Source organism: Pinus tabuliformis, chromosome 3_1 (genome assembly GCF_031772625.1).
Source record: "Pinus tabuliformis cultivar Carrire ecotype Pingquan chromosome 3_1, CPIR1, whole genome shotgun sequence".
NCBI lineage: Eukaryota > Viridiplantae > Streptophyta > Pinopsida > Pinales > Pinaceae > Pinus > Pinus tabuliformis.
Window position 1 is genome coordinate 909,356,082 of NC_142301.1, and position 72,089 is coordinate 909,428,170.

A 72,089-nucleotide genomic window follows, 5' to 3' on the forward strand; every position below is an offset into this window, starting at 1 on the left:
CACAATCTTTGCAACCAAACTGCTTCCTTGCTTGCATGATTGGCTGCCATGTATTATGCCTCTGTAGTTGATAGTGCCACTATAGATTGTTTCTTACTCATCCAACTGACTGCACCTCCGAATAGTTTAAACACATACCCACTTGTATATCTTCTTTGATCCAAATCTCTAGCCTAGTCTGCATCAACAAAGTCATGAATATCCAACACTCTATCCAATCCTGGTCTTCCTTGGTAGCACAAACCATAATCACTAGTGCCACCCAAATACCTAAAAACCCGCTTCACTACTGTCCAGTGCTCCTTCCTTGGTTTTGACATAAACCTACTCAATACTCCCACTGCATGTGCAAGTTTGGTCTAGTATAGAGCATCGCATACATCAAGCTATAGACTGCACTTGCATATGGAACACGAGACATGTCCTCTTCCTCTTCTTGTGTCTTGGGACACTGTTCAACAGATAACTTTACACCTACAGGAATAGGAACCTTCAGCGGTTTACTATCCTGCATATTAAACCTCTACAATATTGTCTCGAGATACTTCCTCTGGTTTAACCAGAGCTTCCTCTTTGTCCTATCTCTTCTAATTTCCATTCCCAAAATATAGTTTGCATCACCAAGATCTTCCATGTTGAACTTGGAGGACAAATGGGTCTTCAAATCCTGGATAATTACTTTGTCATTTCCAACCAGCAACATATCATCCACATATAAGACCAGATAAATAACAGGGTCACCAATTAATTTAAAATACATGGTGATATGCTTTTCTTCTGGTGAAGCCAACTCCCCGTATAAATGTATCAAATTTTTGATACCACATCCTTGGTGACTGTTTTAACCCATACAAAGACTTCTTTAACTTCCATACCAATTCTTTCTTACCCTTCACTGCAAAGCCTTCAGGTTGCTTCATGTAGATCTCCTCTTACAGATCCCCGTGAAGAAATGATGTCTTCACATCCGTCTGTTCTACCTCAAAATCAAAAGCAACAGCAACAGATAAAAGTAATCTAATAGAAGTTACCTTAACAACAGGAGAAAAAATACCACCAAAATCAATTCCCGTCACTTAGGAATAACCTTTTGCTACCAATTGAGCTTTGTATTTCTCCACCTTTCCTTCTGCATTTGTCTTCTTCTTGAACACCCATTTGTTGCCAATGGTTTTCCTTCTAGCCAACAACTACACCAGATCCCAAGACTCATTTTTGTGCAAAGATGCCATTTCATCAACCATGGCCTCTTTCCAAAGTTTTCCATCCTCTGAATCTACTGCTTCCTTCAAAGTTTTGGGATCATCATCAGTAATAGATAAAGAAAAATTTGAATAGAAAGCAGATGGACTATACCTTTTTCACTGCCTTCTTTCTCGAATTGATCTTCTCACACCTGGAGTTTGTGGTTCTTCATCTTTTGATTCCTCCTCTACTATAGAGTTTGATTCTTCCTCCTTTAGCTCAAACTCTATCTTCTCAAGTTCCTTTAGTTGGACTTCATGTTTAATAACATCTTTCTCCTCTCTGAACACCACATCTCGGCTGTACACAACCTTCCTTGTTACTGAGTTCCAAAGATTATAACCCTTTAAACCATCCTTATACCCAATAAAGATGCACTTTTCAGATTTACTATCCAACTTGGTTCATTTCTCCGTTGGAACATATACATATGCATCACATCCAAATACCCTCAGATGTGAAAGAGAGGGTTTCTTACCAGTCCATACCTCTTGTGGAGTCTTATCTTCCAACGCTGATGAAGGTGATCTATTGACCAAGTAACATGTTGTCTCCACCGTCTCTGCCCAGAATTCTTGTCCTAACCCGACACCACTGAGCATGATTCTTTCCATTTCCATCAACATCTTATTCATTATTTATGCAACTCCATTTTGCTCAGGTGTGTATGAAGTAGTCTTTTGCTATGCTATACCACACTTCTTACAAAATTCTTCAAATTCATTACTGTAAAACTCTCCACCATTATCTATCCTCAACACCTTTACGTTATTCTCTGTCCGGCTTTCCACCAGAGCCTTAAATTCTTTAAACTTGTCAAAGACTTCTGATTTCTTCTTAAGGAAATATATCCATGTATTCCTTGAGAAGTCATCTATATTTGATACATACTACACAAACTCACCTAGTGATGGAACCTTCATAGGTGCAAACACATCACTGTGCACAAGTTCTAATATCTGTTTCGCTCTCTTATCACTAGAAGGGAAACTCATGCAATTTTGCTTCCCATATACACAATTTTCATAGAAATCAAAATCCAGAGAGCTATTACTCATACCTTTACCATGAACTATTCGAAGGCCCTTCTCTCCAATATGTCCAAGCCTTTGATGCCACAACATGGTCATCTCTCCAAAGACCACTATATTTTCTCCTCCACGTTCAGTAACCACAGAAGTATTGCACCCATCAACAACAGTGCTACCTTGTAGCTTGTATAGAGTTCCAATTCAAACTCCTCGCATCAATACTAGTGCCCCCCGAACCATCTTGCAGGTATCCTTATCGAGCACTATTCTTACACCTGCATCATCTAGCTTGCTTATAGAAATCAGATTTCTGGCTAATGCAGGAATATGCAAAACACCCAGAAGTGTTCTAACCCTTCCACCTTGCAACTTCAACTTTACTTTTCCACGCCCAACGATTCTAGCCTTCCTGTCATCCCCCAAGAAGACATCACCACCATCATATTTTTCATACTTGCAGAATCACTCTCTATGGGTAGTGAAGTGAAAGGATGCACTTGAGTCAATCAACCATGCCTCATGATCTACATGTGTACTTGAAGAAGCTAATACACATCCCCACCTTCATCTGAGGTGGTTTTCGCCTTTGCAGAAGGAGCATCCTCAAATCCATTTCCTTTATTATGAGCTTTAGATTTATAGTCCCTTTTGTATTGCCATTCCTTTCCGCATTTCCAGCGCACCACCTTTATAGGTTTTCCTGGAGATTTAGATCTCCCTCTAGATTTAGACTTCCCATTCCATGACTTATTTTTGTTTCTGTTCTAGGACCGTCCTCGTACGAACAAGGCATCACCATTTTGGCTCTCCATATTTTTTCGTCTTATCTCCTCCATCAGCAAGGATGAGACTATCTTATCAAATTGAAAGGCAGTTAAATTGCTACCTATTGCAATAACCAGACTATCCCATGAATCTGGTAGAGAACACAACAAACTGATGCACTTATCTTCATCTAAAATTTTAATATCAACAAATGATAACTAACTTACCACAGTATTAAATGCGTTCATATGCTCTGTCACCGAGTCTCCATCTTTGATCATTAGGTTATACATCTTTTTCCGTAGGAACAGTTTATTCACTAGAGACTTAGATTGGTATAAAGTCCCTAACTTGTCCCACAAAGCCTTCACCGTAGCTTCCCCTGATACATTCAACAATACTGAATCTGAGACACACAATCTTATTGTGCTCTTTGCCTTCCGATCCAACTTCTTCCATTCTTCATCGAGCACTCCTTTGGTTTAGTACTTGGATCTACCATGATCCATTGATCTTTATCCACTAACAGATCCTCCATCTTGAATTTCCATAACTCAAAACTCTGACTATTAAATTTCTTGATCTGTATCTTTCCACTGCTCGCCATCTTCTTTCACCACCAGAATCAATCCCACAGATCTCCCACTGAACAGGGTCTACCACAGGCCCGAGCGAAACCCCTCAGTAGCAAAGGCGTCCCCTTGAAGCCAAAACAGATTTGATACCAATTATAGGTTTTAACCCCGTACATAAATTACCTACATACGAATTCTAAAACATAGAAAATAAACAATGCAAGAGCATAACACATAAAACACATATACATAGAGATTTTCCCCTGGATCCCAGAACCAGGACTACCATTTTAATTTTTCATTATGTTCCTTTCAATGTTACAATACATATTTATACATGTTGAAGCATCCAATAGCATGGACTGAAAACCATCGCGTCCAAAACCATGTGCGAAAAATCATGCACAAAACCATAGGTAGGTTTGCCCAACCTAATATATGGTCCAAATTCGTTTTTTTTCTCGGGGCAACAAGTGGGGTTACCTGCACCCCTCAAACCCCCTGTGACTCCCCTTGCTATGCAATCGGCACAACGAAGGGGGGGCTCTGCCCCCCTTCTAACCTCCCAGTTAAATACGTGAGCTAGTCGTGGAAAGAATATAACACAACCCAACACAATCCTTCAAGAGCTTCGTGCCTAGGGGGAATCGGTCCCCCTCTTGTAATATAATTTGCAAAGACAGGGCAGTGGTATTTATCATTCCCCTGCCTCTTACACTTAAGGCACCAAACTTAGTCGCACACTTATGGCCTAGCATCCTCTTTTTTCAACCTCTACAATTCCAACAGAGGTTCTGTAACTATGAGTGAATCTTCTAGACTCCCAAATTTGTGTCCTGAATAGGCGTCTCGTGCAATCTCATTGCGATTTCCAAGGCTTCCACCTGAGTTCCTATCTTCTATTGTGACAAAGCAATCCTCAGGTGGGGTAGGAGCGAGGCTATAAACCACTCGCGGTTTTGACCATCTGTGAGCTCCATATTAGCTTTGTGGAGCACACATTTCAACCTTTGATCTAACTCCCAAGGCATCTCACCAACCCTCATCATGATTGTTGGGATGGGATCCCCTGGGTCATTGATGGGTTAAAAAACCAAGTTTTGATGTGAAATTTGATAAAAAGATGTAAAGTATTTGTGAATTGTGGATGTAGAGCATGTAGTTAGTTAGGAGTCAAAAAGGGTTTTTACCCTCATTTATGTAAAGTTGAGTTGATTTTTTAGACCTACGCATGGTGCGCAGACCATGGGATTGTATAAATAGGTGTGTCTTAGAGAGTCTAAGGAAGATCTATGTCTATATCTATGGGTACGATGAATGGAGTCTTAGAGAGTCTAAGGCAGATCTATGTCTATATCTATGGGTACGATGAATGGAGTCTTAGAGAGTTAGCATAGGAAAGTAAGTCTTAGAGGGGGGAAAGGCTCTGTAGCTGAGTGCGCAGAGGCCTAGAATAGTGCCTGCAGTTGAGTGCATGGACCCCTGCAGCTAAGTGCGCAAGGAAGTTTTGAGTCTGTAACCTTATATTGAAGATCAATAAAGAAGACTGTTGGAGAAATTCATATGTTTTATCTGTTTCCTTCTGTTGTTTATGTTTGCGATATATGTTGTGATGAGATAATGTATTTATGAAACAATGTTATATTGATGCACGAAACTACTGGATAAGTCTTATTAACTGAACGCAATTCATGTTAAGTATTTACACGAATATCATAATACATTCTGTTACGTTTTTCAAGAACTTAAGTAGATCTGAGTAGATTTTTATATAAGGATAATTTATGGTGCACGTAAGTAGGTAATTCATCTATTCAGGGTTTGCAAAAACTGATCATTGATCCTCACGGAGGTCTAGGGGCCATCAGAAGAGAGTTACAATACTAATCCCTAAGGGATTATAGATTTGTGTGGAGGTAGAACTAGGGAATAAAAAGACATCACACTGATCTTTGGATGCAGAAACTTGGTTCTAACATCCCCCCATATTGCTTTGAGTGAGACTTCAGTTTGTGCTAAGCGAGTTGATGCCAAAAGGGCTAATAATGTAGGGTTTTTTTTGGTGCAACTAACTCTGAACCTGGGTTAGGACCCCCTAAGCCAACAAATGGTTCTATTGCTAGGACCGAGATCTGCTTAAGGAGATGTGTGATGTCCCATCACAGGAATCCGACCAAAAAGGAAATTGAGAAGTGGTTGGATAAAAAGATCCACGAATTCATGATGCAGGAAAACAAGAATCTGCTCCTGTCAAAAGAACAGTGGCTGGACAGATATTTGTACACATAAATACATAAAATTTTCTTCCTCACCTTCCTGGTCAAGCTATGTGAGTGGATAGCTAAATTGGCAAACGACCAAGGAAGGTGGAGACTTGACGGTCCAATAGTGTGGACTCTAGAACTAGTGTGGATGATGGAAGCTTATGAAGATAAGATCATGTGTGTTGTTGATCACTGGCTTGATCAAGTCAAAGAAGTATTTGTGATAGAGTTCGCGGTTGATGCCTAAGTCGGCTACAACAAAGTAGAGCGATGATTCTTCAAAGGGTCGTGAGGTAAGTATCTAACATATTTGAATACCCGAATTAAGATGTTGTTGTGTGAGAAAAGGTTCATGCCATTACGTTGATGTTCGGAGCTACACAAAGTGGAAAAATATTGAGGGATCGAGGGAAAATAGGTCCTGAATATAACTCGATGATTGGACCTCCTTCGAGAAACGATGAAGGAGCTGTATAGGCCTCACTGTGGAGTGCAATCTAGTTGATAAGACAAGGTTTTCCATAGATACATCACCCATCCACTTGTTGTGGTCACCAACAACCCCCCCTCTTTGTTTGATATTAGCCATAAACATCAAGCAAAGGGGGGACCCTGAACAAAAAATCCAAAAAAATATTTTGTTAAAATTTTTGTATTTTTCTCCCTAAGGCTTAAATCGCATCGCAAGGAAAGACTGAAGCATCCCCCAAGCGCGAAAAGCAAAACTGCGAAAGAGCGACGCGAAGTTCATCGCGTCGCATGCATTCCAAGCGCTCTTAAAAAGAAGATCTTCAAGAAACGCCGATCGCCGATATGCGACATCGCACATCGCAAACGTCGCACTAAGAAGCATAAACCATTGAATGAAATCAGCGATCTGCGATCTGCGATGTCAGCGATCTGCGATATCAGTGAACCGCGACCAGCGATCAGCGATCTGCGATCTGCGATATGAAAAGACTCATCGCAAGAATTCTCCGACATACACGATAGACCCAAGATTAAGCGCGCGCCTTAAAGGAAATTAATCACCGCATGCTTGAGTATCCAGAAATGATTGCATCGCATTTTCCGAAGAGTCAAGTCATGATGAATGTCAGGATTATGCATTCATTAGAATTTAATGCTTTCATGTCAATCTTTTCATTTCCCTTCTTCTTTGCGTAGACTGCAAGACACGCAACTGATATAAATCTATATGCAGGAAACATCTAAGGAAAAGGGGAAAGCGCCAATCAGATAACAGAGAAAAGATGCCTCCGCAAATGGATGCCGCATGCAGTAGGACCGCGGATTCCAGACTATCAGCCAACCGGCACTGATGAAATTAGACTATCCAAGACGAAGAGTCAAAGGCGCACAAAAGCAGCATGTTTGCAAAAGATCCTGAAGCTCAGACTTGGTAAAGCAGAGAAAGAAGCGCAAGAGAAGGAGGATGCTCCAGAAAAGCCTGGAACAAAGAACGGAAGAAATTCTCGACACAGGGAATTGTCCATACAGCATGACTCCTAAATCACTCAGTCATTCGCACGACCAGAAACCAAAATAGCAACAGCAAAATCAGTTCGAGAAGAACTTGGGTTGTGCTAAGTATATACGCAGCGAATACACCCAGCTAGAGAAAGATTTTCGAAAATATCTTCTGGTCTGTCAGAAGGAGGTGCCAGCTCTTGTTATTTCCACTTTTATCTCCCGAGCGAAAGAAGAAGGCAGCCAGCCGACTCTTCCCAGGCAAACGTTGCACTGTTTACAGCACTAAGGAGAATATACAGAAACGGTCAGAAATTAGATTTAGGTTTTAGAAATAAATTTGCTTTTAGTAAAGGGCGGTGATTTGAAGCCGTTTACCTAAATTCGTGTAATTAAGATTAATTAGTTAGTAGTATTTAACCCTTCTCATGGCATTTGGAGAAGGGTCCGGAAATCTGTCAAAAAACTTGTCCTCAGAACATGCACTTCTGCACCCTCGGAGGGGGTTTTTGATGAATGGATGGATCGAGATTTATTTATGTTTGCATTTTAATGTCTGTTGCTGATGTTGCACTTCTGTACTCTTAGCAGATATTAGAACAAGTAGAAATAAATCATTATTGCTTGAAGTTTATTAGTGAAGTCAGTCATAAATGGTACTTTTATCTCTTGACTAAATTCTGCTAGTATTCCTAAAGTGATATGCAGCCGAGTTCTTTATATGTTACTGTATGAATGTGTGTATTACCATTTGACACTTCTGTACGGTGGAGTCATTTATTTATGCTTGACATATGAATAACTAATTATGCGATATGTTGTTCACAACTGTTCTGCCTAACTTCTTATGCAGAGTGGTTTATCTTTATTGATTTATATTCTGATAATAGCTGAATGATCTTTATTACCAGCTGTTGTTTGAAATCTTTCTAGATCGCATAACAAAAGAAAACACCCCGGGTTAGCGTAGATTAGATGTATTGTTTTTCTTCATTAGATTATATTAGTATAGAGTTAGTTTAGCAGTTAGAATTAAGACTAGCTTAGAAAAACCTTTAAATCAATACCATCAAACTCTACACACACACGCACACCCTTCACATTGGGAAACTGGTCCCATTACCCCCAGTCGGACCCGCTACTCCAAACGGGCAAGGAGCTGCCAACTAGGTTCTGGACCGGGTGGGTATCCCCCTTGTTGTCGACCCGATTTCGGGGCCCTCAACATTTCTGGCGCTAGAAGGAGGGCCTGAGCTATGAATGGCGCATAATTCAAAATCCAAATACCATTCTGAGAGCAAATCACCCTCACCAACTTCCCCGACTTCTCCGGTACGATTAAACTCGGAACTAGAGGTCGCTCGGGCATCCACCGCTGCTACACGCCCTAATACATCAGACCAACTTATCATTGATCCCCCTGAAATTCAAACTTTGATCCATAAACTCCATGGATTCTCTATTTTTACTCAGAGGTCTGATAAATCTAAAGGCAGCGTGACTTCGCAGTACAATCCTGCTCATCCCCTGACCAGATTGAAGAGTGAAAGGTTTGGCATCCAGCCAACTGAAATTCCTCTCCCCACTAGGAAAAGAGCAAGGAAAGCACTTCCAGAGTCTGACAGAGAGACTCTTTCGTCCACTTCGTCCATTTCAACTCCCTCTCCGCGAAGTCAACCACCCACATCTTCACCTCAAATCACCCATCCATCTTCCACAACCCTTCCTCCGCAATCATCGAAGATCATAATATCCCCATCTTCTCAACATCAGAGATCACCTTCTGCACTTTTGTTAACTAGCAACTCAGCGATGGCCCAGTCTCCATGGAACAATCCTGGGGCAGTTTTAATGCCTCCACCCCTAAGTCCAATACCCGCCCATCCTGAGAAATGGCTACCGAAGTTCAATCCAGAAATAGGAATGCTAGCTGAAGAGCATATCAATAATTTCATGCTTTCTGTTAATCTCAACGGAGTTACCAACGAAGATGCCGTGGTCCGACTTTTTCCATATACAATGCAAGGGATAACCGGGTCATGATATTTTTCGCTGCCCTCCGGATCTATCACGAGCTGAGACATTTTTCAAAATCAATTTCTTACCAAATTCGGTGATGATAGATCAACAGCGACACTGATCAACGATTTATCCAATCTTAAAGCTGAGGCTAGGGAACCCATTAAAGATTTTAACTTACGGTTCAACAAGATCCTCAACAAAATCCCCGCTGCTTCCCAACCCAGCGAGGAAGTGAGATGTGAATGGTACATCACGGCCTTACCTTCAAACTTGGCCATCTTCGTAGATAGGGCAAGCAAGACAACCTTAGTTGAAAATTTGACTGAGGCGCTAGTAGTTGAAAAACGCGTAGTAGCCCTAGAAAAGAGATCTGCAATCGAAGAATGTAAATCTAAGAAAATCTCTTTCAAAGAAGACACCAAGAAGAAGCAAACGAAAGATCCTTTCGATATGGAAGGATTACAAAAGGTGTTAAAGGCCATGTCTAATGAGATGATTGACATAAGAAAACAAGTAGCAGAATCATCCCCAAGAAAGCCTTTTAGGAATTTTAAAAGAAATCCTCCCATGGAGACGAAGCCACCCAATGTGGTCTCAAACGTTGAATCTGAAGAAGAAGAAGAAGAGAGCACCATCGAAACACAGACCGACGATGAAGAAGTGGTGGAACTGCAAGGAATGTGGGATTTCATGCTCCCACAAGAAGAAGATCAAGAAGCATTTCCGGTTAGCACACGAAGCAAAAATCAACTTGATCCTCCCCAAACTACCCCCAAACAGAAGGGCACAAGCCCTGCAGCAAAAGAAAAGGTCGCAACAAAGAAGACAACTGCTAAAGCGACCCAATTTAGCCCAGTCCAATCAGATCAAACGCCTCCATCAAGAACATTGATAGTGTCGGATGAAATGGAGTATAACATCATCGATGACATGAAAAAGACTAGGGCTAATATCACTCTGTACGAGTTGAGCAAATTGAAACACCAACATAAAATCATGATGAAAGAGTTACATGCCGTACCTACTACACCTTTACCTACAGTTGTAGCTTCCCACCATATAGGAAGACCTCCGGTCAACACGATCAATAAAATCGATCCGAATGACATCGCTTTGATTGGAGGAAGATCTAGATCTCATACTCCTCCTTTCCTCCTCACTTATGAAATCGTTAATAGAAACGTGCACAACTACTTGGTTGATTCTGGTGCCTCAACCAATATTTTACCCAGGTCAATATGTGCCAAACTGAATGTTCAACCGCAAAAATCCGCAGTGCCATAGTTCAACTTGATCGATCGCAAGTCGAAGTGATAGGTGAACTTAACCAAGTGACCATAAGACTGTCGTCTAACCCCAAGGTATGCCAGGTTATCGACATTCTAGTGGTTGATATCCCTGAATTTTATGGTTTGATTCTTAGCAGGGACTGGTCTGAGAAACTCCACGGATACTTTTCAACCGACTGGTCGCACATGTGGTTACCCTCCAACGGGAAACCAAATCAAATAAAGGTTGAACGAGAGTTGCACCAAAAATACATAGTGACGGATTTGGAAGGAGAGAATGAAGCCATAGCATACAACAACAGCGTCATAGGCAACTACTCGGTAGATTCTTTCCTTGGAAATTTCAATGCTCACATATCACCTTATTTGGAAAATTCAGTCTTGTCCCAAGTAGAAAACTTTTCCCAGACTGATGATTCAAAATGTGTTAGTTTTTTAGATAACCCTGTAAATACATCTTTATTTTGGAAATTATATTTTGATGGCTCTAAGTCCAACGAGGGAGCAGGAGCAGGATGCGTTCTAATTAGCCCAGACGGAAATAAGACTATGCTTACATGCAGACTTGAGTTCGATTGCACGAACAACACAACGGAATACGAGGCCTTGGTGCAAGGCCTATACAAAGCAATCAGATTGAACGTCAAGTATCTTCAAGTCTTTGGAGATTCCGAGATCGTCGTCAAACAGGTACGTAACACCATACACTGCCTGTCAAGTCATTTGAAGCACTATCAATCTTTAGTACAAGATCTCACTGCACATTGCATAGCATTCAATATTTCGTCAGTCCCGAGACTCCAAAATGCAAGCGCAGACCTGTTAGCTAACGTAGCCTCCAGACTCATTCCCTCCAAAGACTTTAGTCCAGATAGATTCTCGATAGAGTTAATTTTTAAACCGTCCATCCCTGACAACATCACCAACTGGAGGGTATTCAACGACGACCCAGACATCGTAAGTTTCCTCACCTCTGAAGGATCCTACTCAAACCAGATAATTGACGAAGACTGTCATGATCACCAAATACAACAAAATAGCACTGATAATGCTATACCCAAATCGGTGGTCAAACTAGAAGACTTATATGACTTAAAAAGTCGGTTCAAAAGGTCAGCTAATGCCAAGCTCTACAGTTCAACTCTGAACTACGAATCAGTGAACCTAGGAACCGATGAGAAGCCGCAAAACGTTAATCTAGGCCAAGGCCTAGCCCCCGAAGAAAAATCAGCATATATCCGTCTTCTACGACAGTACAAAAACGTTTTTGCCTGGAATTACGACGAGTTGAAAAATTACAACAATTCTATCATTCAACACACTATCCCTATGATTGACAACGAGAAACCTGTCCAACAGAAGCTCAGAAAAATCCACCCCAACTTGGAAAATCAGATAAAAACTGAGCTGAATAAGTTGTTGAGAGCCAGAATAATCTTCCCGGTCAGACATTCCAAATGGGTATCCAATATGGTACATGTTAGGAAGAAAAACGGAGATATTAGAATCTGCATCGACTTCCGGAATCTCAACAAAGCCTGTCAGAAAGACAATTTTCCCCTCCCACCGATGGAGCAAATATTACAGGCAGTAGCAGGCTCAGAGTTGATGTCTTTCCTGGACGGATTTTCAGGATATAATCAAGTGCTAGTACACCCGGATGATCAGTTAAAAACCACCTTCCGAACCAAATGGGGTACCTACGCGTATCGGAAGATGCCATTCGGTCTGATCAACGCCGGCGCTACTTTTCAGAGAGCCATGGACATTGCATTTAAAGGTTTAGTCAATAAATCGGTAGTGATTTACTTGGATGATATAACTGTGTACTCCAAGAACCGAAGCGACCATCTCAAAGATTTGAAGCAAATCTTTCAAAGATGTTTAAGGTATGGGATCTCGCTTAACCCGAAGAAATCTTTTTTCGCGTTGAGTGAAGGGAAATTGCTAGGATTCATAGTGTCCAAAACTGGCATTCACATTGAACCTGACAGAATCAAAGAAATTTCCGAAATACCCATGCCCCATAACAAAAAGACCATGCAATCTTTCCTAGGACAGATCAATTTTGTGAAAAGGTTTGTCCCAGATTTTTCACGTATTATTTCTCCTTTACAAAAAATGATAAAAAAGAATTCAAACTTTAAATGGGGTCTAGACGAGCACGAAGCGTTTAACTTGATCAAACAAGCCATCATCAACGCTCCATCTTTAGCAACCCCAAATTTTTCAGAACCTTTTGTCTTATACACGTTTGCCTCAGAGAATTCTTATGCTGCAATTTTGACTCAAGCGAACCAAGAAAAGGTAAAAGCTCCAATCGCATTTTTTAGATCAAACTTACAAGGTGCTGAACTCAATTATTCGGACGTAGAGAAACAGGCATACGCCATTTTCAAAGCGATCAAATATTTCAGACCTTTCTTGCTAAAGGCCCATACCAAGGTCATAGTGCCGTTTCCAACGGTAAGAAACCTCCTGATACAGAAGGATGTGGGCGAAAAGAGAGCGAATTGGATCACCGCCTTACAAGAATACGACCTGGAGATCAAGCCGGCACACATCGTAAGAGGTCAAGGCTTCTGTAAGATGTTAGCTGGAGCATCGCAAATCCCTGAAAACTCGTCTGAAGAGGTACACGCGTATGAGGTAAGCCTAAACGACGCAGAATCATTATATGCTGACACCATTTATTTCCTTAAGAACGGGTATGCTCCATTTCACCTGGATCACACCAAGAAGAGAGCCCTGAGATTGAAAGCTAAACAATACCAGCTCGTAAATGATGTCCTGTTTAAAAGAAATTATGATTCTGTGCTTCTTAGATGTCTTGAGAAAACTGAAGCCGAAAAGGTTTTGCAGGAACTCCACGATGGACCAGCAGGTGGACACTATGCTGGAGAAGCCACCGCACATAAAATCTTACGTGCAGGATATTACTGGCCCACGCTGTTCAAAGACTCGTACAATCACGTAAGGAAATGCCAGGTCTGCCAGACTGCTGCAGGAAAACAAAAGAAGTCATCCATGCCACTGCAGCCAGTTAACATCGAACAGTCGTTCAGTCAATGGGGCCTGGACATAATAGGTGAGATCGTTCCTCACTCCTCTAAACAACATAGGTATATCCTCACGGCAACTGACTATTTCACTAAATGGGTAGAGGCGGTTCCTCTCAAGACAGCTAATTCTGAAAACATTATTGAATTCATAGATCAGTTTATCATCACTAGGTTTGGATTGCCAACGGCCTTGATATTTGATAATGCTTCATATTTTTCTGGAAATACCATGACTGAGTTCGCGCTCAAAAGAGGGTTCAAACTGAAGTATTTTGCCAACTACTATCCGCAAGGTAATGGGTTGGCTGAATCGACAAACAAGAACCTAATCAGGATTATTAAAAAGACAGTCGACCAAAACCAAAAGAATTGGCACAAAGTGCTGGTAAACGCCTTATGGGCAGACAAAATTACAAAGAAAGCCTCTATCGGCACTTCTCCCTTTAATTTAGTTTACGGGAGAGAAGCAGTTCTTCCTACTCACTTAGTCATTCCCTCCTTGTCCTTAGTACAATACATTGATGAAGTATCTACTTCCTCCTTACAACTAAGACAAATGGAAATAATCAAGCTAGAAGAACAACGAGAACAGGCTAAGAAAACCCATGCTCACCACCAAGCGCTAATAAAATCCTCTTTTGACTCGAACATAATGACCAGAAAAAACTTTCAGATGGGAGATTTAGTTTTGAAGTGGGATAAGGCTCATGAAGAAAAGGGCAAACATACGAAATTCCAGAAGCTATGGCTTGGTCCTTTTCAGATTGTAGAGGTCATAGGCCCATCGACTTTTGTGTTGTAGGACTTAACAGGTAGGAAAGATTCTCTGCTTGTGAATGGACAAATTCTCAAAATGTATTTCCCATAGAAGGTCACTCTTCTATTTTTGTAGGATAATTTTAGTTTTATTTTAGTTTTTCATTTCTTATAAATAAGGTTGGTTGTGAATGATCATAAATAGTATTCATGAAGGAACATACCATTTCTCTATCAGATTTTGATTTCACTTGTATAAATAGCAAAACTTTTCGAAAAATCTGGCTTTTATTATTGACAGATAGAGTTAACTTTAGCCTGAATATGATGTTAGTTTCAACCTCAAAAAAATCTGGGATGAAAGTAACTTTTGGCAAAAAATTGTTTTACGCCAACGCAATGAAAGGTATCATCAATAATAAAATAAGTATTCTCTGCAAAACTGTTGTTTTTAAACTCTATTATTGTCGTCCAGAGCTTTCTTAAGGAAAAACAATGACTTCCTCCCTGCTAAGGAAAATCGCAGCATCCAGAGAAACAATCCAAGAAAACACTATATCTCAAAGAATAAGAGGTCTCATCACGAGCCGGCTTATCATGATCACAGATATATAACTTGCTGACTTTGCCAATACTGTCTATCAAAACAGGGCAACGACTCAAGATTGTTGCAATCAAAAGACAAGGGGTCTCATCACGAGCCAGCTTGTTCAGCAAAAGTGTAAATCAAGTGAATGACTGTGTCATAATTTGGCCACCAAACCAAGACATTGTTCTTTAGAGAATAAAAAAAAAAAAAAAAAAAAAAAGAAAGAAAGAAAAAGGGTCGAAAGTATTTTTCTCTGGAATGTTGTAAATGACCTCAAGCAGGAAAAAGGATCATTGCTGGATAACATGGTAACCCTGTCGAGGCTATGGACGCTTGCGGGCAGCAGAGGCTCTACCTACGACAAATGAGCATATTTTACAAAGCCAGTACGCAGAGAAGACCTTATTTTATCTTTGAAAAGACCGAGTATTGTCTGGTGTAAATACAAGAAATAACCCAGAGGAAGCAAACAATCGGAATGAAATAAAAGTTGTGGCGAAAAATCATTGACAGGATAAGGGGTAATACTCTATCTGTCCATAACAAAATTTAGATATACGAAAATTTTTCTGTTTTGGAAGTAAAAGTGCAATAGAACAAGCAGAGATAACTGGTTCTTCACAGTGAATCGCCATTGTTGTGGTCACCAACAACCCCCCCTCTTTGTTTGATATTAGCCATAAACATCAAGCAAAGGGGGGACCCTGAACAAAAAATCCAAAAAAATATTTTGTTAAAATTTTTGTATTTTTCTCCCTAAGGCTTAAATCGCATCGCAAGGAAAGACTAAAGCATCCCCCAAGCGCAAAAAGAAAAACTGCGAAAGAGCGACGCAAAGTTCATCGCGTCGCATGCATTCCAAGCGCTCTTAAAAAGAAGATCTTCAAGAAACGCCGATCGCCGATATGCGACATCACACATCGTAAACGTCGCACTAAGAAGCATAAACCATTGAATGAAATCAGCGATCTGCGATCTGCGATGTCAGCGATCTACGATCTGCGATATCAGTGAACTGCGACCAGCGATCAGCGATCTGCGATCTGCGATATGAAAAGACTCATCGCAAGAATTCTCCGACATACACGATAGACCCAAGATTAAGCGCGCGCCTTAAAGGAAATTAATCACCGCATGCTTGAGTATCCAGAAATGATTGCATCGCATTTTCCGAAGAGTCAAGTCATGATGAATGTCAGGATTATGCATTCATTAGAATTTAATGCTTTCATGTCAATCTTTCATTTCCCTTCTTCTTTGCGTAGACTGCAAGACACGCAACTGATATAAATCTATATGCAGGAAACATCTAAGGAAAAGGGGAAAGCGCCAATCAGATAACAGAGAAAAGATGCCTCCGCAAATGGATGCCGCATGCAGCAGGACCGCGGATTCCAGACTATCAGCCAACCGACACTGATGAAATTAGACTATCCAAGATGAAGAGTCAAAGGCACACAAAAGCAGCGTGTTTGCAAAAGATCCTGAAGCTCAGACTTGGTAAAGCAGAGAAAGAAGCGCAAGAGAAGGAGGACGCTCCAGAAAAGCCTGGAACAAAGAACGGAAGAAATTCTCGACACAGGGAATTGTCCATACAGCACGACTCCTAAATCACTCAGTCATTCGCACGACCAGAAACCAAAATAGAAACAGCAAAATTAGTTCGAGAAGAACCTGGGTTGTGCTAAGTATATACGCAGCGAATACACCCAGCTAGAGAAAGATTTTCGAAAATATCTTCTGGTCTGTCAGAAGGAGGTGCCAGCTCTTGTTATTTCCACTTTTATCTCCCGAGCGAAAGAAGAAGGCAGCCAGCCGACTCTTCCCAGGCAAACGTTGCACTATTTACAGCACTAAGGAGAATATACAGAAACGGTCAGAAATTAGATTTAGGTTTTAGAAATAAATTTGATTTTAGTAAAGGGCGGTGATTTGAAGCCGTTTCCCTAAATTCGTGTAATTAAGATTAATTAGTTAGTAGTATTTAACCCTTCTCATGGCATTTGGAGAAGGGTCCAGAAATCTGTCAAAAAACTTGTCCTCAGAACATGCACTTTTGCACCCTCGGAGGGGGTTTTTGATGAATGGATGGATCGAGATTTATTTATGTTTGCATTTTAATGTCTGTTACTGATGTTGCACTTCTGTACTCTTAGCAGATATTAGAACAAGTAGAAATAAATCATTATTGCTTGAAGTTTATTAGTGAAGTCAGTCATAAATGGTACTTTTATCTCTTGACTAAATTCTGCTAGTATTCCTAAAGTGATATGCAGCTGAGTTCTTTATATGTTACTGTATGAATGTGTGTATTACCATTTGGCACTTCTGTACGGTGGAGTCATTTATTTATTCTTGACATATGAATAACTAATTATGCGATATGCTGTTCACAACTGTTTTGCCTAACTTCTTATGCAGAGTGGTTTATCTTTATTGATTTATATTTTGATAATAGCTGAATGATCTTTATTACCAGCTGTTGTTTGAAATCTTTCTAGATCGCATAACAAAAGAAAACACCCTGGGTTAGCGTAGATTAGATGTATTGTTTTTCTTCATTAGATTATATTAGTATAGAGTTAGTTTAGCAGTTAGAATTAAGACTAGCTTAGAAAAACCTTTAAATAAATACCATCAAACTCTACACACACACGCACACCCTTCACATTGGGAAACTGGTCCCATTACCCCCAGTCAGACCCACTACTCCAAACGGGCAAGGAGCCGCCAACCAGGTTCCGGACCGGGTGGGTATCCCCCTTGTTGTCGACCCGATTTCGGGGCCCTCAACACCACTCCACCACCACCTTCACCTCCACAACATACACCTTCGCCCACACCACCACCACCACAGTTGTTCGACATGTCGAACTCATTAAAGTTGCCGATTTTCAAAGGTATAGGGAGTGAAGATACATATAAATTATGGTTTGTCATGACTGTTGTATGGGTTGTGAAATAGATCACTGATGGAAGTATAAAGAAAGTGCAGCTGGTTACCACTCTGCAGGATCACGCGTTGACTTGGTACATTAAGTACTACATTGATAACCCTTTGGCATCATTAGCGGACACTAAGGCCACTTTGAACAAAGAATTCAATAAACCTATGTCTGACTCGCGATCAATAGTTGGGTTCAAGGAAATTATGATGAGGGATGGTGAAAAGCCCTCAGAGTTAGATCAAAGATTGAGGTGTGTGATCGACGAAGCTAACATGCCGCTGACAGATAGTCAACACCGCAATTGGTTTATAGATTCGCTCTTGCCCCACCTGAGGATTTCTTTATCACAACAGAATATAGGGACTCAAGTGGAAGCCCTGGAAATCATGATGAGATTGCATGAAACGCCTATTCAGGACATGTCTTTGGGAGTTCAACAAATTCACTCGCAATTGCAGAACCTCTTCTTGGAACTACAGAGCTTGAAAAAAGAAAAGGAGGCTAGGTCAGAGGTGCGCGAGAAATTATGGTGCCTCAATTCCAAGAGATAGGGGCATGATAAATATCACTACCCTATATTCGCGAATTATATCACAGGGGGGGACCAATGCCCTTAAGGCAGGAAGCTCCAGCAGGACCAAGTACGGGACCTGTGCTATGGTGTGCTATTTGTCAGGTGGCCAGAAAACATGTAACATATAATTTTCATTTGCTGCAAAAGTTTGTGCAGACACCACAACAACTGTTCTGTGATTTTTGCAAATCGGTGGGCCACGATGAGTGCCACTACCATAGCTATGAATTGATGATGGAAAGAACGACTGCGTATCGAATGCAAGAAGAAACTCGATCTCTAGATCAGGGCACTGGGTGAGCGCTTGGAGGATATCAGGGGCATAGACGAGGTCGAGGAGGAGGAGGACTTGGTAGAGGTCGTAAATAAGTTATTTTCTATAATTGGAAGACGCCAGGGCACTACATGCGGGAGTGTCAGAATAAGACGCTCCCGTCATGTCAATACTGCATTGAGTTCGACCATACGATAGAGAAATGCCCTATGCTAGTAACCAAGATGCAGGAGAAGAAGGCGCAGCCTCAGCACCCTACATAGAACTTACAGATGATGAGGGTTGAGCCCCGCGAGGAGGAGCCAAATGTGAATATAGTGCTGAGAAGCGGAGTAACGAAAAGGGAAAATGGTTTGAAGAGAATGGATGGGTCCGCAAGGCCCCAGTAAAGGAATTTGGATTCGATCTAGAACGTGTGAAGGAAAAATTTATGGAGGTGAAGAAAATCTTTGCTGAGGCATCTACCTCAAGAGGTTAGGATAAACTACCAGAAACCAGCGTGCCCACAGAGATTGATCCTTCTGTACTCACCATGTTCCTGGAAAGCTGCATGAAACTTCTACACGATATTAAGGTTGTGAAGGGCTTATAGGAGTTGATAAAAAAGTGTGCTGGTAAATAAAATTCTCATGATGGACACCACATAGTCAGAAAGATTGGCAGACATAAGGCAAGGACAGGGCATGAGATGAGGCTCACTGCACACATAGGAGATTATGAGATGCACTAGGTTATTTTGGATCTGGGGTCTGACATGAACATTTTACCTAAACGGACGTGGGAGAGAATGGGAAGACCTACACTGCAGTGGTCTTCGATTCAACTGAGGATGGAGAACCAGCAGAATATTATCCCTATGGGACAACTGCATGGAGTCACTGTAGATATAGAAGGTGAGAGCGCGCTGGCTGATTTTGAAGTAATAGAAATTGTTGATGAAAATAATCCATACCTCGCACTCCTTGGAATTTATTGGTCTATTGATATGAACAGGGTCATCAAATTGAAGAAATGGACAATGTCATTTGAAAGGAAATTGGTCTGCGTTGTACTACTATTAGACCCCGCAGAAGGGTAATGATATACTGAACCGGTCTGTGATTATGAAGAAACATATGATGACTTGGAGAAGATTTATCAAATAACATCACGAGACCAAGACTGGATTAATCCAACAGCTGTTGGATGTATCACATGGGACCACGAAATTTCCTATACATCGAATTCAGATGAGGAATTGGAACACTGGCATAATAAGTTACATGAAGTATATACACTACGCTACAACATGATGACTAAATCGCTATGCCGTGTGTCATCTAAGGTAATAAATTTACCCTATTATGATGGTTTAACTGATGTAGATAAGTTTTTGGATGCCTTTGAAAGAGAAGTAGTTGAGGATCATCACTTTCAAGCACTAGATTTGGTGTTGTGCGCTACGCCCGCATGGTGGTGGGGTACACACAAGGACAACTTTGATGAATGGCGCAATTATAGGAGGATGATGAGGTTACGATTTGGTCATCCAAAAGTACGATTAACTGAGAAGTATGATGGGAGAAATGGTCGGCACGATCATTTGGCGAGATGGACTAAAGTTTATGAAACAGAGGCGCAACTAGAGTGGGTGCACTTATTCTATCATACTTTGGATATAATCCTTATGAATTGGTACCTAGAAACCGAGCTCTACCATGGAACTGCAGAGTGGGATATATTATGGGAAGGTTTCTTAATGACCTTCAGTTTTGAAGATGGGTTTGAAAGAATTGATGAAGCACTATAGGAGGTTAAGGCGGCGATCTTTAGAATTCGCAGGATTCTTTGAAGTTGGTTTAACTAGATTGGAGCACCCAGTTGTGCCATGTGTTGGAATGCTATAATGTGACTGTTGAGGGGGAGGATGAAGATCCAAGAAATATTAATATCCTAGAGGTAGAGGACTATCGCGAGGTCAAAGGTCCACATATGGAAAATTCGGACATCATCGCGCCACTGAAAACCAAGAAAGTGAACGTTGGTACTGAAGAAAAACCAAAATTTTCAAAGATTAGAGATTACTGGGATGATACCATAGTGGATAAAGTTGCTGAGTTCCTCCGCGAGTACCATGATCTTTTTCCTATAAAATTTTCGGACTTAAAAGGCATCATAGGTGACTTGGGTGTGATGAAAATTACCTTAAAGCCAGACGCAAACCCTGTTAAGCAGAGGCCATATCACTTTAATCCCAAATACAAAGAAAAGGTCCACTTAGAGTTAGACAAGATTCTTGAGGCGGACATTATCAAACTTATGGAGGAATCTGATTGGGTGAGCCCAATGGTGGTCCAAGAAAAGAAATGGAAGGGAGAAATACGGATTCGCGTAGATCTAAGGAAGCTTAACGATGCCTACGTCCATGATCCTTTTCCGACAACATTTAAAGATGAGGTACTGGATAATGTTGGAGGGCAAGAGGCCTACTCATTCACTGATGGATTCTATAGATATCATCAGATTAAGATCGTGCCAGAAGACAGGAGCAAAAAAACCTTCACAACAGAATGGGGTTGTTTCTAGTATACAGTGATGCCATTTGGAATCCAGAATGCATTGGCGATATTCTCTCACGTAGTCATTGCGTCATTCAAGGAATTTATTCACAAGTTATTGGAGGTGTATTTTGATGACTAAACAATGTTTGGGTTAGTAAAGCGCGATGTAGCCAGTCTACGCCTATGTTGGATATGTGCTGAAGATATCAGATCGCGTTGAACCTGAAGAATTGCTTATTATGTTTCCCCTTTGGGATTTTGTTGGGTAATGTGGTGTGCAAGCAAGGACTAATGGTTGACCCTACCAAGATCGCGTTAATAGTCAATTTGGAGGCCCCGAGGAGTGTCAAATAGCTACGCACAATGTTGGGCCATACTGGATATTATCGAAAGTTCATCAAGGCTTATGCTCAGATTACTGTGCTTATGGAGAAGTTATTGAAGAAGGATGCTACATTATGTTGGGATGAAGAATGCTAGTGAAGCCTAGATGTATTGAAAGAAAAGCTGGTCATCGTAGTGATATTGGTCTTCCCAAATCGGAAGAAGGAATTCCATGTGCACGTTGATTCCTCGTGTATTGTGTTGGGGGCAATGCTAATACATGTCGATGAATGAGAGATGGATCACCCTATAGCATTTTCGAGCAAGAAACTATCAAATTCTGAGAAGAATTATTCAACGATAGAGCGCGAAGGAATGGCTATGGTGTACATGCTTCAAAAGTTCATACATTATTTGTTGGGCGGACATTTCAAGATGTACACGGATCGTTCCGCCTTGAAATACCTGGTCAATAAGCCTGTGTTGGGGGGGGAATATGTAGATGGTTGTTGTTATTTCAAGAATATGGCTTTGAGGTAATTGTGAAGCCATGAAGGTTGAATGCAAGACCTGACCACTTGTCACAGATTGAAATGGGGGAGGGGCCTACAAATTTGGAGGAAGGGCTGCGCGACACACAACTCTTCGTGGTGTGCATAGTGGATAATAATTTTGCAGATATTATCCACTTTTTGACTACCGGAATGGCTCTTGAAGGATATACTAGTCATCAAAAGAAAGAGTTAGTAGTGTGCGTGATAGATTTCCCAGTAGGGTGCAAACGAGATACTCCAACAGTATGTGCCCAATTTTGAATGAAATAGCATCCTTGCTGAAGCTTATGGAGGAGCTGCTGGAGGACATTATGCAGGAAAAGCGACAATGCAGAAGATTTTGCACACGGGTTTGTGGCCCTACATTACATAAGGATACCAAAGCGTATTGTCAAGCATGCGATGCATGTCAGAGAATGGGCAAACCATCGCGGAGGGATGAGTTGCCACTGAACCCTCAGATGTCATTTCAGCCATTTAAGAAATGGGCAATTGATTTTGTAGGACTGATTTAGCCCCCAGGCAAGAAAATAGGTGCACACTATATCATGACCATGATAGAGTATCTAACCATATGGGGGGAGGCACAACCTATGAAGGATTGTATAAGGGCCACAACAACAAAGTTCTTGTTTGAGTATGTGTTAACTAGATTTGGCTGCCCAAAAGTATTGATGAGTGATCATGGTATGCACTTCCTCATTGAAACCATTAGTGCGCTGACCGAATAATTCCAAGTTTATCATCAGAAGAGCACACCGTATCATCCTCAGGCTAATGGGATAGTTGAGGCCTTTAACAAGATCTTAGAGAATGCACTGACAAAGATTTGCAATGCGCAGTGAAATGATTAGGGCGTACACATACCTGTAGTACTTTGGGTGTACAGGACTACTTGCAAAAAGCTAATAGGTCAGAAACCTTTTAGATTGGTCTATGGCATAGAAGTTGTGATGCCTATGGAATATATCGTGCCTAGTCTATGCATAGCAGCCTTCACAGGAATGGCGGACTGCAGAGCCTTGGAGCTCAAAGAAGACAGATTCTTAGTTGGAGTCCATCAACAAGTACAGAAGGAGCGTGAAAAGGCATGGAATGGTCTACACATCAAGCTGTGCATGCTCAAGGTAAATGATTTGGTTTCATTATATGATAGTAAGTTTTCTAAGTTTCTGTTTTATCCTTTGATATTGATGTAGAGATGCAGCAAATTTGTCAGGCTTCAGATCATAATGAAGACGGAATTAATTGCACTCAGCAAGAAGAAATATTGGAGGAAATTTTCTATGATCCTCAGGCAGAGGAAAAGCTTGCTCAATTTTGTAATTCCTTGCAGCAGCTTACCCCAAATAATAATCATAATAGTGAGGAAAATTCCATTGTTTCTTGGAATGATTCAGAAAAGCAACTGGATAGCTTGTCAAATAGAAAAGTGGATAGTACATCAGAGGAGTCTTGTGTGGTTGAGAATCAGGGGCCTGAAAATGAAGAGTGTTATCATGATCATTATTTTCAGCAGTTTTCTATGACAGAACACAAGGAGGCTACGCTGGTTCCTTTCTCTTTCACGATTGAGGAACTGAACACGGTGGTTGAAGATCAGTTTGTACAGCTGGAAAGTTTCGAGAAAAGACAAGCTGATCATGTGTTTTGGGATCCTATAGCTGATTACATGGAAGAGTTTTATTCTCCAGTGTTTCAGCTTACCTATGAAGATCAGAGACATTTTCAGTGGCAGCTGTCATCTCACTATTACATTGGCGCTGAACTCCGGGACAGGCAAAGAAGTCAAATGTCAGATAAAGCAAATAATTGGCTGCATTGGAAGTTTCATATTGATTGAGCTGAAGAGTTTGAATTGTTAGGGTAGGTAGGTAGGTAGATTGCAAATAAGCTCAAGGTTGGCTGAGCATTTATTTTTCAGTAGCAGTAGTTTCTTTCTCCTACAGTCATGCTTGTCAAGCAAATTTTTGTTTGTTACAAATGGGTAAGGCACTGGAGCTGCGTGTTCTTAGCGCACCACAAGGGCACACTATCCCTAGTGGAGCCACTGTTATCACTGAAAATGCTGTAGTTAAAAATTTTTAGCTTGGCTTAAAGTCAGGGTGTTTTCGCAGCGCCTGAATACTGTTTAGCAGTTTCGCAGCGCCAGGATTCTTTTAGCAGTTTCGCAGCGCCACTTGTTTTAGTGATTTCGTAGCGCAAAACACTGATCTTGCATTGGCTGCGCTGCGAAATTGGGAAATGACAGATATTTAAGGGAAGCTTCTAGAAGAACTACACAGAGCTGCATATGTGGCATTGTTGCAAAACAGTGTCTATGGTTTAGTGGCCAATTTTCTTGGTAAATCAAATAAGAGCTTGTGCAGTCTTCGATAGATTATTCTTTTCTGTTGGATGATAATGATATAAGAGGGGAGTCTCATATTAAAGATTTGATGGAAATTCTGTTCTAGCAGCAACTATTGCATGGGATAATTCTCTTTTGTGGACCTTCAACAAAGGATTAGATACGCTTGAACTGACATTGCACCAGGTATCTGCTGAATTGAGAACATTTGGAAACATGCTTCATTTGACCATGATAAACAAGAACACCTTAAGTCTTTGAAGCCATTCAGGTGTTTGTGATTAATAAAGGGTTACCAATAAAGGCAAAAGGTGTTGAGTGGAAAGGAATAGAAGCACGTGCTGGCCTCTCTGGCTAGTCAGCTGTGCTCCATTTTGCAACTTTGGCCACCTTTTTATACACCCTTTCTTCATTGCTCTACCCAATGCCAGTATTTGGACAATTCCAGTGTTAATACTATTTTGTATTCCTTGTTCTTCAATATTGTTTTCTTGTGTGGCAGCAGTGTCCTCATTACCTAGCAGGAGTATAACATGTCTTCTATTTTGGCGAAAACTTGTGGAGAGGATGAAAAAGTGATTGCTGTACAACCCAAGTGTTTGGAACTCTCGTTCAAAATCTTTGGAGCAACAATTTCAACACCGATTTCTACAGAAGACAGCGCAGGCAAATATTCAACGAATGACAAACTCAGCCGTGCTGTAGGAGATGAAGAAGCGTCGTTCGAATATAGTAATGTTGGTGATAATTGTCATGCGAAAAAACCAAATGTAGGGAGAATGGAAGCTGATGAGGGATCATGTGCAGGTGCGAGAATTAAGAGCAGCAGCTCTAGTACCAGTGATCGTAAGGTGTCTTCGATGATACCCAAGAAGAAGCCTGATTATAAGGGCAAGGTTCTTCCGTGTCCAAGGTGCGAATAGTCTAGAGAAAGTGAAGAGAGTTTTTCTGAAGGGAAGGGTGTACAAACAAAGGTTGCGGTGGACATAATGCACTTTTAAATAAGGACCGAAATTTCAGGTCGTTGGTTTGGCACCGACATGAGTGATAATACAGATGGCGCTGAAGGAGTTAGGTTTGGTCTTTTGGCTGATTTATACGCGTCCACATAATCGGTATCATGATAACTCCGATCCTCATGACCGTGAATGGTGTTAAGGAGCCCGAGTATTTTGTAAACATGTTGCGCAGATCCGAGAGGCACGTGCAGAGTATCCAATGCCAAATGTAACTCATACAGATGCTACTTAGAAGGATGATGTGCTGAGTGATGTTTTTTGTTTAGCTCACCGCGGTTTAAATAATGGCGTTATTCCAAAAAAGACACAGAGGTGCGCCTGCCACTGAAAAGATATTTCCATGGATGCTCATCCCTCGGCTATCGAGCAGCATAAGAATTGGATCCGTTTCTGGTGAAACGAATGGGGGGTGTCTACCATAGGGACTTGAAGCCAGAAAATTTGCTTCTGGATACATATGGAAATCTTAAAGTATCAGATTTTGGCCTAAGTGCTCTGTCTCAACAAGTCGGGGATGACGGTTTGCTTCAGGGAGGCAGACCTAATTAATTATTTTAGATCCCAAGAATGAAGTAATATTTCTGTAGTTGGAGTTGAAGTGCATTTTTAGGGAGTTGAGGTTGAATTGTTGTGCCAATTTTGGAGAGACCGTGTAGGGTCTTCCTAGAAATCATTCGCTCAGCCAAGTTCTGGAATATTTGTCCATATTGCTGCCTTTCAAAGCAAGGTTTCGATCAGCCAATTACACCCTAGAGGAGGACAAATGATTTACTTGCATTTCAAGAATTTGTGCCAAGTCTATCTTCAAAATTTGGAGCTGAACTTGTGGTCGAATTTACTACAACTAGTGGGCCAAAAATCTGTCTTAGGGACTGATATTTTCATGTTGATCTCAGATCTGAAGGTGCCACGAATTTGTCATTTCTGGGTTGAAATTTGCTAGATTAAATACTGTAGTACCTTTGTGTTGATTTCCTGAGTATACCCAGGTGTTGGGAGGTGAAAAACAATTATTAAATCTCTGTTGAACACTGCATGTAATTGCTGATACTATTACTCTGAATGATGACCTCCATATGCAGTCATTTGCTCACTATAGTGGCTGGAAAAAGGGTAGATATACAATGGGGCAATTGCAGACTTATGGTCATGTGGTGTCATCCTATTTGTTTTAATAGCAGGTTACTTGCCTTTTGATGATCCAAACCTTATGACATTGTATAAAAAGATATATAAATCAGATTTTACATGCCCTTCATGGTTTTCTTCTGGTGCAAAAGAGAAATTACAGGATGAAGATGCAAGGTTCAAAGACTGGAAGAAAGGGTCATTTGAATGTAGCTACAGAGGTATTTGAAGTAGCTTCTTCTCTTTTTATGGTTGAAGTCCGCAAGGCTAGAGGTGATACCTTGGAATTTCTTAAGTTTTACAAGAACCTTTTGGCAGGCCTAAAAGTATCTCCAGAAAGCAGAGGAATCCGAGCATGCTGTTTGAGTTTGTTTTTAGGAAAAGCTATTGACATTGAAGCCTGGCAGCTAAACAGGATTATTTGCAAATTGTTGTTCATTTGTTGGAATGAGGAAGATCATTAATAAATGTAGCACAGTGTTAGCAGAAAACCAGTGAGGGGGACTGTGTTTTTAAATCACACAGCAGTTTCGTAGCGCGCTACGAAACTGCTGTAGGTGATGATTTTAAAAAAACACAGAGCAGCTAGTGTAATACTGTGAGCAGGAGTTGTGAAAGAGAGACATCTGTCTATGCCACCTACAGTACATTCAAAAACATGGTAGTACTTCATGCCTGGGGTTGTTAAATGATTTGGGAACATGTTGCTACACTTTCGGAGAAGGTTGGGAGACATAGACCATTATAATAGGAGCACACTTTCTGGTCATTAAATGAGCCATCAGCGCTTTCAAGCATCCCAAGCCAGTATTCATTGTATCTGCAGCTCAGCCATCTCAATCCAACTAGCAAAAGGACGTGTGTCAAGAGCCAGAAAAGCATCAAGCATACGAGGAGAAAGGAATTAATGTTTTAGTTTGATTAGGATTGTGTGCAATTACATTTCAGCACTTTGTAATTAATGCATTAGTGAGTAGCATGTAGGAATAATTAATAGCCACCTTCGAGGCTCCCCTCATGCTGGAGGAGGATGCTCGAGGTGTTTGAGTTTGCTTGCCTATATATGGGCCAAGGTTAGATGTAGAAGGGGTTGGATTGTATATACAAAAACAGAGTTTTTTAGAGCTTATGAAAAGACTGTTACAGTAATGGCAAACAGGGTTTTTTCTTCCCAAGATTCTCAATGCATCTTTTTGTTCAAATGTGATGGTGGTTTAGTTTCTTAATGTTCTTTTTACAGCCTTGTTATGGTACAATCCCTCAGAATTCATATTATATGCTCTGACTTCCTGTGTGCTTGACAGGCTGTGGGTTTTGGTGAAGCATGTTTGAACATCACTCAGAATTCATTTTTTAATGCTCTGACTTCCTGTATGTTCAGCAGGCTTTGATTTAGGTAAATTATGTTTGAACCTTTGATGATGCAAAGAGCCTTGGCTTCTATGAGATGACTGTGATTTGGTTTATTAACTGTGAGAGACTCCATAGCCCAATGAAGACTAATTTGATGTATGTCCAACCAGCTATATTTTTATAATTGTGTGAAGAGTTAGCCCTCTAGTGTTTGAAGGATTTTGTCAAGAGTCGTGAGAGAGCCCTCTCTGATTAGGAAGGCTAATTCCTAATCTAAAGTATGGTCTGAAACAGTTACATGAGACCTTGCTTGGTTGCAGTCCCTAGTACTGGTTTTGTGATAACAGTTTCCAAGAAAGTTTCATATACACTGGCTGGGGACATATGTCATCAAAGGGATCAGAGATGGAGGCGTGGTTCAACTCGCAAAGTTGAATGGAGAACCTTTTCCGAGAATGTTAAATGGAAGCCGGTTGAAGCCATATACACGAGACTCAACTCTTTTACTATATGACGACAGTAAATTCTTAGTGCTCCAAGCAACTGTAAGGGATCGCGGGACTATAAAGTACATTGCCTAGTTTGAGGAACTATGCGACAGGGGGTCTGCGCGCAAAAGGGTGACGTTACAGTATCAGAAGTTGCGCTATGAAAGAAGATACTATGTAGCACAACTAGAAAGTGACTGATAGAATTATTGTTCATGATTTGAGGGCCAGGGGACGGTTAAGAGGAGCGGGCTGGTGGAATTTAAGGCTTAAATATTTGAAGATATGCCACCAAACCAACATTAATGATCGAATTTTGGGGGGAATGGTTGGATTTGAAGTCAAAAACCCTATAAATTATGCATGTCGGTCCATAGAGAACACTTTACACACTTAGAGTTTTGGAGCCGAGTTTTCTGTTTCTTATGAGGCGCTCGTTATTTGAGAAATTGGTCGTGAGCCCTACGTTTGCCATATTGCCCTAGTTAAATTAGAAATTTATCCTGGAAACCATGTTGGGTTTGAGCCCTACTAAGACTGTGAGCACTGGGGGAGACATTTCATCTGAAGGAGCTGCTCTAGAGGTGGTGAGCATGGAAGCTCCAGCTTTTGTGGCTATGACACCAAGCTTGCCTAAGCTGAAGCCTACACCTATGCAAGAAACCTAGAAGACAAAGAAAGACAATAAGAAGAGGTCGGTGCCAGTGCATGAGTTGCCTAGGAAACATACTACCTCTCAGATGGAGAAGAAGGACAAGCAGCTTGAGAAGGTGGTGCATTTGGAAACTGAACAGGGCACTAAGGATATAGACTCTTAGGGAGCAGAGCCCATCACCAAGTTTCCTGAATATATCCCTCCACATAAAGGGAAGGCAAAGGTCCCTAAGGACCCAAACTTAGACAAGTTCCTCATTCACATGCCCCTATTGCCGGAGAAGATAACTTTTGAAGGTCCACGCCTTGCACGGGTTCCCTTGTTAAAAATGGAGGATTGGGACTTAGCTAACCATGAGCGGTTCCCTCACCTCGTGACAGAAAATTATATGAGGCACGTGTATTACTGAGACTCAGGTGTCACTAAGTTGGAGATAGTTGAATGGATCCATGGAGTGGAGAAATCAAAGTTGTTGAACCTGTTGTGGTTGCCCCACTACCACCGCACTAATATTAACACCACCCATGTGCTACAGCTACTTACTCTAGTCCACGATGGGTGCTTATGTCTTTGTGCACCTATACCCATGATGGACATGCTCATCCACAGGATCACGTACCTGCCGCATGAGGGTTTGGATTTGGTCAAGGAGTTTGGTGGAAAGGCAGGAGAAAGAGACTTGGTGGAGAAGATGAAAAAGAAGTTTGAGCTTATGAAGAAACTGCACAACTATTCCATCATGTCCATCAACTATCCTGCATTGAACATTGCCACCTAGATACTAGTCGAAAAGGTTATGAGGAAGTGTCATGCAGATGAGGTTTTGGCGCTTGGGATATCATTAGCTGCACAATGCACAAAGGGCATGCAATTTAACTGGTCGCGGTATTTATGTAGTGAATTCCTTGCGAATTGTCGCAAGGTCCAGGATGAGAGGAAACCCTTCCACTATGCGTGGCTACTACTCTTCATCATGTTGGTTGCATGGGATCTACTGGATACAACCCATTTCCTCCATTGAAGGAAGGATTGTCGGAGGCCACGCAGTTTGCCTCCCTCTAGGCCACAAAGGACCCCACACGGCTCACAAAAGTGAATATTTTTTGGGTGTTCATGGAAGCAAGCTTCCACATGGCCAACAACTAGTGCCCAAGGTTTTCCCCAACCTTGTATGAGCAGTTGCCCACGTATGCTAAGTTAAAGGAAGATTTCCACCATGTCTACATTCAGGCGTAGAAGGAACTGCAACAGAAGTGGTTTGATTTGCCATATTTGGTCACCAATGGTGACATACAGGAAGTGATCAAGCACTGCTTGACAGACTGGCACACCCCATCCGACTTAGATGAAGGTACTAGCAAAGGCGCGGGGAGCTCAACTGAGAAGAAATGAAGGATGAAACAAAATAGGCATCACAAAAGTTGGTCGCGTAGCAGAAGAAGGAATCCAAAGAGAAGGATCAAATGGAAAAGGAGCGCATTGCAAAGGAATAGGCTAAACAACACGACTCTGAGCAAAGCAGAAAATCCGCTTCACCTGAAACCCAAGAGGAAGAGCAGTATGCACAGGGAAGTGGTGGCAGTGAGGGGTAGAGAAACCCATTTCAGCTAAGGAAGCAAAGAGAATAGCAACAACAGGAGGGTTCCCGCAAGAAGATGAAGTTAGCTAAAGCGCATATGGATCCCATCACCCTGATAGAGGGCGATCTTGACGAGATTAGTGAAAATGTGCGTGACACTACAATCGAAATGTTGCAAAAATTTGAGCAACAGTATATGCAGTTGTTAGGAAATGTCTAGAAGGATCTGCATGAACTACATATCCAAACTAGTCGAATACAGGTGGGCATGGGTCAAGTGAGCGTCACACAGACGACTTGGCACCTGGGACAAGTCAGGTTGCAGAATAGGTAAGGACAATGTACCTTAGAAAAGTTGCTCTGCTAGAAGGGTCCCTAAGTGCAGAATCGACCAATGATAATATAATCATTAGTACCCTTAAGAACATTGGCCTAAATATTGCAGTGCTCCCCAGTAAATTTCTTCATGCACTATAGAGAGGAGTGACAAAGGAATTGAGAGCTCGGGAGCAGTGCGCTCTCAGTTTAATCAACGAGTATCGGGTGAAAGATGAAAAAATGTTCATAAAAAAGACGCAGGCCATGAAAGAAAGGGATACTATCCAGGGGCAGATCTCCCAGCTGGTCGCTGCGATTGCAAAGGCCTGTAGAACAGTGCCGAAGTTGCACATTCCTGAGGACACACAACCAGAGGCCAAGATCCAGAAACTAGATGTAGGTGTCCCCGAGGCAAAGGCAGAAGTAGAGAGAGTTCAATTTGAACTCAACATGAAAATCGCGAAGCTACAGCTCAAATCACAACCCTCGACTCTGCCCAAGGTCAGGGAATGGCATGGAGTCGCCATTAAGGAAGGGATGGCTACTATGGATGCCACAGTTGTTGACTGCACAACCTTGTTTGAACAGGCGATGGAGTTGGTGACGACCCTGTAGGAAGACCCCAACCTGTAGATATTGAATACCGAGATGTGCAAGCTCCAAAAGTAGTATGATGAGGTTAGGGCAATGATGAATCCATTGTTACAATGCAACGCCTTGCCAAGTTATAGGAGAGGAAGCAGATACTCGCACAGGTGGAAGCAACTCAGAAAAAAGAGGCAGTGCTTAAGGCCAAGTTGGGTCCTTGGTTGGAAGAAGCCTACCAAGTCTCAACCAACATTTAGGAGAAGCTGATGAACTTCCAGCGCACACAGCAGAGGATCAAGCTAGTCGGTGAAGGACTAGCTACGGAGTAGCTCGTTGAACAAGTAGAGAAAGCAACTACATAAAGCACTGCTGAGGTTGTAGTTGTGCAAGTGGAGATGGGGGATCTTCATAGTAAGATCATCGCACCAGCCGAGTGACTTGAGGGTGAGTCATGACCTTTGTGTTGGGGGCCTGTTGGGATGGGGTCCTGTGGGTCAGTTTTGGGTTAAAATCCCAAGTTTTGATGTAAAGGTTGATTAAAAGATGTAAAGTCTCCACAAATTGTGGATGCGGAGTGCGTAGTTAGTTAGGTGTCAGAAAGGGTTTTCACCCTCATTTATGTAAAGTTGAGTCGATTTTTGAGGTGTGCCTTAGAGAGTCTAAGGCATATCTATGTCTATGTCTACGAGTACGATGAATGAAGTCTTAGAGAGTTAGCGTGGGAAAGTAAGTCTTAGAGGGGGAAAAGGCTTTGCAGCTAAGTGTGCAGAGGCCTAGAATAGTGTCTGCAGTTGAGTGCGTGGACCCCTGTAGCTAAGTGTGCAGGGAAGTTTTGAGTCTGTAACCTTATATTGAATATCAATAAAGAAGACTATTGGAGAAATTCATATTTTTTATTTGTTTCCTTCTGTTGTTTATGTTTGCAATATATGTTGTGATGAGATAATGTCTTATGAAACAATGATATATTGATGCGCGAAACTACTAGATAAGCCTTATTAATTGAACACAATTCATGTTAAGTATTTACACGAAGATCATAATACATTTTATTACATTTGTCAAGCACTTAAGTAGATATGAGTAGATTCTAATCTAAGGATAACTTATGGTTCTGTAAGTAGGTAATTCGTCTATTCAAGGTCCACAAAAGCCGATCGTCGACCCTCACAAAGGTCTAGGGACCATTCGAAGGGATTTATAGTACCAAGCCTTAAGGGCTTATAGATTTGCATGGAGGAAGAACTAGGGAATAAAAGGACATCACACTGATCTTTGGAGTGGAAACTTGGTTCCAGCATCCCCCCATACTTCTTCGGGTGCGACCTCAGTCTGTGTTAAGCAGGTTGATGCCGAAACATCCATTAGTGTAGGGTTTTGTTTGGCACAACTAAATCTGAACCTGGGCTAGGACCCACTAAGCCAATAGTGATTTCATTAAATCCAATGACTGACTGCGAGACAAACTTAGGCTTACTAAACTCCTTGTTTAAAGCATCCTTAGTATCTGCTAGCGTTGCTAAAGGATGATCATCACAGTACTTAATATTCCATGTCAACGTACGATCCTGTAGAGAAATAAATAAGTGAACCTTATTTATGTTGTTATCAGTGATCTGTTGTGTGGTCCATACAACATTCACAACAAACCAGAACTGATATGTATCTTCGTTCCCTATACCCTTGAAAATTGGAAGCTTTATTGAGTTCAACATGTTGAATAGTGGTGGTGGTGATGGTAGTGTGGGCGAAGGTGTATGCTATGGAGGTGAGGGTGGAGGTGGAGTGGATGGATGATGTATCTGTGGAAAACCCTGTCTTATCAGTTGGAACACATTCTGCAATGAGGCTTGTGTCGTTCCCTCATCATCGCTCAAAGGGGGTCCAACCAATGGGCTATATTCAGAGCCTACTTTTTCTTGATTTCTGAAGATCCACCCACTTTGCGTAGATCTGAACATCAAGGCAACGACGTAACCCATTTCTCACATAAGAGCATCTTAATCTAGGTAGTAAAAGATCTCAGATACTTACCTCGTGGTCCCTTGAAGAAGCGTCACCCTACTTCACTGTAGCTAATTGAGGTATTAACTATGAACTCTGTAACAAATCCTCCTATAATTCGATCGAGCCAATGGTCAACAACGCGTGCGATCTTGTCTTCAGAAGCTTCCAACCTTCACACTAGCTACGGAGTCCACGCTATTGGATCATCAAGCCTCCACCTTCCTTGGTCTTCTGCCAACTTATCTATCCACTCGTATAGTTCAATCGGGACGGTGTAGAAGAAACTTTCATGTATTTTGTATGCAAATATCTGTCCAACCACTGCTCCTTTGACAGACACGGATTCTTGTTCTCTTGCGGTGAGAATTCATGAATCTTCCTATCTAACCACTTCTCAATTTCCTTCTTGGTCAGATTCCAGTGATGCGACATCAGTGATCACACATCTCCTTATGCAGATCTTGCTCCAGGCAACAGAAACATTTATTGGCTTAATGGGTCCTGACCCAAGTTCAAATTTAGTTGCGCCAAAACAAATCCTACACTACTGGCCCTTTCAACATCAACCCATGTAGCACAAGTTGAAGTCTCATCCGAAGTAGTATGGAGGGATACTGGAACCAAGTTTTCACATCCATAGATTAGTGTGATGTCTTCTATCACCCTTGATCTTCCTTCACGCAGATCTATAAGCCCCTAGGGCTTGGTACTCAACTTCCTTTAGACGGCCTCTAGACCTTTGCAAATGTCTACAATAGTTCTTTGCGGACCCTTAATAGATGAATCAGCGACTTAAGCACACCGTAAATTAACCCTAGATCTAAGTTCAAGAAGATCTACTAAATTGCTTAATAAACATAATATAATGTATTATAATCTTCGCTTAAATACTTAACATGCATTGTGTTCAGTTAATAAGACTTATCCAATAGAGTCGCGCATCAATACATCATTATTTCGTAAACACATTATTCAATCACAACATATATCGCAAACATAAATAACATAAATAAATAGATAAACACATGAATTTCTTCAACAACTTCTTTATTGATCTTCAATATGATGTCACAGACTCAGAACTGCCCTGCGCACTTAGCTGCAGGGGTCCGCGCACTTAGGTGCGGACTCTACTCTAGGCCTTTGCACACTCAGTTGCGGACCCTTTTCTCTTCCATCTACCCGTTATTTACTTTCCCTTTTCCTTAGACGTAGACATAAAAATCTATCTCTATCTGCCTTAGACTCTCTAAGACACACCTATTTATAGCTTTTTTCCTACAATCCCATAGTCTGCGGACCATGCGCGGATCCCTAAACCGACTTGACTTTACATAACCAAGGGGCTAAAACCATTTCTGAATTATAACTATCTACGTGCTCTGCATCCACAATTTGCGGATGCTTTAGATATTTTCACCAAAATTTACATCAAAACTTGGGTTTTTAACCACAAAACTAACCCAAGGGACCCTATCCCAACACATCCAACGTTGCAGAATAGCTCACACCAACAGAGTTAAACCCATACTGCATGGAACGAGCCACCACTAATCAAGTTATGGATACACAGATCAAGAACACTCACCAACAGAAGATCCAACTATATTGGGTTGTCAAAGCTGGCCACCTCCTTCACCAAGGAAAGTGGCTCACTAGGAACCAAGTTCAACAGAATTTTTCCCATCTCATGGAGGCACTCAACGCAATGAGGATCATTTATTCCGGGGGGGGGGATGATCCAGGTGGATATTGGTGGCCACCCACCTATTCCACTTGGAACCCCAACATTGTCTCTTTTAGTTTTTTGGTTTCCTTAATTGTAGCACAATTTACTATTTTTGGCAGCTTTTCAGGTCATGGGATTCCAGAGCCGTTTTGAGGCCCTAAACAATGTTTTTAGGGAAAACAGAGAGATTCAAAACGTCCCAAACTGGCTTGTTAATTTGTTTTCGGCCTTCTCATCAAAATATTTGAAATGAGGTATTATGATATCCAAACGGAGAACGTATGCCAAAGTTACAACCCCGAGAAATTTATGTACCAATTTACCCAAATGGGGCCCACAATGTTGCTGCTTCATTCCTAGGGTTAGGTTTTTGGAATTTTAGGGTTTTCCATTGTTTCTCAATAATAAATAGGCCTTTCAGCTGAGTCATTGTAAGATAGTTCAAAGGCATGTATCTGCCACATCTCTTCTCAGAGATAAGTTACCATCACCCAAGTTAACTTATTTCCATTCTGTCTATAAGCATAGCTCAACGTTTTTCTATAAATGAAATGAAGTGTTTTTTTGCTGCATCTATGTATTTATGATTATATCTATAAGTTGTATTCATGTTTACGTTCAAATCAGTGGTATCAGATTGGTCTTCTCTTTCTCTATTTTTCTTTGCATGTCCCCAATGAGGTAAGGGTATAAGGAGTTAGGGCTCGATTTGTTTGAACCATTACAAGATCAACCTCGCCAAACTCAACAACCTCCCATGGTTGAAGAAAACAAAGACGAGGGGTCAAGAGATCCTTTCAAAATGTTACTCGAGGAAGGCCTCGAGTGACAGAGGGACGCGATGATGGATAACTTTGCCCAGATCCTTTGATGATTACACACGGGTGATGCATCTTCATCCAAAAACTACTCTGGAGCCACCACTCCTTTTAAGATACAAGTTACCTTCGATATTCCCATATTTGAAGGACTGATTTATGCAAACGCAATAAATAAATGGTTAAATCTATTAGAAGGATATTTTTCAGTTCATGAATTTTGCAATCAGGAAAAGATTACTTTTGGACTTCTCAAAGCTGCCCCACACATCAAGGACTGGTGGGACACCTAATGTGAACAAAAGGATGAGAGTGAACCCTCGTTGTTTTCAGCCGCACCTACTTGTGATTCTTTCCAAGATGCCATCAAGGAACAATATTACCCTGTCGGGAGCTATGAAGATAAATACATAAAGTGGACCATGCTACAGCAAGGAAGGGACCAAGATGTGTCGAAGTTCGCAAATATTTTCCAAACCCTTCACATGAAGCTGGGTATCAATAATTCTGAGTGACATTTGGTGCTAAAGTACCACATGTGCCTACACAAGTACATCGAGGATGAGATGGAGTTCTTGGACATTTCCTTGCTCGGCATGCCGTACCAGTAGACTATCAAGATTGAGCAAATGTTTAAATAGAAGAAGCGAGACTTTGGATCTACGAATCCAAAGCAAGGAAAAGTTTCCCCCAAACCACATAACAAAGGACCAAGCCAAGGCGGGGCTACCTAGGATAGCCCATCGAAGCCACAAGAAAATAAAAACACAACGAAGACAAATAAGGATATGGGAAAATGGTGTGAGTTCCATAAGAGCTCTACTCACAATACAAATGAGTGTTGGGCCAAGCAGTCACTCGTGGCCAAGCTAAAGGCTTCTGCATCAGATGCATGTTCCGACTCTGAATCAGAACCTGATAAGAGAGCTAACAAAGGAAAGTAGAGCATTGATGCGGAGCGCAATTCCAACATGGCCACCACCAAAATCTAGAAGATTGAGCCTGGAGATTTAGAATAGGGGGGACACCTCTTCCACTCATAGATGTGGGTGAAGGGTTCTCTGCTGCAATTCATTGTTGACAACAGGAGCCAAAAGAACCTCATTTCAGTAGAGGTCATGAAGTGGTTGGGCCTAAATACTACAACACATCCACAACCATACACCATTAGGTGGCTTCACTAAGGTCAAGATCTTCGCGTCAGCTAGTAGTGTTGCCTTCCCTACTGCATCAAGCCCTTCACCGATGAGGTACTCTGTGATGTTGCTCCTCTTGAAGTTTGTGATGTATTGTTAGGACAACCATATTTGTGGAAGTGACATGTTGTATATGAGTCTAGACCTCACTCTGTGATTATTACCTTGTCCAACTAGATGTACAGGATACCGAAGATAGCCTCGCCTATTGGAATATTTTTTATCACTGCAAAGAAATGCAGTAAGATCATTTCCTAGACTAGGAAATTTGTTTTCCTTATGATTCACCCTTAGGGCAAGAAAAAGGTTGTGGCCACAGCTTCTTGGCAAGGCTCCTTAGCATAGGAGCAACAGATGGACTAGTTTGTGGAGGAGTACAGGGATATTTTCACCTCACCTAGAGGGGTACCTCTACAATGTTAGGTTAAGCACTCCATCGATATGACCCCAGGTGCGTCGTTGCCCAAGGGTTGATCTATCGGCGCTCTGTTCTAGAGAACAATGAGATTAGGAGGTTGATTCAGGAAATATTGGAGAAAGGGCACATCAAGCCAATCTCATCACCCTATGGGAGCCTAATTGTATGGTACAGAAGAAGGATGGGACCTGGAGGCTCTGTATTGATTATTGGGCGTTGAACAAGATCATTGTCTGGAATGGGTACCGGATGTTGTGGATTGATGGCCTTCTTGACCAGCTCAAGGGGGCCAAACATTTCAGCAAGATTGAATTGAAGTTAGGTTATCACTAGATGCCTATCGAACCCTCTGATGTGTGGAAGACTATCTACAAATCCAAGGAGGGCCTTTTTCGAATGGTTGGTCATGCCATTCGGATTGACGAACACCCCTGCAACCTTCATGAGACTGATGGATGACATCTTGTGACCCTTAACCAATGCATTCGTGGTGGTGTGTTTGTATGGCATATTGATATTTAGGCAGAGTTTGGACGAGTACATCCAACATATTCGACAGGTCCCTCAAACCCTGCAATAACACAAGTTGTGTGCTAATTTGGAGAAATGCACCTTTGGCTTGACCTAGGTTCAAAATCTAGGGTATATATTTGATGAGTAGGGTGTACATGTGAACCCATCCAAGATACAAATCATTCGGTATTGATTAGCCCCAACCACTCTAACAGAGTTCTACAGATTTTTGGTTCTTTCCAACTTCTACCTTAGGTTCATGTTGGGGTTCTCTCATATCACTTGGCCATTAAGTCAAGTCACCAAGGGTGGAGCAAAAGCAAAAAATTTTTGGTTTGAAACCCAACAGTAAGCATTCTCCAAGTTGAAGAATCGCCTCTGTTCTACACTAGTGCTCACATTACCAGACCTCCAACAATGAATTAAGATTGAGACAATTGCCTCTGATTGTGCTATTGGTGTGGTTCTTACTCAGCATGGGCATCCAGTGGCTTACCACAGTGAGGCACTTTCAGACACAGTCTGAAAGTACCCCACTTATGACAAAGAAATGTATTCCATTGTGCAAGCCTGTTGTCAATGGAAGCATTACATTATGGGGTGGGAAATGGTCATCCACACAGACCATCAACCTCTATATTTCATATAGACACAAGGGAAGTTGTAGAACGATCGCCATCAGAAATTGTTCACCTACCTACAACAGTTCCATTTGAACATTAAGTATAAGAAGGGAATCACCAATAATGTCGTTGATTTCCTAAGCCGACCACTAGTCATGGCGTTGATCACTGTGCTTGAATCCTATGGGCATGAGTCATTGGGGTGGCCACATATTTACAAGAGCGATCCAAAATTTGGCAGCACATACCAGACTATCCTGAAAGGAAAGAAAGTTTCAAATTTTCACCTTCAAGTTGCACTTTTATTCCTCCTGGGACACATCTGTGTTCTTTCATGCGAGCATGCCAAGATGATTTGGGAGGCGCACTACAGTCGGGTCCCTAGACATTTAAGAGTAGAAAGAATAGTGGCGGTATTGCAAAAGTATTTTAATTGGCTGAAACTTTGTCAGGATGTTGGGAAGTACATTAGATCCTGCACCGCCTATGGCATTTCCAAACCAACTATAAAGAAGAAATTCCTATATACTCCTCTTCCTACTCCTAGTTGGCCTTGGGAAAATTTCTCCATGGATTACATGTCGAGTCTTCCTTCTACTAAGCATGGCACAAGTTGCATTTTCATGGTCATCAACATATTCTCTACGATGGCCATCATGGTGGCCTACAAGAAGAGTATCACAACAGAGGCCACTGCTAAGCTCTTCTTTGAACGAATGTGGGTACAATTTGGGATCCCACAGCCCATTGTCTCAGATAGGGACAGCGGATTCCTGAGTGCATTTTTGTCAAGTCTCTAGTCGATGCTGGATACAAAACTTACTCTGTCCATGGCTTGCCATCCCCAAATTGATGGCCAAATAGAGGTTTTCAATAGGATTATCGTACAAATTCTACGCATGTACAACTTGAAGAATTCACACACATGGGATGAAATCCTCCTTGATCTCTAGCATAGGTACGACAGAGCTCTCCACAACTCAATAGGCCACAACCCCTTTCAGTTAGGGTTGGGATTTTAGCCATTATGTCCCATTGATGTGGCCATACCATTTGCAAATGCTCAAGTAGATTTGTGTCATGTCCAATCTGAAGCCAACAGGGCTAATAGCCTCATTGAGCGCATTCAATACATCCTCCAGCAATTCCATGATATATTGGATAGAGCCAATGATAAGTACAAGCAGCGCCATGACCAGCATCAGGTCTCGCACAATTTCCAGGTGGGCGACAAAATTTAGCTACATTTGCAAAAGGAGTGCCTCATTAGACCCCACCATAAGCTTCACACTCTCCGATATGGGACATACACCATCACTAAGGCCATAGGGGACAATGCCTTTGAGCTTAGTATTCAACCATTCCTTGGTTTGCATGTAGTGTTCAGTGTAGACCACCTTCGGCCATACTTTCCACCATTGTTGGACACATCCAACATTACAGAACAACTCACACCAATAGAGCTAAACCCAGACTGCATGGAACAGGCCACCACTGATTAGATCATGGACACATAGATCAAGAACACTCGCCAGAAGAAGATCCAAATATATCGGGTTATCAAAGCTGACCAACTCCTTCACTAAGGAAAGGGGCTCACTAGGGACCAAGTTCAGCAGAAGTTTCCCCATCTCATGGAGGTATTCAATGCAATGGGGATAATTGCTTCCTAAGGGGGGAGGAATGTTCAAGGTGGATATTGGTGGCCACCCAGCTATTTGACTTGGACCACCAACATTGTCTCTCTCAGTTTTCGGTGATCAGGAGATCAAAATTTGCCAAAGATTTAAAGTTGTCAGAATGATGTGGAACATAAACGACCATGTAGATCTCATCGTCTTGATTCCGGCACAGCTCATTTTGTGGAAAATTGATATCATATGCTTAAGATATTGTGTTCTTATCATTTTGCCAAAAATGACAAATTTAAAAACAAGGACATCTCAGTCAGTAGTTTGTACTACTGATGTGGTGCTGATTGGGCAGGTGATATGGCATGTTTCCTTGGTCAAAAGCATTCTCTGGTGAATTGGGTGGTGCCAAGTGGCACCTTGTTAGTGGTCCAAGTGGAAAGTTTTGTGTGGTCCATGTGTTTTTGTGGTGGCCAATCTCAGGCTGCCACATGGCAGCCCAAGGACCACCAAAATGGTGCAAGGGTTTGGCCAAAGGCAGCAGGGGTCAAACCTATGACCTCCCAAACACTAACGCAAAGGCTTCACCATTACACCATACGAGTGTTTCTTAACCATATATGTTTTTGTTTATATTTAAATAGACATGTGCGTGGAGTTTGGGAAGTGGGGCCAGTCCACGTGGTTTATAGACCGCCCATGTGAATGCAGCCATGTCTAACCACTAACATTTAATGTGACCACCGGAGGGAGGGGGCCAGCATCGGGGGCTAGCCCCTGGGCACATGGCCCCCCCATATGACCATTATTTTGGTTTTTAGGCCTCAACGACAAAATTAACCGTCCAACAAATAAGCCTAGCTTTTAGCGGATTTGGTGGCCTGTTAGTGGAAAATTAGGTGAATTTGTAGGATGATGCCAGATTTTGTGTAATTTGTAGAGCAAATAGTGGAGAAACTAGGAGAGGTCATAACTTCTCTAGTTTTCAACAAAATTGGGTGCAAAAAGAGGCTAGATAGCCATTTTTGGACATTCTAGATTCATTGGAGTAGGTTTCATAATCAAAGGAGCACTTCCAGATAAGATTTTTTCATGTTAAATTCTATGGGTGCCATGATCAACCAAAGTGTTGCATCCATTTATGGAGGATTTTGAAGATGGAGATGACCTTTCAAGGGTTTTCTAGCCTCCATCTACTTTCTGCAATAGCTATTACATTAGTGTTGTAGCTTTTATTCCTCTTTTCTCTATGTATTTTGGAGAAAAGACTTGTTTTTGTACTTCAAGTGGATTGTGGTACTGTTGATGCTATTTGAAGTTGGAGTATGGGGTCTTGGTGCAAGATGCCTTTTTTTGTTGAAAGTTTACATGTTTCACTATAGATTAACATGTATATGGAGTGATAACTCTTACAGAAGTTTGTTTCTTTGAAGGAGAAACTAACCATTCCATTTATCAGCACGTTATGTACTCTTCTTTTCTAAACATTGAGCATAATGAGAATGGGTCATGCAGAGCTGATCCAATGAGATGTAGCCTAGGAAGGGTGAAATCCTTTAACAATGGCTCACATATCACTGATTGATGCATGCTTCCATTTAGTGTTTTGATTTCATGTTTAAATTTTTTCATGAAATTAACAGAAGAAAACACACATTAAAACTCATGTTTTTACTTGCTATTTTGGAGTACAAAACTCAAGCACATTTGTGTATTCTGATGAGGATCTTAGCATAGAAAACTAATATTCCACATTCAGATCATTCGGTTTCCTCAATTGTAGCACAATTTACTATTTTTGGTAGTTTTTCGGGTCCTCAACTTCCTAAGCCTTTTCGAGGCCCTAAACGACTTTTTGAGGGAAAAGGGAGAGACTGAAAAAGTCCCAAACCAACTTGTTGGTTTGTTTACAACCTTCTCTTTGAGATCTTTGAAACAAGGTATTATGATAGTCAAATGGAGATCGTATGCAAGGGTTATGACCTCAGGAAGTTGATGTACCAATTTACCCAAATGTGGCCCACAATTTTCAAGCTTCATCTCCTAGGGTTAGGTTTTTGGATGTTTAGGGTTTTCCATTGTTTCTAAAAAATAAATAGGCCTTTGAGCCTCATTGTAACACAGTTCAAAGGCATGTAGCCACAACATCTCTTATCAAAGATAAGCTACCATCACCCAAGCTATCTTATTTCCATTCTGTATGTAAGCATAGTTCAATATTTTTCTATTAATGAAATAAAGTTTTTTTCTGCTACATCTCTATATTTATGATTATATTTGTAAGTTGTTGCGTTCCTATTTATGTCTGGATCAGTGGTATGAGAGTGATCTTCTCTTTCTCTATTTTTCTTTGCATCTCGCTAAAGTGTCATGGTATAAGGAGTTAGGGCTCGATCTGGTTGAACAGTTGCAAGATCAGCCTCGAAAAACTCGACGACCTCTCGTGGCGGAAGAAAAGAAAAATGAGGGGGCAAGAGATCCTTTCAAAATGCTTCTTAAGGAAGGCTTCAAGCGATAGAGGGATGCGATGATGGATAAATTTTCCCAGATCCTTCGACGACTACCCACAGGCAATGCATCTTCATCCATCAGCCACTCTCGAGCCGCCACTCCTTTTAAGCTACAAGTTAACTTCGATACTCCCATATTTGAAGGCTTGATAGATGTCAATGCCATAGATAAATGGTTAAAACTACTGGAAAGATATTTTTCAATTCATGACTTTTCCAATCCCGAAAAGATTACTTTTTCATTTCTCAAAGTCACCGCACACGTCAAGGGCTGGTGGAAAAACTACTATAAACAAAAGGATGAGAGTGAACCCTCGTTGTTTTCAGCCACACCCACTTGGGATTCATTCCGAGACACCAACAAGGAACAATATTACCCTGTTGGGAGCTATGAAGATAAATACATAAAGTGGACCACACTATGGTAGGGAAGGGACCAAGATGTGTCGGAGTTTTCACAAATATTTTCCATACCCTTCGAACGAAGTTAAGTATTAAGGATACTAAGCGGCACTTGATGCTTAAGTACTGTGGTTGTCTACACAAGTACATCCAGGATGAGATGAAATTCCTGTACATTTCCTCCTTCGGCACGATGTACCGGTACGCTATCAAGATTGAGAAAAAGTTTAAACAAAAGAAGCAGGACTTTGGATCTATGAATCCAAACCAAGGAAAAGGCACCCCCAAACCACAGATCAAAGGACCAAGCCAAGGCGGGGCTACCCAGGACATCCAACCGAAGTTGCAAGAAAAGAAAAACACCATGAAGACAAATAAGGACACGCGAAAATGGTGTGAGTTCCATAAGAGCTCCAGTCACAATACAAGTGAGTGTCGGGTCAAGTAGTCACTGGTGTTCGAACTGAAGGCTTCTGAATCAAACACATATTATGGCTCTGAATCAGAACCTGATAAGGGAACTGATAAAGGGAAGAAGATCATTGATGTGGAGCCCAATGCCACCGTGGCCACAACCAAGATCCAGAATATTGAGTCCGAAGATCCAGAGGAGGGGGAATGCCTCTTCCACTCACAGATGTGGGTGAAGGGTTCTCTGTTGTAGCTCATTTTCTACAGCAGAAGCCAAAAGAACCTCATTTCAATAGAGGTCATGAAGTGGCCGGGCCTAAAGACAACAACACATCCACAACTGCACACCATCGGGTGGCTTCACCAAGGATGATATCTTCGCATTAGCCAGCAGTGTCGCCTTCCCTACATCATCAAGCCCTTCACAGATGAGGTACTATGTGATGTTTCTATTCTTGAAGTTTGTGATGTATTCTTAGGACAACCATACTTGTGGAAGTGATATGTTGTATATGAGTCTAGACCATGCTCTATGATTATTACCTTGGCCAACAAGTTGTACAACATACCAGAGGTAGACTCAGCTACCACCATCTCTTTGATCATTGAAAATAAATCCAATATGATGATTTCCCAGACAAGGAAATTTTATTTCCTTATGATTCACCCTCAAGGAAAGAAGAGTTTTTTGGCCACAACTTCCAGGAAGGGCTCCTCTGTACAACAGCAGCAAATGGACAAGGTTGTGGAAGAGTACAGAGATATTTATGCCTCACCTATAGGGGTACCTCTGCACTATCAGGTCAAGCAATCCATTGATCTTACCCCGGCCACGCCATTGCCCAATGGGCCAATATATCAGTGCTCCATTCTAGAGAACAATGAGATTAGGAGGCAGATTCAAGAACTATTGAAGAAAGGGAATATTAGGCCAAGCTCATCACCTTGTGGGAGCTCGATTATATTGGTACAGAAGAAGGAATGGACCTGGAGGCTCTGTATTGACTACTGTGCATTGAAAAAGATCATTGTCTAGAATAGGTACCCAATCCTGTGGATTGATGACCTTCTTGACCAGCTCAAGGGGGCCAAATATTTTAGCAATATTGACTTGAAGTCAGGTTCTCTCTGGGTGCCTATCAAACCCTCTGATGTGTGGAAGACTACCTTCAAAACCAAGGAGGGCTTTTCGAATCGTTGGTCATGTTGTTCGGATTCATGAACACCCTTGCAACATTCATGAGACTGATGGACAACATCTTGTGACCCTTCACCAATGCATTCGTGGTGGTGTATTTAGATGACGTCTTGACCTTCATCCAAAGTTGTGATGAGCACCTCAACCATATTTGACAGGTCCCTAAAACCCTGCGAAAAAACAAGTTGTGTGCTAACTTGGAGAAATGCACCTTTGGCCTGACCCAAGTTCAATATCTAGGGTACATAATTGATGAGGAGGGTGTACATGTGTACCTATCCAAGATACAAGTCATTCAGGATTGGCCAACCCCAACCACTCTAATAAGGCTCTGCAACTTTTCAGGTCTTGCCAACGTCTACGGTAGGTTCATGTTGGGGTTCTCTCATATCACTTGGCCTTTAAGTCAAGTCACCAAGAGTAGAGAAAAAGCAAATTTTTTTGGTCAAAAACCCAACATCAAGCATTCTTCAAGTTGAATAATCGCCTCTATTCTGCACTAGCGCTCACATTACCAAACCTACAACAATCATTTGAGATTGATACAAATGTCTCCAACTATGCTATTGGTGCGGTTCTTACTGAACATGGGCATCTAATGGCTTACCATAATGAGACACTTTCAGGCCCAGTCTAAAAGTACCCCACTTATGAAAAAGGAATGTATTCCATTGTGCAGGTCTATCGTCAATAGAAGCATTACATTCTAGGGAAGGAAATGGTTATCCACACAGACCACCGATCTCTTTAGTTCATACAGACACAAGGGAAGTTGCAGAACGATCACATCATAAATGGTCCACCTGCCTACAACAGTTCCATTTGAACATTAAGTATAAGAAGGGGAGCACCAATAATGTCATTGATTGCCTCAGCCGACCACTGGTCATGGTATTGATCGTTGTGCTCGACTCTTGTGGGCACAAGACATTGGGGTGGCTACATATTTATAGGAGAAATCCAGAATTTGGCAGCAAATATTAAACACTCCTGGAAGGGAAATAAGTTCCAAATTTTCACCTTTAGGATGTAATTTTATGCCACCAGGGACACATCAATGTTCCTCCAAGAGAGCGTGCCAAGATGATTTGGGAGGAGCACTAGGATTGGGTCTCTAGACATTTCGCAGTAGAGAAAACACTGGCGATATTGCAAAAATATTTTTATTGGCTGAAACTTCGTCAAGATGTTGGGAAGTACATTAGATCTTGCACCGCCTATGCCATTGCCAAACCAACCATCAAGAAGCAAGGGATGTATACTCCTCTCCCTACTCGTAGTCAGCCTTGGGAATCTTCCTCCATGCATTACATGTCGGGCCTTCCTTTTACTAAGAATGGCAACGATTGCATTTTCGTGGTCGTCGACAGATTCTCTAAGATGGCCATCATGGCGCCCTGCAAGAAGAGTATCACAATAGAGGCCACTGCTAAGCTCTTCTTTGAGCGAGTGTGGTTACACTTTGGGATCCCATAGTCCATTATCTCAGATCAGGGCAATAGATTCTTGAGTGCATTTTGGTCAAGTCTCTGGTCGATGCTGGATACAAAAATTAATAAGTCCACGACTTTCCATCTCCAAATGATGACCAAACAGAGGTTGTCAACAAGATGATCATACACATTCTACGCATGTAAAACTCGAAGCATCCACACACATGGGATGAAAGCCTCCCCTATGTCTAGCACATCTACAATAAAGTTGTCCACAGCTCAATGGGTCACAGCCCCTTTTAGGTAGGAATGGGATTTCAACCATTATGTCCCAATCATGTGGCCATACCATTTGCAGCTACTCAAGCAGATTCGGCTCATGTCCAAACTGAAGCTGACGGGGTTAAAAAATTCATTAAGCGTAGTCAATACATCTGCCAATAGGTCCATGATACATTAGAAAAAATCAATGCTAAGTACAAGCAGCACCATGATCAACATCAAGTGTCGCAAAAGTTCCAGGTGGGCGACAAAGTTTGGCTACATTTGCAGAAGGAGTGCCTCGCTGGAACCCACCACAAAGTTTTGCCTGCTCTGATATGGGTCATACACCATCACCAAGTATGTATGAGACAATGCCTTCGAGCTTAGCATTCCATTGTTCCTTGGTTTGCACCCAATGTTAATTGTAGACCACCTTCAGCCATACTTTCCACCATTGTTGGACACATCCAACGTTGGAGAACAACTCACATCAATAGAGCTAAACCTAGACTACATGGAACAACCCACCATTGATTCAATCATGGATGCACAAATCAAAAACACTCGCCAATAGAATATCTAACTATATCAGTTTATCAAATATGGCCAACATCTTCACCAAGGAAAGTGACTCACCAGGGACCAAGTTGAGCATAAGTTTCCCCATCTCATGGAGGCACTCAACGCGATGGGGACCATTTCTTCTTAAGGGGGGAGGAATGATCCAGGTGGATATTGGTGGCTACCCACTTATTCCACTTGGACACCCAACACTTTCTCTTTCATTTTTTCGATTTCCTTAATCGTAGCACATTTACTATTTTTGGCAATTTTTTGTGTCCTAAACTTCAGGAGTTGTTTTGAGGCCCTAAACGATGTTTTTAGGGAAAAAGGAGAGACCGGAAATGTCCCAAAATAGCATACTTATTTGTTTGTTGGCTTCTCTTTTAGATCACGAAACAAGGTATTATGATATCCAAATGGAGATCGTATGCCAAGGTTACGACCCCGGGATGTTGATGTACCAATTTACCCAAATGGGGCCCGGAGTTTTGGAGCTTCATCTCCTAGGGTTAGGTTTTTTTTTTATGTTTAGGATTTTCCATTGTTTCTAAATAATAAATAGGCCTTTGAGCCTCATTATAACACAGTTCGGAGGCATGTAGCCACCACATCTCTTCTCAAAGATAAGCTACCATCGCTTGAGCTATCTTATTTCCACTCTGTATGTAAGCATAGTTTAATATTTTTATATTAATGAAATGAAGTGTTTTTCTGCTACATCTCTGTATTTATGATTATATCTGTAAGTTGTTATGTTCCTGTTTAATTCCAGATTAGTGGTATCAGAGCGATCTTCTCTTTCTCCATTCTTCTTTGCATCTCCCCAACGAGATCATGGTATAAGGAGTTAGGGCTCGATCTGGTTGAGTAGTTGCAAGATCAGCCTTGCAAAACCCAACGACCTCCCATGGCGGATGAAAATAAAGATGATGGGGTAGAATATCCTTTCAAAATGTTGCTCGAGGAAGGCCACAAGTGATAGAGGGATGCGATGATGGATAAATTTTCCTAATTCCTTCAATGACTACCCACAAGCGATGCATCTTCATCTAGCAGCCACTCAGGAGCTGCCACTCCTTTTAAGGTACAAGTTAACTTAAATATTCCCATATTTGAAGGCCTAATAGATGGAGACTCCATAGATAAATGGTTAAATGTGTTGGAAGGATATTTTTCAGTTCATGACTTTTCCAATCGGGAAAATAGTATTTTTTCACTTCTCAAAGTTGTCCCACACGTCCAGGACTGGTGGGCAAGCTATTGTGAACAAAAAGACAAGAGTGAACACTCGTCATTTTCATTTTCATCCACTTGGGATTCTTTCTGAGATGCCATAAAGGAACAATATTACCCTGTCGGGAGCTATAAAAATAAATACATAAAGTGGACCACACTACGACAAGGAATGGAATGAGATGTGTCGGATTTCATAAATATTTTCCATACCTTTTGCATGATGCTAGGAATCAAGGATACTGAGTGGAATTTGGTTCTCAAGTATCGCAGTTGTCTACACAGGTACATCCAAAATGAGATGGATTTCTTGGACATTTCCTCTTTCAGCAAGACGTATCATTATGTTGTCAAGATTGAGCAAAAGTTTAAACAAAATAAGTGGGAATTTGGAGTTGTAAATCCAAAGCAAGGAAAATGTGCCCCAAAACCACATAACAAAGGACCAAGCCAAGGTAGGCCTACCCAGGATATCTTGTCAAAGCCGCAAGCAAAGGAGAAACACCACAAATACAAATAAGCTCACAGGAAAATGGTGTGAGTTCCATAAGAGCTCCACTCACAATACAAGTGAGTGTTAGGCCAAGCAGTCACTAGTGGCTGAGCTAAAGGCTTCTAAATCAAACACATATTATGACTCTGAATTAGAACCTGATAAGGGAACTGACAAATGGAAGCATATCATTCATGTGGAGCCCAATTCCATTGTGGCCATCACAGGGATCCAAAAGATTGAGCCTGAATATCTAGAGGAGGGGGAACACCTCTTCCACTCACAGATGTGGGTGGAGGGTTCTCAGCTATAGTTTATTGTCGACATCAGGAACCAAAATAACCTCATTTCAGCAGAGGACATGAAGGAGCTAGGCCTAAAGACTACAACACATCCACATTTGTACACCATCGGGTGGCTTAACCAAGGATGAGATCTTCGCACCAGCCAGCGAGTCTGCCTTCCCTACATCATCAATCCCTTCATGGATGAGGTGCTATGTGAGGTTGCTCCTCTTGAATTTTATGATGTATTGTTAGGAAAACCATACTTGTGGAAGCGACATGTTGTATATGATTCTAGGCCTCGCTCTATGATTACTACCTTGGCCAACAAGTTGTACAGGATACCAGAGGTAGCCTCCCCTATCGCCATCTTTTTTATCACTGCAAAGAAATGTAGTAAGATCATTTCCCAGACCAGGAATTTTTTTTCCTTATGATTCATCCTCAGGGAAAGAAGAAGTTTGTGGCCACGGCTTCCAAGCTGGGCTCCTCTACACAACAACAGCATATGGAAAAGGTTGTGGAGGAGTACAAGGATATTTTCGCCTCACCTACAGGCGTACCTCTGCACAGTCAGGCCAAGCACTTGATCGATCTGACCCCAAGCGCACCACTGCCCAATGGGACAATCTATTAGTGCTCTATTATGGAGAATGATTAGATCAAGAGGTATATTGAAGAACTATTGTAGAAAGGGCACATCAGAACAAGCTCATCACCCCGTGGCAGCCTGATTGTATTGGTACAGAATAAGGATGGGACTTAGAGGCTTTGTATTGACTACTAGGCATTGAACAAGATCACTCTCCAGAATAGGTACCAAATCCCATGGATTGATGACCTTTTTGACCAGCTCAAGGGGGCCAAATATTCCAACAAGATTGACTCGAATTTAGTTTATCACTAGGTGCCTATCGAGCCATATGATGTCTGGAAGACTTCCTTCAAATCCAACAAGGGAATTTATAAATGGTTGGTCATGTCGTTCGGATTGACAAATGCCCCTGAAACCTTCATGAGACTGTCGGATGACATCTTGCGACCCTTTACCAATGCATTCGAGGTGTTTTATTTAGATGACATCTTGATCTTCAACCATCATTGGTGTTGTCCCTTAAGAAACCAATTTCCTGGCTGTGTAGAAATTGTGCTTAAGACATTAATTTTATTTATGCATGTCACAAATTTGTATAATGTATCCTCATATGAAGAGATTGAAGGACCTAAATTTTAACCCTTAATAATTAGCTGGCATGAAAATACCAGAATGCCATGTGATGCTGAATACGAATGTTGTGTGAAGAATGCCTTGAGAAGTTAAAGATAATATGTTGTGTTTGACAGGAACTATTATCTGTAACTTAGAAGAAATATATGGGTAGGAACTTTAAATATAGGATTGCTCTTTTAAGGAACTTTAAATTAATTCACATCAGTAAACAAAGACATGCAGCTTCATTAGCATATTTAAAGAAAGGAAGAAACATGATGACACATAACAGAGAAATTACAAAATCATACCCAACAATGTGTGGAAAACTTCTGATTCTTTCATTAATCATCAATTTTCAAGAGTACAGTAGCATAGTCTATAGGTTCTTCAAAATTTGGACCCTTTTTCTATAACTTTGCCTCTTTTTATACATCATGGGACAGTTGGTAACTACCAAAATTGTCAAATTGCTTAACTACCTTCTAACTATCTAAAGTAAAAGTCATTACAAAATATTGCATTGGAGGGCAAAAGACACCACATTCTCCTCAAGAAAATAAGATAACTAGAAGTAACAAAAATTAGAGTATGATTGGTGGTTTCTTCTCGTTGTTTGAATCTGTGGCTTGGGTAGATGGTCCTGCTAATGCATCTTTGGTTTGATCTATCATCCATTCCTTTCACCTTGTCCATAATGGTACATTTGACTTTGGTGCTTCCTCTAACTTGTCAAGTGCTATTCTGCAAGCTGTAATCCTACCATAAGTAGGCTTGTCAGTGAACAAAGTCTTCACCATCCAGAGAAGCTTAAAATCTTTGTTTAGGTAGTTCACAATGGTGGCTCCTTTTAATACTGTTGTCTTTTCATGAGTGTTATCAACTTTGCTTTTTGCCTCAACCAGCAAAGTCTCATATGTTTTCCATGGCAGCAAGTTTCCCTGTAAATCCCAGCAAGAAGGAAGTCTAGCCCTAACCCTTTTATCAAACAATATGTTAAACTTTGAAATTGCTTCCTTCATCTCCTTTATCCTCTTCTCAACAATAATCCTGTAAATGTTTCTGACAATCATTTTATTAAAATCTATTGCACATGATGTTTTGTCTGGCATGTCATGTTCCTTCAACTCTGTAGTAGATTTAGAGTTAATGAAATCTATCATCCTCTTTGCAAACTTTGATCTATCTAGATATTTTTGCTTATTTTTAATGACCACCTCTTCCATATCCCAAACTAGTGTTTTTTCTTCAGATATAATCACAAGAAACTCCCAAATGCCCCTGATAACCTCAATGACTTCATCCCATAGGATTTCTTTGGCTTGAATCAAGGACATATTTCCCTTCATTTTCTCATTTAACCTTTTGATTTTATCTTCAGCCCTCAGGAGATCTTCCCTGTACTTCTTTGCATTATCTTTCTCCCTTCTTGCTTCTTCTTCACTTAAATTTAGTAGCTTGCAAACTATTTCCAATTCCCTTTGGGCTTTCTTTGTTCAACCATTTTAAGCTTTGTTCCAAACTATAAAACCTATGTTGTTGGATCATCTATGTTGGCTGGCATTACTATTGTACAAACCTGAGTGTCCACCTGTCGTTGCAGCGTGTCCAAATATTCTTTAAGTAAAGAAACTTCTTCAATCTTCTACAACACATCCTGTAGGAGCTTTTCCTTTTCATTTTCTACTTCAACTATCCCTGCAGCTATGGGATGCTCACCTGCAGGTAGATTCAACTTCTTTTTCAAAGACCCAATCTTTGACTTGGCAGATTGCAATAATTTATGAACAACAGGTTGGTCATCAGGGTTGACACCAATTTTAATGATAATTTTCTTTAGCTCATCCACCTGAGCATTCAAAGCCTTGGAGTTGGCTTTCTCCAACTTTAATTGTTGAATTACCTTATTTAGCATTTTTTCTGCCTTGACAGCTGTTGCATTTGTCTTATGTAGATCATTTACGATTGATTGCCCAGTTTGCATATGCAAATTGATCTTGTCAAGCATTGGAAGCTCATGAATGTTAATAGTTAAATTCACAGTCTTGAAATTGCTAGTAGACCCCACTGATATTTAAGTAGGATGAGAAAAAGCAATTTTAAGTTGGCTTCTCTCCAAATCCATGGCAAATAGCAATATAGTTTGTTTAGGAGTTACCTGAGACTCAGCTTGAGCTTCTATATTCAACTTCACCTTCTGATTTCTCTCAGCTATCTGAGCAAACATACTTTGAATTAAAGGAACCTGATCATGAACAGTTCTCTAGAAGATGGGGAAGCCGGGACACCCTATGTTTCTTCTAAATGAATCACTAAATGAGGTTGTGATGAAGACATTGCATCCTGAAGCTTGATTCTTTTTGTTGCTTCAGACTCTGCCTCATCCAGATCAATAACTTCCTCTCTAACCCTCTTGACCCCTTTTTTTGTAATTCTAGGGGTTTCAATCTCTGTCTGTTACAGATCCATTTGGGCACATCAAACCCAAATTATATATCAATAATATTAGGGCCCATCAACCCCTAGTGCAGTTGTTACATTCCCTACAGAAGTTAGTCATCAGAATGTCTCACTTCCTAAGAAGTTCCATCACTAAAAACATCCAAAAAACTACCTCTAAGAAGATCAGTGCAAGTAGGCCTTAATTAGGGTGCACTGCAATGCAAACCATACACTGACAAGGTGCTATGCAGTTCACTTGGTCCCTCTTTTCCATGCGATGAGTGAATTTGAGCAAAATTCCATGAGGGTTTGAAGATTCCTTATCCATTGGAAGCCTATAGAAGTTTCTCAATGCCACCGCACCTTTGAGTTCGCATTTGGATGAGGAAGGGAATTAGGAAACATCAATCCCCTATATCTTCTTCCATGGAATTGATTTCTAAATTTAGAAAGGCATTCATTATCACCATTGATGGCATAACCTCCTTCACTCACATATAAAAAGATCACACATCTAAGAGATCAGGGCCTGAAAAATATTGAGTTGTAAGGAGATGCTGGTGATATGAGATTAGAATTAAGTGCAAGTATTGTAATAGTGTTGGAGTGTCTTGCTTGTCATGAGGTGAAGAGGGATTGAATTGGAAGAGTGTCACTGGATCGAGCACATATGGGTTGTAATCTTTCCTCTTATCAATAAAGTTTTCAAGACTTTTTCCTTATGCTTGTGTTATATGTTAATGCTTTCATATGTATATCATGTTCTCGATTCCATGTTATTTATAAGCAATAGATCATTATCATTTGCCTTGATGGGTTTTTGTTTCTGTGTTTGTGCAGGTACTTTCCAAGCGGCTTAAGTATGGAAAGGAGCAGCAAGATCGGTCAAGCGAGAAAAGGAGCTAGCGAAAACTACAAGTAGGTTTCTCTTCTCTGTTGTTTTATCTATTGATTATAGAAAAGGTAGAGATTACTTTGTTTTTTCTTTCTAGACTTGCTACTAGATCTAGAGGGTTAGGCATTTGTCCAATAACACTAAATATTCCCGAAACAAATTGGCGACTCCACTGGGGAACGTTTATCCATCTTATTAGCTTATCAACCTCTTAAGACATTTCTACATACTGTACTTGTGGTCGTTTATTGATTTCAGTCCTCTTTCATTGAAAATTGAGTTGAAACTGTGACAAAATTGCCTTCAGAATTGCTTACTGTCATCAGCGTAGTCTGATGAAGGACACAATGCGCTACAATGCACTTCCTATATAGGTTCAGTGCGATTCATCACACTGTCTCTAACTACTACCTGCGCTGATCCCTTCAGGGTCAGTTTCCCATCTAGGAATTGAAATTTTTGTCAATTTTCTCTTGTTTGAATGAGTTGCTAAATGTCAATGATGTTTTGTCTCTGAAAATAGATTTTCATCTCCTTAATTTGGCCCTATTTAGACTGGATTGTTGGATGTTTTTTATGTATTTGTTTTATCATTTGCAATCCATTGTCGAAAGGTAGTTTTGATCGATTGTTTTGTCGATAGAAAAGTGTCGTAAAATCGTCATTTTCTTCGAAAAATGAAGTGTCGTAAAGTCTTCCTTCATAAATAATCGATTGATTTATTTGTGCATTTGATTTGTATTTTCATTTAAAGTGTCGAAAATATTCATTTCTTTAAAATCGAAAGTGTCGTACAGTCTTCCTTTCCCTTTTAAAAGAAATTGTCACAAATCGTCATTTTTTATGAAAAAGAGTTCTGAATAGTTTGTGCATTAGGTTTTCTTATTGCATCATTCACATTTAGAGAAACTAGAAAGAAATACATGCAATTTTCATTTTAGAGTTTGGGTTTGTGTGTTCAAAAGGAATGGTTTAAGGAATTTTATTAGTTTGTGCTCTTTTTTGCTTGTTCAAAAAGTACTTGTATGCTCTATCCCTCATAGCTAGGATTTTCATTGCTAAAATTAAATGGAAAGAGTGCCTCTCATTCTAGTTGCATTCTTAGGAATTTCAAAAAACATCTCGTGGTGAACCTTCAAAGGCAAATTTTAAGCAAGAACAATCTAAAATTTACATCAATTAATCTAATAACATATTGGAAGTTAATGAAAAACATCTAGAGGTCTAGATTAGAGACGTGTTTTGGTGTCTTTAAACCTAGTGGCTGTCATTTTCACTAAGGTTAGGTGATTCCTCCTCTCTGATTCGATAAGTGCTAGTATGGACTTGTGCTCCCTGTACCATTGAGTATATGGTGGGAGACCCCAATAGGTTGAAATCTTTTATCCCTAGGAAGTTGAGTTTACTGCCTTACCGATCGTAACGCACCAAACACAACATTCGGGAAGATTGACTTCCGTACGTAAAGTCCTTAGTCATTTCTCTTTCATTTATCACCAAGGTGTATATTGTAGTTTTGCGATTTGTTTGGTAAACCCTATTGTCTAGAATCTCCAGAGTAGTCACTTTCATTCCTTTTCGACTCTTTAAAAGTAAAAGGATCATCTGAGGACTTGTCCTTTTAGGCTCATTAAACATTGAAGGCGACTAGAGTCATCTTTTTGCTTTTTAGTTGATTTTAAGCTAATAGAATCAATCAACAATCGTGGAGGAACATCAACCCAAACCCCGTCATTTGCAGAGAAAAGTGAACCAACCGCCTTTGCCTCCTTTCGTGACACTAATTCGGACAAAGCGGTCTCGTTTAACTAATTCTAGTACATCAAGAACTCATAGTTCTTCATCTGGATTATTTGAAACATTTGCTTCAGTAGCTACAAATACTCCAGTTACTCCGACTATTTCTGGTACACTTGTTCGTAAAGAATAAGTTTCACAATTACTTGAGGACATTAGCACTAATCCTAGTGAAATAGTAACCGAGGTTGTCCAACAACAAGTTGATACTCAACTTGAAATTGTTCAACAAGAAAGTTCTTCTAAACTTGAATTAGCTCAACCAGGAGTTAGTCCAGAATCTATCCCAGTCCAAATAGAAGTTACATCTGAACATGAAGTTGTTCAGGAACCCCCGTTTGAAACTATTGTGCATTTACCTAAACATCTAGACTTCGAATTTCAACATTTAGAAGTTTTTACCCCTCATACATAAGTAACTGTTGAAACTACACCTTCATCAACACCAAAAATATTTTACAGACCTGATGGTCAAGTTCTTCCACTAGATTTGATTGCGATAGAGGAGAAATTAGTAGAAGATTCCACACCTAGAACCCCGTTTCATTTTGGAACTAGGCTTAATATTTAAACTACTACTCCTGATTATTCTACTTCATCTGATCGTGCTTCTCTTCAAGTATCTATCGAAACTTTAGGACAACTGTTGGGCCAGTTAACTATGGCTAAAAAACCATTAACATCCTAGACTGTATCATTTGATGCAGCTGCAGCAGAATCTTCTGTTGTAACTCCTTCGATATTTTCTACCACACCTGAGTCACACTTGTATGGTGAATCGTCCGTCCCGATTGGTTACCAATTATTGTATGGAACCCACTCAGGGGTTTCTTCTGCACCATGGTCATCACCCATGTCCTCAACCAGAATACTACCTCGTTCTTCTCTAATGGGAACTCAATAGTCTGATCCTGCACATCAGTATCATGCTGGGCAATTTGGTCAACAAAGACCTGTGTATCCATTAAATACTGGATTTCCACCATATGGAGAACATTATGCTTATTCATCGTATCCTCCTTATTCTGGAGGACGACCATATGGTAATTTCCCACAATATTCAAGTCAGACTGGAATTAGAGTTTGTCAATGGCAACCAGTAATGCCAACTCAACCAAGGCTTGTGTATCCAACACAACCAATGCGAACTCTGTCAAATATTCCTACTACACCTGTTGTTACTATTGTGCCATAGTCACAAGCTCAAACTGTTGTATCTCAACTGGTACAAACTGATCCTTCTCCCTTGCAACCACAATTTTCAAGTCAAGAGGTTCAAGTTTCTCAAGTTGTTATACGACATCCACTTGTTTCTGGAGCTTAGAAACAACCTCAGGTTAGTATACCTTTATTTGGATTGACCCAGGCTTACACTAGTATAGTTGATCCACACCTTGGTCAACCTTTCATTGTTGGGCAACCACAGTTGGTTCAACAACCGTGGCTGCTGCAATTCCAACAATCCCAGTTCCAACATCATTTTGGACTTGGTTCACAAGCTCAACCTGGTTTTGGTCAATATCAAGCTTACCAAGGTCCTGTGCAACAAAGCTTTGCAGGTTATGAACAACCAAAAATTAAATCTGGTTATTAACAACCACATTATACTGGTTTTGTTCAACAACCATACCAATGTTACCAAATGTAGATGCCCAACAATGGTTTGCAAAGACTGATTGCACAGGAAATTCCATCATATCCTGGGTATGCTCAACCTAAATTGAATCGAGAGTTACCATTCGTAGCAACTTTAGAATTACCAGATTTAAACCAGATCACTAATGATCCAATCGCATATGTACCTTGGTGGTTAGTAATTCCACACAAGCTACCATATGATATTCTGAAGTTTAACTGAAATGCTAGAGAAGACCCATTGAATCATGTTATGACCTTTCATTTATGGTGTTCATCCAACACTTTGAATGATGATTCGATCAGACTTCATCTTTTCCAAAGAACACTTACTGGTCTAGCTGCTAAATGGTACATTGAATTACCAAGAGCTTCTTTTGGTAACTTCACTACCAGACTGGAATGGAACTCTTGACCAACTTTAAATAGACTACCTCTACCCACATATCAGATCATATTCATGAGTGGTGGCGTTGTCGTCAAATGGTTAAGACATACGTTCTCGTTCAACTTTTAGCTTAGTGGTTCATAAAGTCCTTGTTGCCATCAATCACCAAGGTGTAGGAATTTACAGGGTAAGTTCCTCAGACAGAACACTAAAGGACACCGCTCACAAACAAATCACAGATCAATACACCAGTATTTTGATGTGGTTAAAACCCTCAAAGAGGGAAACAGTCCACCGCCTGAGCCAACACGGCCACTTCAGACAATTTATTAATAAAATAATGAAAATTTACATATGCTTCTCTCATAGACGGATTACCCTACAAATGACCTCCATGCGCTTTAAATAGAAATCGTGGACCAATCGGGTGTCAAGCCACAGATCAAGTGTTGGTAATACCGAGGAGAGAATGAACCGTCGGATCACTACATATCGTGACCGTTGGATTGTAAGTTACAAAATGTACAAGGTAAAGAAACACACTTTACCTAACTCTATACCTAACTCTATACTAGACCAAGTTGTACTTAACTATTTCTTATGTGTCGGAATATCCTAACATCCCCCCCTTAAGAACAACTTGGGATAGGATTGAAGGATTTACAAATATGACACAATAGGAGAAGGAAGGAGGCACTAGAGCCTATCCCCCCTTAGTGACAACTTCCTGAACTCCAACCATAAATCGAAGTTTAGTGAACTTCGCCTCTGTGAGAGCCTTTGTAAAGATGTCTACAACTTGATCATCTGTTGAACAATATTGCACTTCAAGAACATGGTCATGAATGAGCTTTCTGATGAAGTGCATGTGCAGTTCAATGTGTTTTTTGCGCTGATGTTGGACTGGATCTTTGCATAGCTGAATGGAACTTTGATTATCACACCAAAGTGTAGTCGGATGCTGCTGTTGAAAGCCAAACTTTGACAGGATCTGACGAAGCCACAAGGCTTCCTTACTAGCTTTTACGGCACCACGATATTCTGCTTCTACTGAAGAAAGAGAAATGGCACCTTGTTTATTGCAAGCCCATGTAATAGGTCCTGAACCAAGAGTGAACACATAACCTGCAGTAGACTTCCGATCATCAGGGTCACCAGCCCAATCGGAATCAGTGAAACCAACCAATAGAGGAGATGCTTCGGCACTGTAATGAATCCCAAACTGAATTGTACCTCGAACATAACAAAGTATTCTTTTAGCTGCTTTCCAATGACTTTCACAAGGGTTTTTCATAAACCGAGCAACAAGGCCAACAACAAAGGAAAGGTCAGGCGAGTATGGGTTAGATACAAAAGTTTTCCTACAAGTTGACGGTATAAGGTAGCATCAACTTCAGGAGAAGTACAAGTGACTGAAAGTTTGACTCCAAACTGAAAGGGAGAAGGGGTTGGCTTACAGTCTTCCATGTGAAAGTGGCATAGAATATCACAGGCATACTTGGATTGAGAAAGGGAAATACCTTCCTTGGATTGCAAGACTTGAAGACCGAGAAAATAATGTAAGTGTCCTAAGTCTGTCATTTCAAACTTCCTTTTAAGGCTAGACTTCACATGGTTTATAAGGTTGGGATCACTACCAGTCAGGATAAGATCATCAACATAAAGAACAAGAATGATAAGAGACTTGCCCACTTTCTTGGTGTAGACAGTATTGTCAGAATGACACCTAGAGAAGCCAGATTCTAAAACAAAGTTATCCATTTTGGCATACCAAGCTCGAGGAGCTTGCTTGAGACCATAAAGGGATTTCTTAAGCCAACATACAAGGCTGGAGTCTGTTTGTATAAAGCCAATAGGTTGTTCCATATAGATTTCTTCATGCAAGTCCCCATGAAAGAAGGCGGATTTAACATCCATCTGATGGACTTCCCATTTGAAAGAGGCAGCAAGGGAAAGAACAAGGCAGATAGAGTTCATTTTGGCAACAGGGGAGAAGGTTTCAGTATAGTCAATGCCTTCAACTTGTGAAAAACCCTTAGCAACAAGACGAGCTTTATGTTTATCAACTTTCCCACCTGGTCCATCCTTGGTTCTATAAACCCATTTGCATCTAACAAGTTTTCATCCCTTTGGTAGAGGAACAAGATCCCATGTATCTTTTGCCAATAAGGAATGATATTCTTCATTCATAGCTGCTTCCCAATCTGGATGGCCTGAAGCTTCTGCAAAGGTGTCAGGATCATAATTCGCTGAAGCTTGAGCCAGTAAAGAAGAGGCTCTCTCGAACTGAGAATGTGTACGTCGTTGATCTATAGGATCACCGACAAGATCACCTGCTGCATCCCGAGTAGCATGGACCCATTTTGGAAGCTCAGGAGCTGAAGGAGGATCCTGAGAAGGTGGGGGAGGATTTTCATCCTCGCTTTCATCATCTGAAGAAGAAATATTTTCAAAAGTAGAAGAGATAGGGAGAGGTGGCACATCCACCGAACTAGGCTCGCAGGCCGATATATTTTCATCAAACTTTACATCTCTTCTAATGATAACATTTTTGGACTTAAGTGGAATAAGTCTATATCCTTTGACATCTTCAGAATATCCAACAAAAATACATTTTTCACTCTTTTGTTCTAAAGCTTTATGTTTCTCATTTGGAATATGGGCCCATGCTTCACTTCCAAAAACACGAAAGTGACTTACATCTGGTTTGATTGAGCTCCATGCTTGTTTTGGAGTGATATTCTTTAAAACCTTAGTAGGAGTGTGATTTATTATGTAATTTGCACAATTAATTGCTTCTGCCCAATAATTAAGACTAAGTCCTTTAGATTGAAGCATACAATTAGCCATTTCCTTTAAGGTGCGATTCTTCCTTTCAGCTACACCATTTTGTTGTGGAGTATATGGAGCAGTATGTTGCATTTGAATTCCATTCTCAGTGCAAAAGTTGATGAATGTGTTTTTAACATATTCTCCGCCATTATCAGATCTTAGCTTAAGAATTTGATGTCCAGATTGTTTTTCAACAAAGGCCTTAAAGGCCAAGAACATGTTAAATACTTCACTCTTGAGTTTTAAGAAGTATACCCAAGTGCGCTTGGAGAAATCATCAATGAAAGTTAAGAAATACTTGTAGCCAGAGAATGAAGCAACTGGAAGTGGACCACATAAATCACTATGCACGAGCTGTAAAGGGGCCGAGGCATGCCAAGAGGCACGTTTTTCAAAACTGTCCCGATGATGTTTTCCGAGTACACATCTGGAACAAACACCATCTCTGCAAGATACCATTGGAAGACCTGTCACCATATTTTCTTTACATAGATTCTGAAGAGAGCGATAGTTTAAGTGACCAAATCACTCATGCAAAAGTTTTCTCACTTCATCATTATGAGCAACAAATACTGAGGGAAGATTTGATGACCCAAAGTTGTGAAACTTATACAACCTTGTAGAATCATCAGCAATGCTAGTAGCTAAAATCTGTTTAGGATCTCTTAGGTCCTTAATTACAACATCATGAGGTGAAAATTCAACGATTTTACCTTCACCTGAATGGGTTATCTGATATACAGATAGAAGGTTGCAGGATAAGGTTGGAACACATAATACATCATTAAACTGACCATTGTCTAGATGAACAGTTCCAGTCCCTACAACACTAAGAGATCTATCATCACCAACATATAGTGTTACAATCATTTAAAGAAGAAAACATGGCTTTGTTTTTGGCCATGTGATAAGAAGCTCCAGAATCAATGAGCCACTCATGAGAATGAGAAGAAGAAGATACATTTAGTGCATAGCCAGACCGAGATGCTTGACAACCACATGAAGAAAGTGCCATTCCTGAAGATGAAGTTGAAGTTGAAGAGTGCTCCAAATGGATGTTATGCTTCTTCATTGCTGCTTCCAAGGCTTCCATCTTCTTAAAGCATTTGGATTCTAAGTGGCCATCTCGATTACAAAAGTTGCAAAGTCTATCAGTCTTCTTCCCTTTGTTTTTATTTATCTTATCATTTTGTTGAAATGATTTTTCATTTTGAGGCTGAAATTGTTTAGGACCCTTGTTTGGTTTAGGACCATTCTTTTTAGGATACAACTTCTTAGGATTCTTTGGATTTGGTTGCTGCTAGGCGGCTAACGCTTTCTTAGAAGAGTTTCCAAGATGAAGAAGACCAAAGTGTAAGAGTTTTTCTTGTTCTCTTATTAAAGAATCACAAAAGGAATCAAAGGAAGGGGACTTGTAGGTTTGTCCTTGAGAAATGAAGGCTTCTCTTGTAGAATGGAAGGTGGAAACAAACACAGAATAGGCTGGTCCCAACTTAGTAAGAATGGAGTAGATAAGGCTACTATCTTCTTTCTTAACCTTAACACCTTCCAAGAGAAGTCTAAGGGTCTTGAACTTGGACAAAAAATCTTCAATGCAAGAAAAATTATTGGGTCCAATGTAAGCAATTCATTTTCAAGTTGATGGGCTTTAAGTTCATTTTTAATTCCAAAGACTTTAGTAATTTGTTGCAGTGCTTCATCAAGAGTATCAAGTTCTACAATATGGAATCTAAGATCTAGAGAAATAGACATCCCTATCAACCCACGTGCTTGGTCTTGCCTATTTTCCCATTTAGCTGCCTTATCTTCATCTTTCGGTTTGGTCTCTTGGCCTGTGGCTATTCTGTAAAGACCTTTACTTCTAAGTAAATCCACAATATAGGACCACCATTGGAAGTAGTTAGTGCTATCAAGAATGACTTGGCATGGACTTTCCATTTTTAACAGAAACTAAAGCTATAGATGCTAAAAATAAGTGTACCAATGGAAAGATCTCGAAAGATTAGGCCGTTTCAAAAAAACGGTTCTGAAAACGGCTTCCGGATGAAGAAGTTATGGCTTTTTAAAAAAAATTGATGAAGTCACCGACGAAGTGCGGGAATGTGCGGAAATGAAAAAATCCGCCCCCAAAAAATGGAGACTTGAACCCAAGACCTCTACTCTCATAAATTAGCTTTGCACCAAGTGAGCTATACAAAAATTTTGAGAGAGAGAGAGAGAGGGGGGGGGTTGATGCTTTGGGTTGCGTGCTTGCTTTGAGAAGGCTCTTTTTCCCTACAGAACAAAAAACACAAAGCCCAACACGGACATACAAAAAAAACGAACCTTGCGGCTCGAACTTAGCTTTAGCCGAAAAACTAAATATTTTCAAAAATGAACCTTGCGGCTCAAACTTATCTTTAGCAGGAAACTAAATATTTTCCTCAATGTTTCTGATTTTCCGAGATCACACTAAGGCGCAGCGGAAAAGAGCATACGCATGAGAAAAATCCTTCCTTTCTGTTTCTGATTTGCCCAGATCGCACAGAGTCACAGGGAAAAGAGCATACGCATAAATGAAAGGTATAGATTTGGTAATAAAAAAAGCTAAATAAATTGAAACCGAAATAAACAGAGAGAAAATAACTGTAAACTGCAAATAAACACTGTATACCTCCAGATCTTAAAAATGACGCAGCTAGGGCTACCAGAAACCTTTTCGCGTGAAATGAAAGGGGTTCCTCACTGGAACAGATACTCCCAACACAACAGAGCAGTCCTCTTGGCCCGAAAGCAGTAAAAAATAGTAGATCTAGGAAACGACAGTCGGATGCAGTTCTACCGGCTTCAGATTTGGATCACCAACGGACGCGACCCTCAAATAGCTATGATACCATGTAGGAATTTATAGGGTAAGTTCCTCAGACAGAACACCAAAGGACACCGCTCACAAACATATCACAAATCAATACACCAGTATTTTGACGTGGTTAAAACCCTCAAAGAGGGAAATAGTCCACGGCCTGAGCCAACGCGGCCACTTCAGGCAATTTATTAATAGAAGAATGAAAATTTACATATGCTTCTCTCATAGACGGATTACCCTACAAATGACCCTCCATGCGCTTTAAATAGAAATCATGGACCAATCGGGTGTTAAGCCACGAATCAAGTGTCGGTAATACCAAGGAGAGAATGAACTGTCGGATCACTACATATCGTGACCGTCGGATTGTAAGTTACAAAATGTACAAGGTAAAGAAACACACTTTACCTAACTCTATACCTAACTCTATACTAGACCAAGTTGTACTTAACTATTTCCTATGTGTCGGAATATCCTAACACAAGGATGTGGCAAAAGGTGGATTTGTCACAGAAGAGCAAGTTATCATTCGTGCCCAATACTTGGATTTGATTTACACACAATCCGACACACTCTATGATAAAATACCCAATGCACCTAGACCAGCTTACACTGTTCCACCACCTTCGAGTAAGGACTCTCATGCCAGTGATGGAGTGATCGGTTCTTCAAGCACACAAGCAACAGGAAGACCATCTGGTCAAACTCTTTCTATTTCCAATCAAGCTGCAAATGCATCAAAAAACACTCATGCCTCAGAGATTAATGCCGTTTCATCTAAAAAAGGCAAAAATCCAAAGCAACCAGGAGGTAAGAAAAAGGAGAAGAATAATAACAAGAAACAAAAAAATTCCACTCCAGAGAAATCATCTAATTCCCCTACCATGGCTAGGAAACCTCGTTATACATGTCTGATAAGTAATGATGAGCATTATACAAGAGATTGTCCACATCACTCTGAGGTCTCTAAATTTTTAAAGACTTCAACCACATCAATAGTGTTGACAGATATGTTTCCTACCCCGAAGACATATTTGGTTGCAACTGACCATGCTTCCACATCCCAAGTACTCATGTTATCCATCACAAATCCACAAAAAGATGTTTTGGTGTCAACAAGAAACAAAGATTATGGAAATCTGTCATCATCGAATAACCAGACCACTAATCAACCTACTACTTCGACCTCAACTTCATCTGAATTTGTTTGTTGGGTTGTGTTATATTCTTTCCATGTAGTTAACAGGGGGTTTAAAGGGCACTCGTAACCCCACTTTATGGGGTCCCGGGTAGCGCCCCGGAAAATTTGGTTTTGGACCCTATGTTAGGTTGGGCAGACCCACCTATGGTTTTGTGCATGATTTTCGCACATATTTTTTGGACGCGATGGTTTTCAGTCCATGGTATTGGATGCTTCGGTATGTATAAATATGTATTGTAACATTGAAAGGACAATAATGAAAAATCAAGCTGGTAGTCCCGGTTTTGGGATCCAGGGGAAAATCCTCTGTGTATATGTGTTTTATGTGTTCTGCTCTCTCATTATTTATTTTCTGTGTTTTAGAATTCATATGCAGGGAATTTCTGTACAGGGCTAAAACCTACATTTGGTATCAAAGTAGTTTTGGCTTCAAGGGGACACCTTTGTTGTTGAGGGGTTTCTCTCGGGCCTGTAGTAGACCCCATTCAGTGGGAGATCTGTGAGATCAATTCTAGTGGTGAAAGAAGATGGCGAGCAGTGGAAAGATAGAGATCGAGAAATTTAATGGTTAGAGTTTTGAGTTGTGGAAACTCAAGATGGAGGATCTGTTGGTGGATAAAGATCAATGGATCGCGGTAGATCTGGGTACTAAACCAATAGGAGTTTCCGATGAAGAATGGAAGAATTTGGATCGAAAGGCAAGGAGCACAATATGATTGTGTGTCTTAGATTTAGTATTTCTGAATGTATCAGGGGAAGCTACGGTGAAGGATTTGTGGGACAAGTTAGGGAATTTGTACCAATCTAAGTCTCTGGTGAATAAACTTTTCCTGCAGAAAAAGCTGTATAACCTGAGGATGAAAGATGGAGACTCGGTGACAGAGCATCTGAATGCATTTAACACTGTGGTAAGTCAGTTAGCATCTGTTGATATTAAAATTTCAAATGAAGATAAGTGCATCAACTTGTTGTGTTCTCTACCAGATTCATGGGATAGTCTGGTTATTGCAATAGGTAGCAATGCAAATTCCTTGCATTTTGATGAAATAGTCTCATCCTTGCTGACGGAGGAGATGAGACGGAAAAATATGGAGAGCTAAAATGGTGATGCCTTGTTTGTACAAGGGTGGACCCAGAACAGAAACAAAAATAAGTCATCGAGTTGGAGATCTAAATCTAAAGGGAGATCTAAATCCCCAGGAAAGCCTGTAAAGCTGGTGTGGTGGAAATGTGGAAAGGAAGAGAACTACAAAAGGGACTATAAATCTAAAGCTCCTGACAAAGGAAAGGGATTTGATGAGGCTCCTTCTGCAAAGGCGAAAACCACCTCAGATGAAGGTGGGGATGTGTACTTGGCTTCTTCAAGTACACATGTAGATCATGAGGCATGGTTGATTGACTCAGGTGCATCCTTTCACTTGACTCCCCATAGAGAGTGGTTCTGCGAGTATGAGAAATATGATGGTGGTGATGTCTTCTTGGGGGATGACAGGAAGGCTAGAATCGTTGGTCGCGGAAAAGTAAAGTTGAAGTTGCAAGGTGGAAGGGTTACAACGCTTCCAGGAGTTCTACATATTCCTGCATTAGCCAGAAATATGATTTCTGTTAGCAAGCTGCATGACGTAGGTGTAAAAATAGTGTTCAAGAAGGATACCTATAAGATGGTTCGGGGAGCACTGGTATTAATGTGGGGAGTTTGGATTGGAACTCTGTACAAGCTGCAAGGTAGCACTGTTATTGATGGGTGCAATAGTTCTGTGGTTCTTGAAAGTGGAGCAGAAAATCTAGTGGTCTCTGGAGAGAAGACCATGCTGTGGCATCAAAGGCTTGGACATATTGGAGAAAAGGGCCTTCGGATACTTCATGGTAAAGGTATGGTAGAAGGTATGAGTAATAGCTCTTTGGATTTTGATTTCTGTGAAAATTGTGTATATGGGAAGCAAAATCGGGTGAGTTTCCCCTCTGGTAGTAAGAGGGCGAAACAGATATTAGAACTTGTGCACAGTGATGTGTTTGGACCTGTGAAGGTTCCATCACTGGGTAAGTCTATGTACTATGTATCATTTATAGATGACTTCTCAAGGAATACATGGATATATTTCCTTAACAAGAAATCGAAGTCTTTGACAGATTTAAAGAATTTAAGGCTCTAGTGAAAAACCAGACAGAGAAGAAGATAAAGGTGTTGAGGATAGATAACAATGGAGAGTTTTGCAGTAAGGAATTTGAAAAATTCTGTAATAAGTGTGCTATAGCACGACAAAAGACTACTCCATATACACCTCAACAAAATTGAGTTGCAGAAAGAATTGATAAGACGTTGATGGAAAGGGCAAGAAGCATGCTCAGTGGTGCCGGGTTAGGACAAGAATTTTGGGCAGAGGTGGTGGAGACTCCATGTTACCTGGTCAACAAGTCACCTTCATCAGCGTTGGAGGATAAGACTCCACAAGAGGTATGGAATGGTAAGAAACCCTCTCTTTCACATATGAGGGTATTTAGATGTGATGCATATGTACATGTTCCAAAGGAGAAACGAACCAAGTTGGATAGTAAATCTGAAAAGTGTATCTTTATTGGGCATAAGGATGGTTTAAAGGGTTATAAGCTTTGGAACCCATTCACACGGAAGGTTGTGTACAACCGAGATGTGGTGTTTAGAGAGGTGCAATTTGTAATTAAACATGAAGTCCAACGAAAGGAACCTGAGAAGATAGAGTTTGAACTAAAGGAGGAAGAATCAGACTCTACAATAGAGGAGGAATCAGAAGATGAAGAGCCACAAACTCCAGCTGTGAGAAGATCAGTTCGAGAAAGAAGGCAGCCTGAAAGGTATAGTCCATCTGTTTTCTGTTCAAATTTTTCTTTATCTATTACTTACGATGATCCCAGAACTGTGAAGGAATCAGTAAATTCAGAGGATGGAAAACTCTAGAAAGAGGCCATGGTTGATGAAATGGCATCTTTGCACAAAAATGGGGCTTGGGATCTGGTGGAGTTGCCAGCTGGAAGGAAACCCATCGGCAGAAAATGGGTGTTCAAAAAGAAGACAAATGTAGAAGGAAAAGTGGAGAAATACAAAGCTCAGTTGATAGCAAAAGGTTATTCCCAAGTGCCAACAATTGATTTTGGTGATATTTTTTCTCCTGTTGCCAAGCTAACTTCTATTAAATTACTTTTATCTGTTGCTGCTTCTTTTGATTTTGAGGTAAAACAGATGGATGTGAAGACAACATTTCTTCACGGGGATTTGGAAGAGGAAATATACATGAAGCAACCTGAAGGCTTTGCAGTGAAGGGTAAGAAAGAACTAGTATGCAAGTTAAAGAAGTCTTTGTACAGGTTAAAATAGTCGCCAAGGATGTTGTATCATAAATTTGATACATTTATACGGGGACTTGGCTTCACCAGAAGCAAAGCAGATCACTATGTGTATTTTAAATTAATTGGTGACCATGTTATTTATCTGGTCTTGTATGTGGATGATATGTTGCTGGTTGGAAATTATAAAGAAATTATCCAGGATTTGAAGACCCAATTGTCCTCTGAATTCGACATGAAAGATCTTGGTGCTGCAAACTATATTTTGGGCATGGAAATTAAAAGAGATCGGGCAAAGAGGAAGATCTGGTTAAACCAGAGGAAGTATGTCAAGACAATACTGCAGAGGTTTAATATGCAGGATAGTAAACCGGTGAAGGTTCCTATCCTTGTAGGTGTGAGGTTATCTACTGAACAATGTCCCAAGACACAAGAAGAGGAAAAGGACATGTCTCGTGTTCCATATGCAACTGCAGTCGGTAGCTTGATGTATGCAATGGTATGTACTAGACCAGACATTGCACATGTAGTGGGAGTATTGAGCAGGTTTATGTCAAAACCAGGAAAGGAGCATTGGATAGCAGTGAAGCGAGTTTTCAGGTATCTGCGTGGCACTAGTGATTATGGTCTGTGCTACCAAGGAAGACCAAGATTGGAAAGAGTGTTGGATATTTGTGGCTTTGTTGATGCAAACTGGGCTAGAGATCTAGATCAGAGAAGATCTACAAGTGGGTATGTGTTTAACCTATTTGGAGGTGCAGTCGGTTGGATGAGTAAGAAACAATCTATAGTGGCACTATCAACTACAGAGGCAGAATACATGGCAGCCACTCATGCAAGCAAGGAAGCAGTTTGGTTGCAGAGATTGTGTTCAAGTATGGAGTTAGTACAAGAAGCTATAAGGATAGACCGTGACAACCAAAGTGCAATTTTATTGGCAAAGAAACCTACATATCATTCAAAGACAAAGCACATTGATGTTCAGTATCACTTTGTGAAGGATATGATAGAAGACAAAAAGGTGTTGCTGTTAAAGGTGGACACTTTGAAGAATACTGCAGATGCATTGACAAAATCTGTGAGCTCTGAGAAGTTCTCTTGGTGTAGAGAAACAATGGGCATTTTAGGGCTGGGAAAATGACTAAGCTCTCATGTGGCCCCTTGTGGAAAGAAAACAACAAGTGGGAGAATGTTGGGTTGTGTTATATTCTTTCCATGTAGTTAACAGGGGGTTTGAAGGGCAACTGTAACCCCACTTTATGGGGTCTGGGCAGCGCCTCGGAAAATTTTGGTTTTGGGCCCTATGTTAGGTTGGGCGGACCCACCTATGGTTTTGTGCATGATTTTCGCATATGTTTTTTGGACACGATGGTTTTCGGTCCATGGTATTGGATGCTTCGGCATGTATAAATATGTATTGTAACATTGAAAGGACAATAATGAAAAATCAAGCTGGTAGTCTTGGTTTTTGGATCTAGGGGAAAATATATGTGTATATGTGTTTTATGTGTTCTTCTCTTGCATTATTTATTTTTTTGTTTTAGAATTCGTATATAGATAATTTCTGTATGGGGTTAAAACCTAAATTGTTCCACCAGTTGTACCTGAATTGACGATAAAGCCACCAAAGGGAGTTGTGCACAAATCAACATTCAATTCTTGTGCATGAGCAGCTCAAAACTATAACATAGTAGAAGATCTGGCTCAATCACCTTCCGCTATGTCGACACTCAAGGTGTTGCAAAATTGTTCCTCCCAAAAACAAGATTTATTTTCAGCAATAGGTGGAATAGATCCTACAAATTCAAATCTTGTGGTTTTTAACCATGTGGGATATTCACCACAGTTACCAGTGCAATTGGCTTTCCTAATACAAGTAAAATCTCTCAATAAGAATGTTCACCGAACTATTATTGATGAGGGGGCATCTACTTGCATTATGCCATGAGTTGCTGGAAAACACTTGGTTCACTGCAATTGTCAGGATCACCAACTATAATAAAAGCATTTGATGGAAGAACATATACTCCATATGTGATTTTTGAGTAACCTACAAATCGAACTAGGGGGCAAGACAGTTACTGTTGACATCGAGGTAGTTGACAGACTCCTCGATTACAACATTTTACTAGGGAGGCCTTGGGTATATGCTATGGTTGTTGTTGTTTCCATGTACTTTTGTACAATTGCATTCCATTTTAAGGGTGGAGTCATAGTCATTGATCAGCTAGCCTTCTTTGCCAATATTTCACAGGCTACGGGAAGCATTTTTTTGATACACAGAAACCCACTGTCACTTCAAAGTGTTGGAGTAGGTTTCCTTAAAGATCCTTCCCTGACGGGCACTTTTACCCTCCCATGATCATTTGGTTTGGCAGAAGTGGCAAGAGTAGAGACTTGAAACATGATTTCTTCTACATCATCTGATTTTACGAACAAATCCAACTACTTTGAGACTGATGGTCATAGTGAGGCGTTGCCATTAAGCCCCATTGAATCATCATAGCAATCAATTTTTCGAGCTTGTGCAACAAACCCTAATCCACACTCAACAATTGTATGGGTAGATAGATCGTTAGAATATGGTACCTCTTCAGATCCTTTTTCACGTATACATTCTATAGATGAAGGAATCGCCCAATCAATGATGACAGGAGAGATGTCGTGGGAGGATTATCATCATAGTTCCCACCTTCTAGATGACAATGAAGATTATTCAAATGAACTAAATCACCCATCGACGTTGATTTTTTGTCAAATTTTGTAAATACTGTAGATTCTGAGCATAATTTGTCCAACATGGAAGAAAATATTTCTATAGACATGTCAACCAAGCCTAACATTGTAGAAAACATTCATGTCGGCAAATCCTATTCTCCATTGGAACTTGATAATTATTGTGCTCTTTTTCGCGAATTTCGAGATATCTTTGCATGGTCTTATCAGGAAATGCCGATCATTGACTCGAGTATTGTTGAACATGAGATTAAATGTACCCTGATGTCAAACCAGTACGACAGTGGATTTGACCTGTTCATCCTAAGAAAGATGCTGCCATTAAAGCAAAGGTTGAAAAACTTTTGCGTGCTGGCTTCATTTTCCCTATACCTCTTACTGATTGGGTATCTAATATTGTTCCAGTGATGAAAAAACAAGGGAAAATTTTAGTGTGCATCGATTATAGGGATGTAAACCAAGCATGTCCAAAGGAAAATTATCCTACACCTTTTATTGACCAGATTATTGACAAATGTGTCGGATGTGAAATCTTTTCATTTATGGATGGATTTTCTGGCTACAATCAAATCAATATCCACCCACAGGACCAATAAAAAACCTCTTTTATATGTCCGTGGGGCACATTCGCTTATCGAAAGCTACCTTTTGGTTTGAAGAATGCAGGGGCTACATTTCATAGGGTGATGAATTATGCCTTCCATGACATCAAGCACATTGTTCAACCTTATCTTGATGATTTGCTTGCTCATTCACAAAAACGAACTGATCACCCACAACATTCGAGAGCAATATTCTTACGATGTCGACACTACAAGATAAGACTCAATCCACATAAATGTGTGTTTTGTGTTGGCTCTGGTCAATTGCATGAATTCGTAGTTTTGAAAGATGGAATTCGACTTGATCCAATTAAGGTTCAGGTAATTCTTGACTTGCCTCCACCTTCAAACTTATTACAGATACAGAGACTTCAAGGGAAGGCAAACTTTTTGAGGAGGTTCATTCCAAACTATGCCGAATTAGCTAAAGGTTATACACATCTATTGAAGAAAGGGGTACCCTTGCATTGGGACCAAGTTGCACAAGCTTCTTTTGATGCTCTCAAAGATTCCCTGATTAGAGCATCATTAATGTATGCCCCAAACTACCAAAAATACTTTTACCTGTATCTCGCCATTGTAGATACAACCATTGGTATGGTTTTAGTTCAAGAATAAAGTGGAACTGAACATCCTATTTACCATTTGAATTGTAATCTCAACGATATAGAAAGTAAGTATTCACATGTCGAAAAGTT